At 43.4% G+C, this 63,469-nt stretch overlaps 1 protein-coding gene and 1 long non-coding RNA gene across 12 annotated transcripts; one reads left to right on the forward strand and one right to left on the reverse strand.

The window, feature by feature from the left end:
- Positions 1-239: 239 nt before the first annotated feature.
- TP53INP1 (tumor protein p53 inducible nuclear protein 1) lies at positions 240-60,250 on the reverse strand. 11 transcript variants are annotated; one of them, XM_042845100.2, is made up of 6 exons: positions 60,078-60,250; positions 52,795-52,954; positions 10,214-10,259; positions 9,973-10,086; positions 9,120-9,468; positions 240-3,936 (listed from the first exon to the last, which is right to left on the reverse strand). In XM_042845100.2, exons 4-6 carry the CDS (start codon positions 10,082-10,084, stop codon positions 3,687-3,689), a joined length of 711 nt encoding a protein of 236 aa, XP_042701034.1. In that variant the 5' UTR covers positions 10,085-10,086; positions 10,214-10,259; positions 52,795-52,954; positions 60,078-60,250; the 3' UTR covers positions 240-3,686. The 11 variants fall into 11 exon arrangements, with proteins under 11 accessions (XP_042701034.1, XP_005291663.1, XP_042701035.1 ...); XM_005291606.5 differs by having other exon boundaries at positions 9,973-10,259; XM_042845101.2 differs by lacking the exons at positions 52,795-52,954; positions 60,078-60,250 and adding an exon at positions 16,967-17,254 and having other exon boundaries at positions 9,120-9,273.
- LOC135981770 (uncharacterized) lies at positions 25,594-33,681 on the forward strand. The gene is made up of 2 exons (XR_010598931.1): positions 25,594-29,672; positions 31,300-33,681. It is a non-coding gene; the product is annotated as an uncharacterized LOC135981770 (long non-coding RNA).
- Positions 60,251-63,469: the final 3,219 nt, after the last annotated feature.

Genomic DNA, 63,469 nt, shown 5'->3' on the forward strand with positions numbered 1-63,469 from the left:
AGTTGGAACTTTGTTTACCCTTTGCCATTCCCACTTATGGGCCCCAAGAACACAATTTGTTTCACAGCTGACTGGAAGAGCAATGTAGACCATTACTATTATACCCCCAGAACAGAGAGAATTTTGAACTACAAAAGGTCATGTTGTAGTGATAATTGTATTTATAGACAGTGTCCAAAATTAGTGCTCAAACATTTGGAATTTAACTATAGTATGGAAAAAAGACTCAGACAAGCCACTTTAATAGGCCAATTTTTATTGATAGTTAAGATCATATGTTTCTTCATAAAGTGCAAGATGCACCATGAAATCAAAATAGAAGGAAGGTGTGTTATTAAATACACATTGTTTAAGCAATGCTACTTTTTGGCAAAGTGCTGTATTTTGTTGTTGTTCAGCTTGTATCAAACTGCCTATTCAAACTAAGAGCCAGACAACCTTTGATATCAAAAGAACCGCTACAAGTAGAGAAAGTGGCTCCAGAAAGAAGCTGCCATATATGCATAGACTGATGTACAGTATTTATCTTAACTGAAATGTCCCTTTTGAATTTTCAAGTTTGCTGTGTACAAGTTAAACCTAGAAGGCACAGGTTTGTTTACAACACATCTGTCTATTGACCGATACATACGGAAACACAGTTTCAACAAAATTAATGAATCAGCATCTGAGGCAGTGCAAGGCCTCCACTTTTACAAGAAACAATATGTTTTACTACTGTTCAAAAACCATATAAAAAGCCACACAACTCACACACTACTAGAGAACAACAACAAAAAAACTGCCCAAGAACTCCAGGCACAAAATAGAACTAGTAACATAAATATGCAAGACAAAACTAACAAAAAAAAGTTACTGATAAAGTATTGATAGATAGAGATATCTATCTCTCATACAATATAGCATGGTTTCCAATATTAAGAATTGAGAGGCACAGCTTTTGTGCAACAAAAAAGTTTATATCCTGAAAGATATAGGATTTCATCACTAGAAAGTTATCCAGTAATATAGTATAAAAAAAGATTAGTATCTCCCAGTTTTTAGGAGCAGTCTGACATTGCGTTTACTTGCCAATTGAAAAAAGGCGGCTCCACTTATAATGCTTGGGAGCCATGCACTTCCCCACCCCACCCCCACTAAAAAGTTAAAGAATTACAAAACCCTTTTAATTCAAAGGAGGTGGAGATGCCATCTTCCTTCATTTAAACTTTAGGAAAATTAAAGCTGAAGGAAATTAGTTATTTAGGAAGAGAAAAATTAAAGCAAGGAGTCTCCTGAGCTGGAAAGTAAGTGGGGGTGGGGGAGGGGGGGGGAAAGAGATGAAAGAAGGACAGAGGAAAAGTTGAAATGAAAAGGAATGATACCAGAAGCAACATTAAGATCTCAGTGAGCAAATGAGAGAGATACACTAGGAATTGAGATTGGTGAAGCTACAAAATTATTCTTGGATAAATAACTGAGAGTTTCTAGCCCAGAGGAAAATATCATTGTATATATATATATGGATATGCATCACTAAAAAAAAGAAGAGGTAAGATCATAAATCATCTACATTCTGAATTGGCATTAAGCACTTAGACTCACACAATCACTCAAAGAAAAACCTATGTTCCATATCACTGGAAATTTTAAAGAACAGGTTAGACTGAACACCTTTCAGCGGTGATACAGGCTAAGTGCAAGGGGCAAGACTAGATGACTTCCCGGCATTTCTAGGAATATACCCCAGTAAGATGACAGGAGTACAAACAAAAGCAAGGTAGATAGTGCTACATTTATAGATACACATGGCAGTTAAACTGTTAACTAAAACCAGGAAAAAATGGAGTATTTGAAGGGAATTGGGGACCAGAAGGCTATTTGCTACAGGATTAGGAAGATTACTCTCCACAAGAGTTCAGGCTGCATCTATTATATGCAGTGCTACTCATACTGCAAGATTACTACAAGGCATTAGGTTTTTGTATCAGCAAAATTGAAACATTTGGCCATATTTCAAAGAACATTTCATAGGTTTGAAATAATTCTTAAGCATTATCGGTTTCATCTAATCACAAAAATTAAAGCCAACCATATACATGTTTTATAGTGTTGAGGCTTTTCCACATGATTTCAGCTGGAAGACACTGTTGAATGTGACTAACATTGATATGCCTTAGCAGCAAATGCAGGAAAAGCAGTGATCACAGATGAAGTACTGGAAACAAAAGAGGAAGAGTAAAGCTTCACTGTTCTCCCCTGTTCCTTGATTTACTCCAATTATCTATCATGGTTGATTTTGTAGTGTGGCTGTCTGGAAGTATCTGCACTGTCAAATTTGGTACCTTTGCCTTTCAAGGCATGCTTTCTTCCAGAAGATCATGCAAGATTTTAATAACTTTAAGAGAATGTTTAATGTTCTGTACTTTCCCCTCTCCCCCACTAGTCTAGAAAATTAACATCAAGTTAGATATTTTTCTGCTTTTATGCCACATGAGCAATGAAATATCCACTGTTAATATAGCTCCTACATCTCCACTTTTATATACCCTCCTAGCACTGCTTAATTCCGGAAGACCAGTAGTGTTAGAATGTTTTTATAATGTTATGCCTTTCATCACTTCCAGGCATGGCCACCTCAACTTTATTCTCTCATTGGGAAAGAATTGGGAAGGGTGCAAGACCTCATCTGGAAACAGGTTTTCCATCCAGTAGTTTGTGAGCCATTCCTAATCTATCACTTGAAATGAATTGATTTATTCGAGGCAGTAATCAGCAGCTCAGAAACCCATCCGTACTTGCCATCCACCAGAATAGGTTCTGTAGAAGGTGTTTCAGCTATGGATGGACCTATTACAGAAGACAGTCAGTCTAGCCCTTTCTCCTTGGATCAGACTACAGATAAACTAAACCAAGTTTTGGGAGGTATGTAATGGATGCATCCTCTCCCAAAGAAAAGTGGAGACAGGAAAAAAGAAAAAAGGAAAAAAAAGAGCATGATCTAAAATACTGGTGGAATCTTTGGGTTAAGTGTCTATATTTAATAACCCATAGGTCTACTTTTCATTTCACTCCATATAAAGGCACAAAGTTTGTCCCTCTCCAATACCTGTGACATTTGTGCCACCTCTTATTCCAGTATTATCAGGTGGACATTTTACTCTCTTCTGCTGCTTATATGAAGTAACTGTTTAATGAAAGTAGATAATATCTAGTTTAGATTAAATCTAGAGTTATCCTTCTTTCAATAAGAGTTTAGAGACATCTACTTCAAATCCATTGGCAACTATAGCCTTTTAATGCTTATGTTAGAGTATAACTGTGTACACAGTATATACAGACATACAAAGCTGTCAAAAGCACTGGTTATTAAAGTGTATGGTTGACCCCAATAATTTTGTAACTTCATACGACTGAAGAATGCATGTTCCATCTTTGTTAGAATTTTCTTTAAAAACCCATCCAAACGTCGTAGTAAAGTTAAAAACCACACTCACACACATTTCCAAAACACTGAAATATTTAAGATAACCATTTAGGACCTATAGCAAGGCATTTTGTGATACACTATATGTAAATGTGGTTTCAAACTAATTAACACTAGTCACGATTGTATTCAAATGATTGATCACACCTTCATGATCTATACATTAAAACAAGAGCAAGCTAAGAACAATTAACCGATAGGATTAAAACCTCAAAAGCCTTCAGTAATTGTACTGACGCTGGCAAGGCTGGTGAACAAACAATCCATTGTGCTTGATTTGCCGAGAGTGGCAATCCCTGGTAAGATTTTGGCGACGGAGACTGTTCCTATTGAGATGGTGTCTTTCGTTATGTTCTTTTACCCACTGGGTCGGACGAAAACTCTTGGTTTGTTCCAGAAAACTTGAGTGAGCAGCAAGAGTGGCAACGTAGCAATGAATATGCTGCCCCATTTCATTTCGTGCTTCCATTCTAAAATTTAACATACAAATGTTAGTTACAGTTCAGCTAGCACTCCGAGATCTAGGTAAGTTTATTAAGGGAATGTATTTTCTTCTAGCTGAATGAATATAGATAGGCTTGGAAGGATTAGTTTTGTATCAGTAAATGTCACTAAACATCAATTTCACCACACACACATACACACACAAATATTTCTATCAATAGAAATGTACAAATAGGTAAAGTAAGAAAAATGCTGCTTCGAGAACTTAAGAGCTTGATTTCAGGATATTTACTGGGTATACTTTGAAATGTAATGTTGACAGTTTGTATTTTAATGGTTAGAATGCGTTGACTTTTTGGATCTCAATGTGTAATGCCATTAAATTATTGTCTGACATCCCCACTGCCTGGCCCTTCCACCCCTAATAATCTCCTGCAACTGGGAGAATTTAAATAGATAAAGATAAAAAAGTGCTTAAAACACAGATCTAATCCATCAAAGTTATTTAAAAATAATCATATTCTGCCAAGCCTAAATATAGATGTTTACACAAATCACTTCCAGTAGTTGACCCTATCCTATCACACTAGGCATGAAGTTTTCTGATGTAGTTCTTTAGCATGTTTTAGGGAGTGAGTTGATAATAGGTCTGTTTCCTCTACCCTCATCCCTCTGTAAAGGACTGTGCTATATTTAATCTTTTGGGTATAATGCACTTTCCAGCTTGCTATTATACATGAACTAATGGTATAATGCCCAAAAGATTGTATAATGTATTAAATACAGAAGGCAGCATGTATTTCACTATCCTCAGACGAATTAGTAAATATTTACTAGATGTTATGGTTAAAGGTCATCTTGCACAGGATAGTTTAGGCTGTGTGAAAATAAAGGGCACTAAATAAAAGATTGTTTGGATTTTCTTGCATGGCTGGCAACCAAAACATGATGTTCATGCATAAGACCTGGAAAGTTAGACCACTTAAGCCACTGAAGTCAGACCAGCTGTGTGAAATGCCATGAGTAACTAAAGATCTTTCTTCAGCCTGTCCTTTTGATTCCCTCAATGCCTCTCAAAGTCAGACTGCTGTAGAGACATCCCATCGCACAGTATGGGGTATCACCAACCTATGCAAGGGTGGGAGAATACATCAGTAAAATGTCTCTTGCCTCCCACCCCCACAGCCTGACATACGGTGTTTAAGGGTTGGTGTTGTTAAGTTTTGTAACATAAGAGCTTTCCAGAGCCCATGCAAATTTTTAAAAACAACTTCCATGAACCTCTTCATCAAGGTGGCATGATAGTGGTGACATTACCTGTATAGCAGACGCTTTTATGGGACACGACGTGGTAGTATGCAACTTTACCACCACCCTTTTTGGATGACTCAAAGTTTAGGAGCCCATGCCTTCCCTGTGCTCAGGGGACAGAGGATGGGGCCCTCAGGGAGTCAGCTATAACAAATTCAGCCCTAGCAAGTCTGTTTCCACTAGTGGAAGAACCTTACACTCGTGGAAAATCTGTATAGTAGAACATACTGCTATGCCCCCAGCAAAGAGTTGAAGCCAAAACACTTTCACTTTGTGCCAGCAGAGCAGCACAAAATGAATGGATTGAAGGATATGGGCCCCAAGATGAATTATGCATTGAATGCCTATCCCAGAGTTACCTCCCTTTACAGATTATTAAAACTGACAGACAAGAGCCAATCAGTATAAATGTCCAAGTTGACATTCTGCCCTTCACTCACCCTAGTCATTTCACACTGGAATTGCTCTTATTCTTTCCTTTTATGCTGATCAACTGAACTTGCATGTAGGCGCCTGTAATTATGGTACTACCACTGGCTACACGTGATGCATTAACATGTTTTTAGAAGCAACATGTCAGAGCTGAAACTCTGAATGAAGACAGTAATAAGGGAAGTTCTGGAACAAGCACAGTTATGGTAGCACAAATACAAGCATTACAACTATAAAACCATAATAGATCAGGCATTAGTAGACTAATTGTGTCATCAGCCACAGAAGTGCATCAATAGTTCACTAATACATACATGGATTTCATATTGTCCAGAACAATAAGCCACAGTGTATGTATTAGTGAGCTAGTGATGCACTTTGAGACCCACCCACCTACCCACCCCCCTCACCTGGGCTTCTGATGGAAGGGGAATGTAAACATAGTGGGAGATGGAGTCAGGCGATCTGGGCTCTGACACTCAAGTGGGTGTTTTTCTCCACTGGAGATGTACCCCCAGTGACTTCACTGTTTGCACATAAAAGCTAGCAAGATTGGAACCCTAAAGATTCTTAAACTGATCATCAACATTTTTAAAAGCCACTATTATAATAATATAAAATATAATAATATTGAGATATACCTATCTCATAGAACTGGAAGGGATCCTGAGAGGTTATTGAGTCCAGTCCCCTGCCTTCACTAGCAGGACCAAGTACTGATTTTGCCCCAGATCCCTAGGTGGGCCCCTCAAGGATTGAACTCACTACCCTGGGTTTAGCAGGCCAATACTCAAACCACTGAGCTATCCCTCCCCCCTACTTAGCAGTATATTTTGCTTGTTATAGCAGAATTAGAATTGACCAAATAACTTAAGTTGACACAGAGGTTAGTCTTAAAACTGGTACAGTTTTGATAGACAAGTCTATTTACAAAGCAGACCAATCAAACAAAAAGTACTGTCCCAAAGCAGTAGTACTTACTGTGCCAGTGTGCCTTAAGCAGCTTTTCCTGGCCCTACAATGTTAAATGGCCAACCATTAAACAACTAGAGACTTCAAGACAACATTTTATTGTATTGTCAGCTTAGTTGAACAGTTATTACATCTTCTCTCAGTTATGGTATTTCATCTCAACTTTAACGTTTTAGAGTGAAACAGTTACAATTTTGTTCTCCAAAATAATTACCTTGTACAGGAAATTATGGACAAAATATTTAGCCAAGATCGTCAAAAAGGCATTTAGGCATCTAATTCCCATTAATTTAACTGAGTCTTAGTATTTAATAGCGTTACTTGGGCCACATCCTCAGTTGAATGCACAGCTCCATTGAATTCAGAGGAATGATGCTGATTTACACCAAGTGAGTATCTGGCCTTTTAATTTAATTTTATATTTAAGTAGTGCTGCATTATAAAGAGATGCAAGATATAGTTCTGGAATGGCTTATACCAGCATCCCTAAGTTATACAAAGCCATCACAATAATTCAATATCTGAATTTGAGGAAAGGGGAAGGCGACAGATCCATCTACTCTTGAATGACACAATTCTAACTCAAATTTCACCATCTCCATTTTGCAACCATTTCTGTTACATTGCTGCTACTGACTGTAGGTTCTTACAAACTAGTCTATTCTGTTTTCATTGTATTATGTCCATCCCCATGGTATTAGGGTACTCTACAGTTGACAGATTTCTTCAGAGCCCAATTTTCAGAGGTGCTGGGTACCCACCGCTCCCACTGACTTCAGCCAGAGCTATGGTGCTCAGGATCTCCCAAAGAAACAGGCCCCTGATACCAAAAACACAGAGTTTCAGTGTCAGCCCCATGCTTGTTAGACACGGGCTTAGGTCGCTTTACCAAAAATCACCCATTTTCTTTAAAGTGTTGCAAACCAACCAACTACAGGTATGGGAACTAGGCTGCCATTGAAGTCAGTGATAATTACTTGCACGTTGCTACACACAGAACCAAACTCACCATAAGATGATCCTTGTTCATTCTTATTAAAGAGGATGAACACTAGAAGCAGGCCAAATTTGTCCAGCCCTTCTGAACAAGGGCCCCAGAAGTTACGTTCATATTTCTCAGAATTTGACCATATGGGAAAAACGTGTGGGGTCATAAAGGAAACATGTTTGCTATCTCAACAATAGCTTTTGCTACCAGGCAAATATTGCATGATAGGTTGGAGTCTGTGGCCATTCTGCATGGTTACCTCCTTAGAATTCAGATCCTAGTGGAAGAATAAATTTCTGACTTTAACAAGAGAAAATAAATTGTTTATTGGTGGCCTTCCCAATTCGCAGGGTCCCAGAGCTTGGGCTGAGCCCAAAAGTCTACACAGCAGTTGAATAGCTCCTTAGCCTGAGCCCCATGAGCCTGATTCTACTGGCACAGGCCAGCCGCGGGTTTTTAACTGCGATGTAGGCATATCCCCAGACTTCATGTGACCTGACCTTGGATAAATCACACGTGTTTCCCCCCTCGGGTTCCTAGTCTCTGCAATTGAGATAGTACTTCTCCCACCTCAAAGGGTGGTTGTGAGGACATCATCTATGTTTGTGAGGCACTTTAGATACTACAGGGGTGGGCACAAATACCTTTTATCATTTTTATTGCTCTCTTCTGGTTTAGAAATCCTGCTCTATGAGGAAAAGTTAAAAAACTAGGCATGGTTAGTCTTGAGAAAAGATGACTGAGGGGAGACCTGATAACAGTCTTCAAATATCTTAAGCACTGTTATAAAGAGGAGAGGAAAGTGATAAAGAGGAGGTAAGGAGGGTGAGGACACGTTGTTCTCCATGTCCGCTGAAGGTAGGACAAGTAGTACTGGGCTTAATCTGCAGCAAGGAAAATTTAGGAAAAATTTCTAATATTTAACCTAACTATAAGGATAGTTAAGCACTGGACTAGGTTTCCAAGAGAGATGTGAAATCCCCATCATTGGAGATTTTTAAGAAGATGTTAGACAAACTCCTTTCAGGGATGTTCAAGGTATTCTTGGTCCTGCTTCAGCTCAGGGAGCTAGACTGGATGACTTCTGGAGGTCCCTTGCACTCCTACATTTATAGGAAGCACCTAGATAGACTATCCTATCGTATCAGTTGTGCAAGTAACTTCATCTGACTTCAACAGGAATGGAGTGTACAACTAATGGGATAATTAGGCCCCAGAAGTATTAATTACAATGCCAAAACCGGACAGCTGATTATTCACTCCCAGCTCAGCCACCATGTATACGAGTTTTAAAATCAGGCATAAAGCTATGATCAGCTTATCTTAAAATGTTGGGAGAATTTGTGCTTGGTTCATTCACTTAAAACTGAAGCTTCTAATGACTTCTTCAGGCATTTGGGCTAAGCAAGTTGTAACCAGGTATTTTACTGTACTCCTTTGCACTCAGCAGTAATTCATGGCCTATATATTTACATCATATTGCCAATAGAAAAATAAAAAACTTACCTTGGACTACTCGGATTATGAAATGCCTCATCTCCACAGCTAGTCTCATTTAGACTGTGACAGGTATTATGGACAGCATATACAGACATGCTGGGATGTTCAATTAGAAGGTTCTCCATAGGACTGGTTTCCACCTTGATAGTGGTTAATCCACCTGCAGTAAAACATGGGGGAGGGGTAATAAACCAGCTCTCCTCCATGGGACACGAGTCAAACTGGATGAAGCAAGACTCGCTGGCATCAGCCAAACACTCTAAGGAAGTCGGTAAACAAGAAAAGACTGGGGAGTGGTCAGCAGCTGATGTTTCATTGATGTCTGCTTCTTCTGTTGAAAAGTTAGTGCAAGTGTCTAGTGGAGGTTGTCCATTGTTCCAGTTGCCACAGTTGAGATTAAGTCATCACAGATAGATGAATGCAGGAGATGGAGATCAGCAAGTTCATGTGGAGCAAGTAGGGGATAAAACAAACAAAAAGGTCTATCATCAGCATGTACACAAGCATTTTACACACAAACAAATAAAAGGGAGGTGATCAGGAAACTCTTTCCCACGTCAGATAAAAAAAAAAAAAATCAGGAGTATTGCCAGAAAAGTGATACAATTGTGTAATAGAGATTGCTCAGTGTCAAATAAATATTATCTGTACAAGTTCAGACCGTAAGTCTTATGAAACTGACATCAGTTTCCCTAGTCAGCTTACACAAGATGTTTTGTGGTTCATTGTTTTACACAAATCCATGTTATTTACGCTTAGGCTAAAAATTCCTTTGGAGCTACTGGCTTCCTTATACAGAAGTGTGATAATATAACTGCCTGCTTCCTGCTGTAGAGGTTATATTTAACAGACATCTTACCTATAAAGTCAACCAGAATCCATTCATCATCTTCTTTTTCACTGAACTCTGGCTCTTGGCTGGACAAGTTATTGATCTCTCCCACAAACATATTATTCAGCCTCTGGAACATTACTAAGGCAAGAATGAGACTTTGGCTAGTAAGTCTTTGTATCCAAAAATTCAAGACACGGGCTCACACTTATACTAGCAAACTGGCAGAGATAGGAGAATAAAGTGCATAGATGCTTTATCAGCTTACGTATGGAACATGGAGAGTCATGGTTTGTAAACAGTTTATACAAAACCTGCAAAGAAGAAAAGAGTGGTCTTAATGCTAAAGCAATTAATCTATTTGTAAATAACAAATAAGAACTCAGATAGGGCCAATTCTTGACTGCAGGTTTTGGGCAATGACCTACATGAGTGGTTTTCACCTTTTTCCTGGAGACCCAGTTGAAGAAAATTGTTGATGCCCGTGACCCAACAGAGCTGGAGATGGGGGTTTTGGGATGTGGGAGGGGCTCAGGGCTGGGGCAGAGGGTTTGGGTGTGAGGGTGAGGGCTGCAGGGGGAGGGGCTGGGAATGAGGGGTTCAGGGTGTGAGAGGGGGCTCTGGGCTAGGGTGCAAGGGGGGTCAGAACTCTGAGCTGGGGGTGCAGGCTCCGGGGTGGGGATGAGGGGTTTGGGGTACAGGAGGTGGCTCTGGGTTTGGGGGGGGCTCAGGGCTGGGGCAGGGGATTGGGGCACAGGCTTACCTCAGGCAGCTCCCAGTCAGCGGTACAGCCGGGGTGCAGAGGGAGGCTTCCCACCTGTCCTGACACCGCAGACCACGCTGCGCCATGGAAGCGGCCAGCACCAGGTCCGGCTCCTAGGCGGAGGCACGCAAGCAGCTCCATGTGGCTCTTGCCCACAAGTACCACCCCTCCCAGCTCCCATTGGCTGGGAACCGGCCAACGGGAGTGCGGAGCTGGTGCTCGGGGTGGGGGCACCACATGTAACCATTTGGCCCCCCTGCCTAGAGGCCGGACCTGCAGCGCGGTGTCGGAACAGGTAGGCACTAGCCTGTCTTAGCTGGGCAGCACCACCGACGGGACTTCTGGTGCTGACCAGAGCTGCTAGGGTCCCTGGGTGCTGAGCAAGGTGACCCAGTGCCTAACATGCCGCGACCCAGTACTGGGTCGCGACCTGAACTTTGAAAAACACTGGACTACATGACTCAAAGTATGTGCCATGAGGTGATATTACACTTTCATTGGCCCATAGCATCCCCTGCCAACAAGCTGAACCACAGGAAGAAGCCTGATGGAGGAAAGGCCCAGCAAGGCTCGCATCACAGGGTGCCTAAAGCCCTCCATCTGAATTCTGCCCCACATGCAAAGGTCTGCATAGCTCCTGGCCCCATCCCCACAGATCTGCAGGAATGGGAGAGAGGCAAGGGCCATCTATGCAGAGACCCTGTGCTCTAGAACCCCTGGGATCTTCCGGCCAAAGTGGCAACATTACTTATGACCTCCCCTGGGAACCTTTCCTCCTTCTAAGTAAGTGGGGGGGGGGGGAGGGACTCTACAGAAGAAGTGATACAGTCTGAAGCTGTATTACATAAGTAGTCCATGTTGTGGGGGTGGAGGGAGGATTGTAAACCTATGCACATGCCCCAGTCCTGCAGAGAGCCCTCTGCAGGGTCCCATTGATGTAGAATGTAGGTAGCTGACCCTCTCTGTATTGAGCAGAGAAGGCATACACAGAAAGTACCACCATCCTTGTGCAGTTCAGGGGCTCTGCTTGAACATTAAACACATTACAGAAGAAAACATAATCAGGTTCACAGGCGCACTAGCATGGTTATTAAGTGGGATCCTTTTCACAGTGATTAGTTAAATACTACTGTGTTCTGTGAGGTTCTACTTAATTAATGCAAATGCTGGCTGCACCACCACAATTTGAGAATAAAGTTGCTTCCTTACATTTCATGATAAGCAACATTAATTTCCCAACAGAAGACACTTCCCTAAATGTATATTTAAGAGACTATCAGTTTCAGCCTGGACTCATATTTATTTATTTATTTTGTGGTTGAAGCTGAAAAAACATTAGCCATTTAACAATAATTAAAAAAAAAAAAAAGTCCAAGTTCCTGGGATCACCACAACTGCACATGAGATCACCTGTTGTAGTCACTATATTTGAACCATTAACAGAGTTCAAATGATGGTGTCAAAATGCTATACTTTAACAGAAATATTCAGGTATTTAAACTACAGTCATTTATTTTAAGCACCTCTAGCTATATTTCCACCTATTAAGTTAATTATTAGAATGTGTGTGTAAACACAATGTATCACTTATACATCTCTCCTCTCTTCCTGGAACTAGCCTATGTTTATGACAGACAAGGTAAATTAGAGACATTTACATAAAAAGGTATGAATTTCTATATTCAGATAGTTTTATCTTGCACTCTCACAAGCTATACTAGAGAAGACATTCAAAATAACTGTTCAAAGCACAGCAAAACAAAGTACATAAATTTAATTTAAGGGAGATTATGTTTACAGAACATGAACTCCAAATTTCTGTCTTGAACCAAAGATGCCTTTGCATTGGATACCAGAAAGAGAGACTTTTGCTGGTTACTTCTGTTTATCATTGGAGTGTCTCTCCTGTTTGTTAAGCCACCTAGGAACTGGTTTACATTCTGACATTGGGATCCAATACTATTGGTGCTTCTCAATTTGTTGTACTTCTGCAGCACATGGGATGTCAGACAGAGGCTGAAAAATAAGAGTATTAATCAAGAACCATTGTAACCCTAGATAATTAAAGTGTCAATGGTTCCTATAAATATAGCTGGGGGCAGCATAAACTGGGGTTGGTGCTATTTGGTTTGCTATGCAGCTCTAAGTGTGTTTACTGGGTAGGCTAAGCAGTATAATAGTGTATTATAGTTGACTGAGAGTTGTGTGTGTGAAAGGACAGCAAAATAAGGTCTAGCCAATTCTTGTATGCAAGAACTTGGTTCCTAAACTTTTATCCCCATGCTAAAACCACTAACAGTGTCTTGCTCAGCGGTCTCTTGGCAACCACCACGAGGCTCCAAAAAAGCAAGTTTTAATCAAAACTGAAAGAGGTACAGGTAACATTAGCTGTTACTGCTCAAGAAAGATCTTGGAATCATAGTGGCTAGTTCTCTGGAAACATCTACTTCATGTGCAGTAGCAGTCAAAAAAAACCTAACAGAATGTTAGGAACCATTAGGAAAGGGATAGATATATATACACACCATACCACTAAATAAATGGTACTCCCACACCTTGAATTCTGGTCACCCCATCTCAAAAAAGACATATTAGAATTGAAAAAGGTACAGAGAAGAGCAACAAAAATGACTAGGGTATAGAACAGTTTCCATACAAGGAGGGATTAAAGACTGGGACTGTTCATCTTGGAAAAAGAGAGGACTAAGGGGGGGATATGACAGAGGTCTACAAAATCATGAACGGCGTGAAGAAAGTAAGTATTTATCTTGTCACATAACATAAGAACCAGAGGTCACCCAAGGAAATTAATAGGCAGCAGATTTAAAAACCAAACAAAAGGAAGGACTTCTTCACACAACGCACAGTCAAGCTGTAGAACCTGTTGCCAGAGGATGTTGTGAAGGCCAAAAGTATAACTGGGTTCAAAAAAGAATTAGGTAAGTTCACAGAGGATAGGTTCATCAATGGGCCAGGATGGCCAGGGATGCAACCCTATGCTCTGTCCCTAAGACTCTAATTTCCAGAAGCAAGGACTGGATGACAAGGGATGGATCTCTTGATAATTGCCCTGTTCTGTTCATTCCTTCTGAAGCATCTGGCACTGGCCACTGTCAGAAGAGAGGCAACTGGGCTAGATGAACCATACTAGGTCAGACCTTTCTTATGTTCTTACTATGACAAAGTGTTTCTCCATCCACCATAACAGCTTTCAGTGCATTGACTTGAACAAAGTGGCCACCATTTTGTAAACTTAATTTTCTACCATACAGTATAGTTACTGCTTAGGTATTTTATCTGCAGTCAGGTTCACTGTATTGTGCTTCTTACAAGTAGAGATATCTACACAGAAGAATGTCTACAAGGTAAGGTTGTCAGCCCAAATATTTACTGACCACAACACTGGTCCCACTGTAAAATTCCTATCAAATCCATTATAGTTCTAGAGAATGCAATAGCTTAACATGTATTGGGCTGAAAATATTACAAATGAAAAAACTGAAACTTCACCAGGAGTCAGTAAAAGTGATGCATGTTTTCTAGCTCCACCTTAATTTATGTACTGTTTTCAGTTTGTTGGGTCAAATTTTACTTTTTAAACTTTCAGCCAAGGAAATACTAGGTGTGGGGAAGTTTATAAAAATTATTGTTGTTATTTTGAGAGGGGAAGAACAGGAGAGAAATAAAATGGATTCTTAAAGGAAAGCTTAAAATAAGACACCATTTTCATGGCAGGTCAACAATTAGGCCTAGCAGACTTTATAGTGTTCTTTGATGCATAAGGCAACAAGTGTGATTCTGAATAACTCAAACTTACTGTAGGTGGCATAATAGCCTCTCTGAAACAGTTATCCAGTTTCCAAGATGTGTTTGGCATTCTGAATATTGGTGGAATATGAAAAAGGAAGTTCCGCTGAACTGCTTTCAGAGGTAGATGATACAAAGGTATATATGTAAAATGATCAACTGATCACTCTACTTCAAAATATTTGCAGTTTATAAGACACCTAGCTTTTTGAGAAGCTATTGCAAGTGTGGTTTCTGGAAGTCTCCAGGTTCTCTCAAAGAAATCATGAGAACTTATCCATTCAGTGCCAATACTGTTATTAGAAAGGTCCAGTTGGAGTCATTGCTGTTCCTTACAAGATCAATGACAGTGAATAGACTTACAGGAAGTGTCTAAGAAACCACAGAACTGCTTTTTGCTGAAAATATGTAGGTTCTCAAATAAGACACCTCATCCCTCACACAAGGATTTAATAAAAATGAGAGGAGGTAGACAAAATATCAAGTACTGGATTGTAGCTCTGACTATGTGGCCACAGAGGAGTAAGGCCTACTACCCCTTACTCACTTGCATGGCTGTGTTAGCCATGCCCAGATCAGATCTTCAAACGTAGCTGTGTGGGGAGCAGGCACTGCACACCTGACACTTACATGCATACGTCACCTGTGAACAACTGGGTAGTAAAGGGGGAGATAAAGCAATGGTTCTGCCCAATATGCACTGGCCAGCAGAGCTGACAGGCTGCAGTCTGTACCACAAAAAGGGAAGAAACTTACTACACTTCACCTTCCAAGCAAGAGGGGAGCCCAGAGAAGAGTGCCGCCTTAGAGGGGGAAGCTCACACGAAGCCTGTTCCTCTAGGCTGAGGCTAACAGTCCACCCCTAAGTGAGACGAACGTTTCCAGGTACATTTGCACAAGTAAGCATTATGCTTTAATGGTTAATTGGCTTCCACAACCTCTACCTCACTCAAACATCATAATGGAGGGGTGCCAGCTGTTATGCCTGACAGAGGATTGTGATTTCAGGTGGAAAGTCCCCAGCAGGTGCAGATTAATTCTCCAGACAAAGAGCTTGCTTTGGGGCAAACAACAACAAAGAGGAAGGTGGGACCGGGCTGCTTCTGAGGGGCGTTTTTGTCCAGGTCTCTGGCCACCGGGGTCAGGCACTTTCCCTAAGGACTCAGCCCTGGGTTTAGATGACCTGACCTTGCAATCCGTTGCCCTCTCGCCTGTGGCTGAGTCACATCCTCTGGTTTGTTTTGATCGCTCGGAGCCCCCCTCTTCTAGGGCGGTGCCTGCAGGATGGCTGGGTTTGTCACACCTGACTAGCGCGCAAGCAAACACTGCCTTGAAAGCAGGGGCGGGGGGGAAGGTCCCTCCGCAACCAAGCAAATAGGCTCCGCACTGGCAGGAGGCGGCAACCCGACACCCCTCCAGCCCCTGGGCGGACCGGCCGCCCCGAACTCCTCCTCCCGGGGGAGGGGGGGGGGGAAAGAGAGAAAAGAGACAAAAGGGTCAAACTAGCAACGCAGCTACTTCGGCGTCTGCGAAGAGGAAGTTCAGGGAACAAACAAACAAGCGGATCGGTGCCTGCCCCCAGCAAGTCTGGGCCTCCCACCTCCTCCCATCTCTTCGGGGCAGAACTCACCCCCGCTGCGCGGTCCCACCTGAGCCCCAACTCCACCGTACGCGGAATCTCCCCGCGAGGGAGCGGAGGCGCGCGGGCAATCCGCGCAGAGAGCGGGGCAGCGCGTACCAGGAGCTGGGCGGAGGTGGGCGCTCCCCCGCACTCGGGCTGGGGAGTCCACAACGCAGCTCGCTGTCCGAGACATTTAGGGACACCCACTGCTCCCGACGACGAGTGGCAAAGTACAGGGGCAGTGCGCATCCCCCCACCCCCCAGAGGCAAAAGGACCCCCACTGTTACGCTGCTTGGGGGCAGCGTGTGCTCACAGTCACTCCATAGGGAAAGACCCTCCCATAAAAACGACATAAGCCTCTATTTTCAAAGGTGCCGAGCACCTGCGAGTTCCCCTAGGCTTCAAGGGAGTTTGCGGGTGCTCAGCGCCTTGAGCAGTCAGGCCACTGTCCCGATCGCCTGTAACCACGGAGAAAGAGATCTCTTCTGTTTCATAAAGTTTCTATCGAGCTAGTCTCCTGTCCAGGACCTAGGACTACTTTAGGAGTATAGTGGGGGGAGGGGGAGAAATACAGATCAGCCCCACACATAACGGCGACACAGACCGCTCTGCTCCCTCCCGGACATAGGCAGAGCCAGGGGTACGCTACTGGGCGTGGGGAAGACGCTCCAGTCCCGAAACCGTAACACCCCCGCCGCCAGCCTACCCTGTAGAGGACGCAGTCTGGGCATAGGGAACCTGAGGTGGCTGCTGTGTCCGGGGGGGTCCGACTCGCACTATCAAGCTGCCAGGGCCACTTCCAGACTGGATACAAATCTCCACTACTCACCTTCCAGAGACAGGAGGAGGCGGACGGCAGCAATGACTAGTGAGGTAGATGAGGGGAGGCAGCGATTGGCCCCGGGCTCTGCAGAACCGTTCCTGGGGTCCCGGGTCTTGTTTCCACAGCCACCTCCGTCCGACTCGGTTCCCTGCGAACCTTTTGTTGTTATAGAATCCAGCGAACAGCTGATCGGCCCCGGCCGCCCCAGGCCCCGCCCCGGCTCCCCGGGGCCGGGCTAGGGTTCAGACCCCACCAATGTGAGCAGAGCGGGGCTCGGGGCCGCGCCGGGACAGGCTGTCACTAACGCACGTGATCCGGCCCAGAGCCACAGAGAAAGTCTGCAGCTAGGAACAAGCCCAGGCAACAAAAGGAGAGGGAGAGAAAGAGAGAAGGGGGGAGCGGAAGGGAGGGAGAGAGAAACTGCAAAAAGAAGAGATAAGGGAAGAAGAGGGGACGAGAGAGAGAGAGATTGAGCGAACAGATGCAGGGATAAGAAGAGGGGGAAAAGGGGAGAGAAAAGATTTGAAAGAAGTGAGGAAGCACTCAGATTCCATGGTGATGGACCCGGAGTAAGAGCCTAAAAAGAGAGCGAGCAAAGGGGAATAAAATGGAGCTAATAAAGAGTCAGACAGATAAGGGGACACAGCATCAATTTGCAAGTTGGTATATATGTACAGACACTACTGTATGCATAGATACATTATTTAGGCTGAACCTAACTCCCTAGAGTTTGCTTCATGCATAGACACATCAACTCTAACTTCACCACAATCAAACTGATCTGCCTGAACTTTCATTTGCAAGCTCTTTGCTTAGAATGGAGCATTTCTAGAATTTGGGACAAATTGGACAAGGCATATGGGAGATATAATTGGACAGGAGTTTATGTGCATTTCAGTTGTGAGATAGTTTCCTGAGTTGTGGGTTCTGATTTTTTATTTGTTGGGGTTTTTTTAAAAAAATTTTTTGGCTTGTCCTATTTCCAAAATGACTTGGCCTAGAAAGTGCTACATTGTTTTGGCGAGAGATGTGACACTTTTGACAAGTTTTGGGAGTGGTGGAATTGCTTACTTATTAACAATGGTTTCCATATACTTTAAAAAGTCTGCTTGGACCACTGCAGAATTAAGCATCAGCGGGGTAGCCGTGTTAGTCTGTATCCACAAAAACAATGAGGAATCTGGTGGCATTTTAAGACTAACAGATTTATTTGGGCATATCTTTCTTGGGTAAAAAACCCACTTCTTCACATGCATGGAGTGAAAATTACAGGTGCAGGCATAAATATACTCACATATGAAGAGAAGGGAGTTACCTTACAAGTGGAGAACCAGTGTTAACAAGGCCAATTCAGTCAGGGTGGATGTGGTCCACTCCCAATAACTAATGAGGAGGGAATACCGACAGAGGAAAAATTGCTTTTGTAGTGAGCCAGCCATTTCCAGTCCCTATTCAAGCCCAAACTAATGGTGTTAACTTTGCAAATGAATTGTAGCTCAGCAGTTTCTCTTTGAAGTCATTTTTTGAAGTTTTTTTGCTGAGGAATGGCTACTTTTAAATCTGTTATTGATTGTCCAGGAAGATTGAATTGTTCTCCTACCGGCTTTTGTATGTTACCATTCCAGATGTCTGATTTGTGTACATGTATCCTTTTACGTAGAGACTATCCGGTTTGGCCAATGTACATAGCAGAGGGGCATTGCTGGCACATGATGGCATATATCACATTAGTAGATGTGCAGGTGAATGAGTCTTTGATGGTGTGGCTGGTGTGGTTGGGTCCTATGATGGTGTTGCTAGAGTAGATATGGGGACAGAGAAGGCAACAGGGTTTGTTATAGGGATTGATTCCTGAGTTAGTGTTTCTGTGGTGTGGTGGGTAGTTCCTGGTGAGTATTTGCTTCAGGGTGGTGGAGCCATCTGTAAGCGATGGCCCCACCAAGGCTTGTGAGAGTGGGGGATCATTCTCCAGGATAGGTTGTAGATCGTTGATGATGCGCTGGGGGCTGTACGTGATGGCCAGTGGAGTTCTGTTATTTTCCTGGTTGGGCTTGTCCTGTAGTAGGTGACTTCTGGGTACCTGTCACTGCATATTTGTAGCTATACAATCATAACTGATTGTTGTAAGAAACAACAGTGGGGAAGAGAGGAATAGATGGGCCCAGTCTGAAAGGAATATGAGAGGAAGCCACATAAGAACAGGGGAATCCAGAGTCTGGTTATAGGTAGCTCAGATGCAGATGACACAAAGACTGGGGGATTGGAAAATAATGAAGAGGAGAGAGAGGTACAGAAAAATCTAGATTGCTTGCACCCAGCTTACCAAACAATGTGTATTTTAATATATCCAAATGTAAAGTCATACATCTAGGAACAAAGAACACGGGCTTTACTTACAGGATGGGGGAGACTTTATTCTGGAAGAAATGAATCAAAGAGACTTGGGGACCATAGGGGATATTCAGCTGAACATGAGCTCCTTGTGAAACATTGTGGCCAAAAAGGGCTAATGTGATCTCTGGATGTATAAATGGGAATACTAAGTAGGAGTAGTAAAATTATATTACCACTGTATTTGACAGAGATGTGAATGCTACTGGAATACTGTGTCCAGTTCTGGTGTTCACAATTCAACAAGGATGTTGAAAAATTGGAGAAGGTTCAGAGAAGAGCCACAAGAATGAAGAGACTGAAAAAACACATGCCTGATAATCTTGGACTGAATTCCTTCAATCCTTGTCTAAGGGGTGACTTGATCACAGGCTACAAAGATCTACATATGGAACAGGGGTGGGTTGGCTGGCTGGCCCAAGACACCACTACTAGTGGTGGATCAGGAGTTAGTGGGGCCCTGTGCGCAGCTTCATTTTTTGCCCTCCCCCCAGGGCCCAGCCAAGAAAAAGAACATTCTCTTATCTTGCCCCCCACCCCGTTATTCATTCTTTTTTCTTCATCCCCCTCCTATATTATAAGTAATGGGAAGTAAATGAAAATAAAGTGAGGTACGTTGATTGGGGCAGGGGGCTGAAGTGCAGGAGGGGGTGCGGAAAGTGAGCTCTGGGAGGAATTTTGGGTGCTGGGTGCAGGCTCTGGGCTGGGGCAGGGGTATGGGAGGAGGGGTGAGGGCTCTGGGAGGAAGTTTGGGTGTGGGGTGCAGGCTCTGGGCTGGGGGTTGGGGTGTGGGAGGGAGGCAGGGGGGCAGCGCTTACCTCGGGCGGCATGACTCCCAAAGCGACCAGCACACACACCCCTCCAGCAGCGGCTCCTAGGTGGGGGGGCCAATAAGGGCTGCAGAGTTGGGGCGGGGGCAATGTGTGAAGACACCTCCCCCCCCCCCAAGGGGCTGCAGGGACATGCCGTCCGCTTCCGAGAGCAAAGCGATGCATAGGGACGGGGGCAGGGAGCCGCCTTAGCCATGCTGCTGGCACATCTCTGTGCACACCTTGGGGGGAGGGGGGTAGTGGGTCTCTGTGTGTTGCCCAGGGAGTGGGCAGCGCGTGGAGCCGCCTCCCCCCCCCCCACCGGGGCATGCACAGACGTGCCAGCAGCTGGCCGCTTCCAGGAGTGGCGTGGGGTCTCCAGCCATGGCAGGCAGGCAGCCTGCCTGCCTGAACCCTGCTGCACCGCCAGCCAGGACTGAGGGGCAGGTTATTAGATATTTGTCCTGCATTTTGGGGGGCCCCCTGTTGGGGGGCCCATGCCACCGCATGGTTTGTTTCATGGTAAATCCGCTCCTGACCACTACCCTTTAAAGCAGACAGACCACTGTTACAAAGCACCACTTCCACCAAGCAGCTCACATACCATAGTTTGAGAGCCCCTGGACTAGATAATCACAATAGTCCCTTCTGGTTTACAATATGTGAATCTATGCAATCAAGTCACCTGAGCTATATGGGTGTAAATGATAGGAGAATCAGGCCTTTATTCTGAGGAGCAGGAGAGAGGAAGCCACATGTGTAGGTGGAAATTTTCTAGAAAGAAGCAGAGTCCATCTGTGGCAGCTTGCAGGGACTCCTCATTAACCAATTTTAAGACGTTCTATAAAACCTAAGGAAATTCTCAGGAAAAAAAAAACAATAAGGGTAGTTAAAATTGAGCAGAGGAACAGACTATTTTTTGAAAAAAGTAACAGAGGGTCCTGTGGCAGGACCTTGTAGGTGTTGGTCTCTGTCTGAGGGGTTGGAGCAGATGCGATTGTACCTCAGTGCTTGGCTGTAGACGATAGATCGTGTGGTGTGACCGGGTGGAAGCTGGAGGCATGAAGGTAGGCGTAGCGGTCGGTAGGTTTTCGGTATAGGGTGGTGTTAATGTGGCCATCTGAAGAAGTGAGGTTCTTACCCACGAAAGCTTATGCTCCCAATACTTCTGTTAGTCTTAAAGGGGCCACAGGACCCTCTGTTACTTTTTACAGATTCAGACTAACACGGCTACCCCTCTGATACTTGACACTATTTTTTGAAAATACCCTAAAGTAATGTTACTGTAAAAAATACAAACCTACACTGTGGAAAACCTGGTCACTCAAAATTAAGGTTCAGCTAAAAAACCCCAAACACCTACACATTATAAAGTATGGAAATACACAGTTAAGATTATGCATATAATCTTAACTCTACCCCACACCAATGCCTCACTCTCATATTCCATCCTTCCTTCCTAAGTCATCCTTCTCTTCTTATCTATTTTGTAAGTCATGGTGTATATTTAGCAAAGACTTTTCATGAAGCTTTTTGTCTTCATTTTCATAAGGGCTTTAAGAAGTCTACAACCTTCAGCTACAGACATCTCATGCTTGGAAAAAGCCATTATACTTATACAGTTTGTGCATGGACTATAGTAAATGTGTACATTGTGTATTACCAATACTCAGTATAATTCTTTGTCAGTTGACTAATCTGCTCTTTCCATGTAGATCCTACAATATAAGGATCTGGGTCAAAGATATTTGTCACTGTAGTTACTAACTCTGAACCTGATTTTCCTCTCATTTACACTAGTGTAAACTGAAAGTAATTCCATAGATGTTAATGGAGTTACAACTCCCAGTTTAAATTAAAGGGGAATCAGAACCTCTGTTTCTGTTGTCATTTTTACAATTGGTGACAAGAAGTTTGAGAAAAGTGGGAAATGCTGTCCCTTGGTGTATTGCTTTTGAGTCAGGAAGTGGTAAAGTGTTCTTTCTGTGGACTGTGCAGTGCTTTGAAGAATGCAGGCATACTGGCAGTTAGTGATGTAAATAAAAAGGTGCAGTTTGGTTTAAGTTACACGGTAGTGTGTAACCACAATGGCCTCACTTCTGCCGAGAGCTCATTGTAGAATCAGGGCCTAAAAGCATTTCAACAATAAGGAATTCAACTAAGAGATGTTCTTAATTTGGGGGGCAGGGGCTAACTGGAAGGAGGCAATGGTGAACAATCCAGGCCATCTTTGTCAACTTTTGAAAAAGCAGAACTGAGCACACCCGGACAGAGACATTCCTGTCACAGCACCATCTACCTTAGTCTGGCTTCTGTCTAGCTGCTACCTCAGTTTCCTCTCACTCACGCTGAATCTCCTCATCTTCCCAGGAAGGACTCACTGGCTCTCCGAAGTCTCTCTCTGGCCAGTTTTATTCCTCCAAACATAAAATTTAGGCAAAATATCCCAAACCAAACAAAAGTTCCTCTACTCATTCTGTCTTTTCCCCACCCCTTGCCTCTCTCAGTTCTGAAAGGAGAATGCACTATTCCTTTCAGGGCCTGCTGCAGAAGCCATGTTCTTCCTGCAGCTCCTCTCAACCCTTTACAGGCTCTGACCCCTTCTTAGGTGGGTCTGATAACCAAACAGGGCTGGCTGGCTGGCCCCAGACCCCTTGTTACAGTTCCATTCAGGTTCTCAACCAGGGGTATGTATACCCATGGGGTTATGCAAAGGTCTTCCAGAAAGTACATCAACTCATCTAGATATTTGCCTAGTCTTACAACAGGTTACATAAAAAGCACTAGCAAAGTCAGTAGAAACTAACATTTCATACAAACAATGAATTTATACTGTTCTATATACTATATCAGCAGTTCTCAAACTGTGGGCAAGTTCATTTTAATAGGGTTGCCAGGGCCAGTGTTAGACTTGCTGGGGCCCAGAGCAGAAAGCTGAAGCCTGAGCCTGACTTTTTAAGAGAGGTGAAACTTGGGGTAGGCAAGACAAATCAGACTCCTGAAAAGGGTACAGTAGTCTGGAAAGGTTGAGAACCACTGCATTAAGGTGTTAGCTACTCACGTAATAATGGTGGCATTTTCAAGGCACGCACAAATAATTGAGTGTAGTTAATTAAATATGCACTTGTTACTTCAAAGAACCTCCAAGGTCAGCTGACTTGTAAGATGCACAAGCCAAGAACAGTTGAGGACCAAAGAACTTCAAGCCCTGGAATCCCAGAAGATCTGTAAACTGGGCAAGTCAACAACCCCCAGACTTTTTTCTTATTTTTTACTTTAAAAACAAATAAATTAAAAGCAAAAAACTCCAAAGAACCAAAACGCATTTATGCAATGTTGCATTGTGAGATAAATAATTAAACAGAAAGGAAAATCTAAAAGTTAAACTTATGCTACAAGGGTTACAGTGGCACAGTCGCAGCTACACCACTGTAGCAGACACCTACTACAGTGACAGAAGTGGTTTTTCCATCGCTGTAGTAAATCCACCTGCTCAAGAGGTGGTAGCTAGGTCAACAGAAGAATTCTCCATCAACCTAGCTACTATGTCCATGGGGACAAAGGGGCCGAAGTCACCCTAACTATAACGCACAGGGCATGAAAGTTTTCACAGCCGTGAGCAACGTCTCTAGGTTGACCTAAGTTTTAGGTGTGGACCAGGCCTAAGTTCCAGGAAAGTTGGCACAGCCACATTGCACATATGGTTTATATTTAATAAACACTAATTAACATATTACAACATTAATAGTCTGTGTTAGGCTCCAATCCTGCAATGAGTTCTGCGTAGGCAGACTTCTGCATGCATGCAAAGACTCATTGAAGTTAATGGGAAGGTGCCATGTGGGCCTGGGACATTCCCACATATAGCACGTTGCAAGATCAAGGCCTTAGCTTGTAAATTCATTGAGACAAGGGCTGTTTTTGTTTGTATCTTGTATTGTGCTGAGTTTTATTAAAATTGGTTTTTAATAAAAACACTAATAATAAAGAAAGAGATACAAGATTTGCAACATAAATGAATTACTGTTGCTTAAGGCCAGGGTAACTTTTGATATTTCTTGATTCTGCGTGCTTGTTCCTATAACCTTAATATTGCATCAACACTTTTTGTATGCATTTTTCCCCCTTTATGGGTGCACACAAAACTTACATGTAAAAGAAAAGCTTAGAGAAACTATCACATAATAATGGCTGAAAAATGTGTTCTTGCAGCTGGGAATGGGCTTGAAGGAGTCTGTCCAATATGTGTAACTTGATTGACAGAATTTGCATAGCATTTATGGTTTGCAATGTGCCTGTGTAAACTTTGACTGTCTGGGTATTTTAGGACACACATTTCTCTAGGCTGCACTATCCCTTCCAGAATTATGAGATCAATTTTAAAAAAAATGGCCATATGAAGGTGTGAGTGGGTGGTCCACTCACCGCTCAGTGGTGCCTCCCATATCTCATCTGGGGAATTAGCTCTGCCACCTGGTCTGATGCCCCTTCCTGCAGTTACTCAGTCCATCATTCCCTTCAGTTACTCCATGGCCTCTCCTGCACCAGGAGTGGTAGCAGTGTCCTCTTCATAGCTCAGTCCTCCAGCTAAGTCACATTAAAGTTCTCCCCCCTTCCAGGGTATCACAAGGCCTTTGAGGCAAACTGTCCCAAGCATTCCACTCCCCACTCCCTGGTCTCTGCTACTTCTCTGGCGGCTGATGGGGGAACCCAGGCTTGCCCTCTACACCCATTTCCAGTCCAGGGACCCTCAACCCAGCAGCTCTGGACTTTTACTCCCCCAACCCTTATTGAGCCCTACTCTCTCCTTGCAGCTTCCTCCTCTTTCCCCTTGTATCAGGCAGTGCAACTGCAAGTTTCCTTTTCAACTTACTCTTTATAGAGTCTGTCCAGCTCCTCCCCCCAGCTGAACTTCATCTGCAGTTAGACTCTAGCACACCATAGGTTTTTTCCAGGTGAAGCCTAAGGGTAATTGGCCTAACTTACCCCATCAGGCCTTGTGTGTGGTGGACACCCCATCACAAAAGGGTAATTTGACAAGGTGGAAAATAACCTAAGAGCTATAAACTCAGTTATTTTAATATATTACATTAACTTTCAGCTCACTACCAGAAGTTTTTAAAGAAACTTAAAAAACAAGACTCAGCTCTGCATATAGGAAAAACAAATTAAAATACCTTTGCACTTCCAAAACACTGGTTGTGAGATGGGTAAGGGAAGGAAAGTGGTTGGTAAACAGCACATGTATTTAGATCACCACTATTAAAGAGAGGTGAGACACAAATTAAACACAAAGAGTAAGTCCCCCTAAGGGCTTGTCTGTAGAGGAAAATTACAGTCTGCTAGAACATGTGTTAATTAAGACAATGTTAACCACTCAGTATAGTGAAATATTGTCATGTTTAGTATTGTATGCTGGATCACATAGGGTTAGCTATGACCAGCCAACTCATTGTTAAACATGATAGTTCTTGTCTGCATTGAGTGCCATATTATGTTAAGTCATGTAACATAATTAACTAAGATGCATTTTAACATGATGAAATTTTCAAGTGTAGACAAGCCCTAAGAAGGTTTATATTGTTGTGTTTGAAAGCTGGCTCCAGGAAGAATTAAGGAGGGCAAGTAATATATTGGCGGTCCCCAGCAAGATACTTCTTGGGGTAGAGATCTCCCATTTCCTGAGCTGCTCCCCTTAGTTTCTCTTTCTACTCCTCTCATCTCCCTAATCTTGCCTTTTACTTCCTGTTTCCATCATCAGGAAAGGATGAAGACAGTGGATTTTCCTCACTCCTTTCCCCAAACCACACAATCCTTGGCAGGAAGGAGACAGGCCTGAGAGCGAGGTCTTGTCCCAAAATGGGCCAGCTGACCACAAGTTGCTCTCGCCAATCAATGCTCTATTGACCCAAGTCAGCAAGGTCCTTAAGCATGTGCAGAGTCCCATTGAAGTAAATGGGACTATTAATAAGTTTAAGGTAAGGCATGTGCTTAGATATCTTGCTGACTTGAAGTCTATGGGCTTGAATCTGCACTCATTGAAGTCAATAGCAAAATTCCCATTGACTTCAGTGGTGCAGGATTAGGCCTTAAATCCCTGACCCAAAGCTCATTGAAGTCAGTGGGACTTTTTCCATTGACTTTAGTAGGCATTAGCAGTTGTCCATTGGCCTGGAGGTGGGCAAGAGGAGTCCCACATGAATAGAGATTACAGGCTGCCCTATCAAAGTTAGCATCTGATCTGGACATTTGAACCAGAGAATAATGAGGGGTAAGTGTATGTATTGAGCTCCATGTTGCTGCTCTACATCTCTCTGATATGAGGATGCTACCCAAACAGGCTGCAGAGACCTCTTGAGCCCCACTGAGATGAGCCTTAATATGTCCATGGAGATGTTTCTTGGACAAAATTAGCAAGTCTTAATGCAGTTGAGAGCCACTTGGACAGGCTCTTAAAGGACATGGGTTGCCCCTTAATCCTTTCCGCAAATGTCTGTGGAAGGAAAAGAAACTTCAATCCCATGTTCGTTGTGGTTGTCCTGCAAATTGAGGTCCCTTATAAGTTGAAGAGATTCCTTTAGTCTTGGGTTTCATGGGCCACAAAAGCTGGCCCTGGATCTGACTCCCCCTTATAAAGATTTAAATTTGTGACCTGTGTTGGAGAATTTCTTCTCATGTTATTAAGGAGGAAAAAAGACACAGAAGAAATCACTGAAGCTAAAAACCAGGCGTATCTCCCCAAATTGTGTATAGTTGTGTGATTATGAATTAGGGTTAGTGGTGGAAATAAGCAGACCATCCACTAGAACTTCCTGTGTACCCAGAGACAGATTAATGGTATGGCCATGGCTATAAAACACGATGTGCACATCTAGGGTGCTATATAGATGTAATAAAAATAATAATAGTCTGGGGCTCTGACATCCCATATTTTCAAAACTTTATATTTATTGATTTTCAAGATCTGAAACATTAATGCCAGGCATGACATACTGTACATGTAACACTAGCACTTACTATGAAGAATATATGACTAGCCATGGTGCACAGAAACAGTGACCTTTCTACAACCAGATCTGCAAATTACTATGAATGCATTGAGTTTCTAATAAAGAGCTCCCATATGTAGTGTCTTTTGGAGAGGCCCCACTACTCAGACATTCTTCTTAAATGGTAGGTGAGAACACAGATAGATCTACATATTAGAAATACCGAGTAATAGTGGAAAGAATAGTTCTAAATAGAATGTATGCAGATACAAAATGTGAAGCAGTTCCACCTAACTTTTGGAAAATAGAATGTTCCTCCATACAAAAAACCAAATCAAAACAAAATCAAATGTTATGGACAAATATGTATAAGATTACTTTAAGTAGTTAGCCAACCAAGTTTATAAAACAAAACAATGATTCATCAGCAGAGAGAAACTGGCATAGCTACATGGTAATGTCCTGGGAAGTACTCCTAGGTCCTCCATTCAATGCATCTTCTCCCATGGGTCAGCCAGTGGTTTAAGCTCAGTGGAATACAGCTGCCAAAGCCAGTAAATGGTTCAATAAAATATTCCATTAAAGACTAGTGTCCTGAACCTACAAATCCTTAATATCCAGTGCTTCACTAAGTACCAGGATTATTTATGGTAGGAAGTACTTTGCTGGATAGTATGTGTTTGCAGGATCAGGCCTTAATGTTGTAAGTCCTGATTCAAAGCCCACAGAAATAAATTGAAAGACTCCCATTGATTTCAATGGGACTTGGATAAGTCCCAAAGTACACATATAGGTGGAGGTTTAAGTTCATAATCCTGTTGCACTTAAATATTTTTTAAAAATAAAAAAGTAACAGCTATTCAAATGATTTCAAATCTCTATTACTATTTAGAAAAAAACCTCTGTATATTCAGAATACTAAGAGCCTGCAAAGTGCAAAGCCTAAGAAATGACTATAGTTGCATAGTTCAGGTACTTCTTTTGCAAATGGAATATTGTTCATCTTAGATTCAAGCATCAAACTCAACAAATATTGTCCATTCCATTTCTGCTCACCGTTTTTGGACTTCGGCAAGAGCAAAAGTCTCCGCAACTTTGATTTCAAAAATCTAAAACTGGCCACCCCTTTCCTAGGTATAAGGCAATAGCTTATGTCCAAGTTTTTCAAATAAGTTTTTGGGCTGAGGCAATGCCTTTCCATCTTTTTAGTAAAACAGATGTTAAAGTCAGGAGATATATTTTAGAGTTCTGGAACATTAATTCACCAGATATTCTGGCAGTTTCTGGAACCAAATTATGAAATGACAGTGAACCACATATAATCAAAACAGTACATACCACAGAAAAGAGCTGAGTCTTGCAATTCTACTAGCAGAAATCATTGGATTAGAGTTCTCCAAACCAGTCAGCTGTTACAATTCACTCAACCATTTAAACAAAACAAAAAACAAACAAAATAGAGGATTCAGTTGCCTCTGGAACACCTGCACTGTTAAAGTGTCTGAACCAAGATGTATTTTCGGTTTCATCCATTTCAGAAATCAGTCTTTTGTTCTCCCTCACTGCACAGAAATGTATTTCAAAACTAAAAAAAACCCACAAAACTTTCAAGCCTTCTTTACACATCATAAGGGAGCAAAAATGGGCACAATATTTTTAACTTTTGTAGGAAACTTTTATTATCATCCATGGTCAGACTTGGAAAAAATAAGTAGTAGTATTCATCCATGCTTCACGCACAACCAAAATTCTGTCCCCTTTTCTATGATGTCAGAAAAAGAAGTCCTTCACTGCAGATTGTTCACATTATAAAAATATGCACAACTCTCATTTTTCTTGAGTGCTTTGATTGATGACATTTTAATTGTCATACTAAGTCTGATAGATAGTACTGTCTAGGTTTTAAAATGTAATTTCAGGCAGGAGGGTTAGGCAGAGGTGCAGGGGCCTGATTGTGTGTCAACATGGCAGTAATTCCCCCCCACCCCCAGGTATTCATTAAAACATTCTCCATCGAAATTGTTTGTCTTCCTTTCACATTTGTTTCTTATGCTGGATTTTTTCCAGTACAATTTCCCTGTCCTCCTGCCTCAACCTGTCTTATGTCTCAGCATTCCATCTTCTCTCCATGTGGCCAGCGTTCATATTCATAACTCCATGTATGACCAGGAAATAGCTCTTTCTTGCTAATCTTCTTTCTGAAGCTGAAGTTTGAGAGCCTTTCTATTATTGTGACTCTAGTCTGCCTAATTCTAGTAACATGTCCTTATCATCCAAGGTGGAAAGAGGCCTGAAAGCATTGGAATTTGAAACTGAACAAGTGTTACTTTTATTATGTTCCTAAGTATTTCAAGGGATGGATGCGTTAATAACTATAGCATTTCTTGTTTCTAATTTCAGTGTCTATTCTAGGACTGTGGGCATCCCAGAGTAGGTGTGAGCGCAGATGTACTAGATACACAATGGTGGAAAGGCACTCCAGGCTCAGCCCCAGTAAAAGGACCTCTTTTCCTCCCTTTGCAGGTAACCTTTAAGGATGCAACCTCCTGATTCCATCCTTTGTTTTCATGTAATTAATGTTTTAATCATTGTCTATTTGTTTACACTTCTTTGAGAGGATGAGGAGGGTCCCTATGCCTGAGAGAGCAAGCATAGTTAACTGTGTTTTTAATAATCTGTAACTGAGAGATGCTGATGAGGCAGTGATGAGTTGCAGCAAAGCCTCTTTTTAAAATGTCAAATTGAAACAAACCTTTGCAGTGTGGTTAGCCATGGTTATATATATATATATATATTTTAAAAAGCCCTTTTGCAATGGTATTGTGATAAACATCAGTCTAAGTAAGACCAAAGCCAGTAGCACTCTTCATTGCACAGCTGCTGATTCTACAAACACACAAAACTACATCTTTGTGGCATTTTAAATCTTACCTGTTCACCAGTTGTTTCCTGTTAGCTCACCCTGAGTGACATTCTTCCTAAAATACTAATAATTAACAAGCTCTAATTTGTCTCATTAATAGAATATTGAACTTTAAGAAAGTAGCATAACTGGCTCCAAACCAAGCTAAAGGGCATTAGATTTTTTTTTAATGTGCTTGGATTTCAAATGTAGGACTCTATCCAGTATCAAGTCACCTCAATCTTTCCAAGGTTTCAAGTTTCCTGGGTTGCAAAGTCATGTGCCCCAATTCTGAGCTGCACCCCTTTAAGCTATTTATGTCTCTCATGAATTCTGTACCAAGGTTTTAGTGAAAGTTAGAACAGCCCCCGTATATGAAGAGTGCCAAACATTGCTGGGAGAGGATCAAGTCACTTAGTCTGCTACAGTAGAGCTTGGGAATAATTATCATGGTGGGGCAGAAGAGACCTGTCCTTTCGATGATTAATTGCACTTTGTTCTGGGAGAGAAAACACTAACCCCAGCCCTTTTGCATACTCGGAGCATATATTTCTTTGCCTTCTTCAAGAGCAAGACCATCTGTGAGGAACGAGATAGAATCCTCTTGACTCTGATGAAAGGGAAACAAAGTCTTCTGTGACTCAATGATCAGAGGTAGAAGATGATAAAGATGACTAGTTAGCAGTTGAGATGAGGAGTGCTTATTCCTAGAAAAATATATATTGTAGTTTTCCGGAGCCTTAACAAAACAAAGTACAAAACTTAAGGCCTGGTCCAAAGCCATTGAACTCAGTGGAAAGAATTCCAATGACTTCAACGGGCTTTGGATCAGAACTTAAATTGGAACCTGTGCACCATTATTGTTAGTGTTGGACTGGCCATTAACACAGTGACACATTAACGTGACTCCCAGCCAGGAATAGCTGGTTCTGTAATCAAATTCTCCCTTCTGCAGTGAACTGAAAGATATGTGCTGCCATTACTGTTGCTGTAAGAGTTTGAACTGATAGCCAATGAGGGTAGAAGTGCTTTGATTCCAGGAAGTTAATATTGGAAAGCTAATCAATAAGGCAAGCAATTTATTCTGGTAAATTTTCATGCAGCCTCAGATACCATAATACTAACAAAGCCAATCAATGTGTTATGGTGTCCCTGGCTGGTATGTTCAGAACTGATTTTTTTTAAACCACATGTAAAAGTTTATCTTGGATTTCAAGTATTTATTGACAAATTTCCTCTTCTGCTCAGGTCATGCTCATCAGATGCCAGCACTTTGTGCCAACTGGGCCTCTGCTGAGAGAATAAATGCTGTGGGAGGTCTTGAAATGCTTTGTGCAACAGATATGGACAAAAGCCAATGAGTCACCAATACCTATGGAAACACTGCAACTGAAGACACAGTTTTGCATTAATCTTAAAATAGTTCCTTTTCAGCTACTGTGCCCCTTTGAAAATTGATTATGCACACATTACAAAATGAGCAAGGTCTCAGAATGCAGTGTCTGGAAGATGACAGTTGATTAATCCTTTAAACAAATGAGTTGGATCATGTGGCGGATACATGGCATTCAAATCCAGTATATGAGAGTTTTTAGAACAATAATGTACTGTGAATACCAAATGAGTGGCCTATTTCTTATTAAACTTATCAACAAGGGAGTGTTATCACTTATTAGGGCCAGATATTGGAAGTTAAGACTTCTTGGTTTTGTTCTGGGCTCAGCTGCTGACTTTGTGTGTTACTTTGCACAGATTACCTAACTCTCTGCCTCAGTTACCTCATTTGTAAATTGGAAGTGATACTACTACTTCACAGGGATATCGTGAGACTTAATAGTTTGCACTTAGCATGTTTCATCTGAGACTGGCAAGGAACATTTTCAAAGAATAATAAAAAAAATCCATAATTATTGGAAAAGCTCTTTGATCATAGTTGAAATAGCAATTATTATTAGCAAAAAGAACGAGGAGTACTTGTGGCACCTTAGAGACTAACAAATTTATTTGAGCATAAGCTTTCGTGGGCTAAAACCCACTTCATCGGATGCATGCAGTGGAAAATACAGTAGGAAGAGAGATATATACACACAGAGAACATGAAAAAATGGGTGTTGCCATACCCACTGTAATGAGAGTGATCAGTTAAGGTGAGCTATTATCAGCAGGAGAAAAAACCCTTTTGTAGTGATAATCAGGATGGCCCATTTCCAACAGTTGACAAGAAGGTGTGAGTAACAGTAGGGGGAAAGTAAGTATGGGGGAAAAGTTATATATATATATATCTTCCTACTGTATTTTCCACGGCATGCATCCGATGAAGTGGGTTTTAGCCCACGAAAGCTTATGCTCAAATAAATTTGTTAGTCTCTAAGGTGCCACAAGTACTCCTCATTCTTTTTGCTGATACAGACTAACACAGCTACCACTCTAAAACCTGTCAATTATTATTAGAACATTCCCACTGCTATTGGTTCATCTTTGTAAGCATCAGGCTGGAAGAGAGAGGGTATTTGAAGGATGTTGTGACTATTAATCTCTGGGTCAAAGTGGTAGTGCTGGTGCTGTGAGTGACAATACAGATAACGGATTTATGTTTTCACCGTTCATATTACATATAATTAAATGTTTCACGTACAGCTAAGGTTACATAGCAAATGGTTAACAGATTTTGAGAAGTTTATGTATAGGTTATGTTTGGGGCTTTTTATTATATATACACATTTAAAAAGGGGGAGGGGTTATTTTCTCTCACAGAGGGCCTGTCTGTGGGATGGCTACTAAGGGAAAAATCTCAAGGGTTCACCCAAACAGCTAGCACATGTTAAGAAGAGACACCTTTCCCTGTCTATGCTAGGGTTCTAGAATATGTTGCTAACACATTTTGAAAGTACACATTTTATCCTAGTGTAATGCAGCTGCAGCAGTGTGACACAGCACCCCATATTTGTCATAATAATATTATGATGATATGATTATGACATAATTATGATGCATTTTGTACAAGATAAGTAATGTGAGGTGTCATTGGAAAAAAGTTATGATTTTCTGAATATGATTATCTTATTTGTATGCATGTATCATTTTTGTATCTGAAGTTATGAATATTGACTAGGGATCTGTATTTCAAATGGGCTTACTCTGGAAAACAGCCAGCTTTTCAGGTACAACAATGAAGAAGCCAGAAGGGGCTAATGGCCCATCAGCAAAGACAACGGACTGTGGAATAGTTTAACCTTCCTATGGGCATTTTGGCCACCCTGTAAGCAATGGCCGCTCTAACTCTGCAAGGACCAGATCACGTCTCTGGACTCCATCTTGGGACATCAGTATTTTTCCACAAAGTGGTCTGGGAATCAAGTTTTGAAACAAAGGGTTCCTACCCTAGGCTAACGCTATATAAGGCAGGGAGTGACGTCATCTAGTTTTCTTCACTCCCCACACAAGAAGATACCTGGAAACACCTGAGAAACAAAGACTGAATTGGGGGAAGTGCTGGATCCAGGCTAAAGGGATTCCTAGCCTACGTAGGAAACACCTGGGAATTCCAAGCTCCAAAGCAAGTGTAACTTGTGCCTTAAGAATCTACAAGTCTGCCTGTACCATCAGTTAGATTGGATATGAATAGCAGATTCTCACCCTATCTAGTATATTAAGCTCAGGTTGCATTTTTGTTTATTTGCTAGGTAATCTGCTTTGATCTGCTTGCTATCACTTAAAATGTATCTTTTGTAGTAAATAAACTTATTTTATATTTTAATCCAATGCAATGAGCTTTGACTGGAGCGCTTGGGGAAAATCTCTGCTTGGTTACCACAAGTTTGCAATGTTCTCTTCACATTGAGGGAGAGGCAGACTGGGTATTACATTCATATACTGGTCAGATTTGACCAGAGCAGAACAGTACTGCTCTTGGGTTCTAGGCTAGGAAGCTGGTGGTTAGAGAGCCTGCATGTAACTGCAATTGGGTATGTCCCTACCTGTGTGAATGCTGGTGAAAGTGCAGGCTGGAGGACTTTGCAGCTTGTCACAGCAGCACAGTGCGAGAGGGAGCCCTGGTTGGTGGGTCAGAGGGCTCAATGGTACCCCAGTTCCAGGTGGCACCCGGGGAGAACCTGTCACAAGCAGCATTAACAATACTGAGTATTTTTTTTCCAAAAAATCCCTACTGTAGATAAGGCTTTTAAGTGCCTCCTAGGGTTTTTAGGAAACATCATGACTGTGGCTGAGACAGAGTCAAGAATTTATTGTCAGAAAACTGACAGCTCAAGAAAGGAGCTATATAAAATGTACTTAAAGTGAAAGGGCTTCTTTCTCTGTGCCTGAATTTAAAGTATCATCAATCAAATGTCAGAGTGCTTGAATAATTAAAGCGGTGTAAAGAGATGTAATTGTGAGACTTGCAAAGACAGCACACAAAGCTGTCTCATTATGAGGACAAGCTGAACTCTTAGTGGCATTACAAGTCAAAGAGTTAAAAATGCACCAGAGTATTTGAAATGGAATAAGTGAATGGTGTATGTGTAGACTGAACACAAACATACTGAGCTGCAGAACTCTTACTAGAGGAAAGCTGCATGTTACAGGTCTTGGACTACAAAACAGGATGATAAACTACAAGGATGTTGGAAATAACCTGGAAGAAATATAGCTTGAACATTCAAAGGGGCAGCAGCAGGTTATAAGTAATATTTAAAAACAAACCAAGTGTCCTTAGCTGTGTAACTAAACAACACCTGCAATTATTAAGACTGTGTTTGTTTGTATTTGTTTTGGGTTTTTTTTTAAGTTTACTTCCCCAGGCATGTGTACTGTTTATTCACTTTTTCCACTTCATCTTGTGGACAGAAATTAAAGTCTGATCAGTTTCAATTTCAGGGTCTCACTCTATGGTAGATCAATGCTACAATGTTTGAGTTGCAAACACTGCATGGAAATGCCTAAAATTATTTTAATTAAAATAAAAATATGTTCATATGTCTAATATTGGGTTTGAAACAATCAGAGCTGTCCCTCTCCCATTAACCCAGAAGCTAAATATTTGGTAAACTACCTGCCATTGTCCTTTAACACTTTAGAGACACTGCACTGTTTGGCTGCAGGGCTCCATTTTGATGGGGAAATGGAAATGAAGACTGCAATAGAAATGTCTGGCACAGTTTTCCAAGGCACTTGGTTCTGCCCTGTTCTGCTGCAGGAAGCAGCTGCAGATCTGTTACCATCTTACCACGCTGATGGTGCCTTTGGCACTAGATCCTGCAACTGGATCCCTGGGCAGCCACTTATAGCCACATGAAGTCCAGCTAAAGTAAATGGAGCTCCAAATGGGTTCAAAGTTGGCTTGCACTGATCTGATTGGAGGACTGGGACCTTTGATAGAGTCCATGTTGGAGTAAGGTCTCATCCTGCTTCCACTGATCCTGATGGGGACTTCTGCCACTGACTTCCATGGGAGGAAGTCAAAGCCTTGAAATGCAGTGAACAGGAGAAGTGAACATTACTGCATATACTGACATAACCTGGGAGATTTTGACAAAAATATTTAATATACTTCCATGTCCACATCATTTTGGAAATTACTACAAAGGAATTGTAGCTTGTCTGAAAATTATTTGAACACCATTAGAGCCATCCTTGTTATAACATGCTGAAGTACTTGACTCCTGAGTAAGAGTCTTTTTTTATAAGATTAAGTGCCTTTAATTTATATTATTTTGCTAAATGTGATTGGGCACTCTGACTTTTTTCCCGTTGCTATAGTTCCATCACATCTGTTAGGAGTAGCTCTTTTAATTGCATCAGTTAGGATTACATAAAAGAGTATTTTAATGATACAAAGACTTGTATAAAGCACAGTCTGAAGTCTGGCTGAAGAAGAACCTCACACACAAACTTTGACTGGAGCAGTTTGAAAGCTGCAGGCATACACACAAACTTTCCAGACAGAGATGCTTTCTTGTGTAAGAAAAGTAATTTTCTTTCCACATAGTAAAATGAAGTGAAGTTTGTGCTAGTCAGGCATTTCTTTGTTGTATAACCTCTATCCTCACAATTTTTTTAATACAACCCAAACTGTGTGACTAACAAGACAGTTTTGTTAACATTCAATCTACAACAGAGTTGTCATTAAAACAAATTAGAACATGATATTGAGTTGCTATTTCATGACATTGCATCACAACATCATGATGTTGCATTGCCTTGTCACTGTGATGTGAGCTATCTTAGGAGTTAGCTAGATATTGGCTGGGGTCTTGCTATTGTAAAACTGGACTGAGCGGATTACCATATTTGTTGTTGAAACTTCCTGAAATAGAGCAACTGGTGTCTGTCCAGTGGTAGTGCTGTTTTGTAATTACAGCATATAAATCATATACAGCACCATTCATCCCAAAGAAGTCAAAGTGCTTTATAAACTAATACATTAACTCCACAGTGCTCTTTATCCTCCGTTGTAATGCAGCCACATCTAGAGTGAAATATAGGTTACAGTTTAAGATATGGTGGGGGTGGGGATGGGGAGGATTCAGTGGGAGAAGTGGTTGGCCATTGTGTAGGGAGAGAAACAAGTTCTCTGGAGTTGCCAGTCTAAAAGAGACTCTAGTTCACAGGGATTACAGTACTCTCTTTTCAAAATGTTTGTAATTCTTATTCCTAAACAAAATATCCTCAGGGTCTTTGAAGACCTTAGTCCTCACTGATGATGGAACCCATATTTAATATGAAATTTTAAGCACTGGCTTGAGTCAGTATGCAAAACTAGCACTTGAAAAAGTTCCCCGATGAAAACATCAGATTTTCATGCTCAGATATTTCAAAACAACCAAAGTTTTATCTAAACTTTATGCACACATATAAAATCTCCAATTTTGCCTCCTCAATTTTATCTAATACAGCTACCATGCTGCTACCACACAATAATAGTCTCCCAATTAAAACAGAGCTCTAAAATTAGGTTAGCCTTAACATTTCTGGTGTTCCAGGAGATATTACCTCTTTTAGATAGGAGATGGGAAAGTTTGCCCCTACAGCCACATGTTCAAAGTCCTATGGATATGCATACTAAATAACTTTTCATAGGATAAATAATTATGATCCACCTTACACTGGGCATCTTGTTTTATCTTTCCATAGGACCGCTAAATGGCGAGTTCTTTGGTCAGGAACTATACTGTACCGAGCTAAACATTTGGCAAACTGAATCAATGTTTGGATATTAAAACATGGAAATAAGTTAGCTCCCTTTGTTCAAAAGGGAGTGGGAAACAGCCAATATGAAGGGGTGGGGGAGGGAAAAAGGCAACAAGAGGAGTTTCCTGGCTTAATGTTTTTCGTTCAAGCATTGTCTTACATTGACCTGCCTCACAGAACTGAAGCTTTGCCACACTGATGCAGAAAGGATTACTTCCCCATGGTTTTTAGTTGTCAATCTTCCACAATAAAGCTCTTTTCTCCTTTAAGGCTCTCAATAATTCTTTTGTTTCAGCATCAGAACGGCCATACTGGGTCAGACCAAAGGCCCATGTAGCTCAGTATCCGGTCTTCTGACAGTAGCCAGTGTCAGATGCTTCAGAGGGAATGAGCAGAACAAGGCAATTTATCCAGTGATTTATCTGATCAAGTCCCAGCTTCTGGCAGACAGAGGTTTAGGGACACCCATAGGATGGGGTTGCCTCCCTGACCATCTTGGCAAATAGCCATTCATGGACCTATCCTCCATGAATTTACCTAATTTTTATTTGAACCCAATTATACTTTTGGCTTTCACAACATTCCCTGGCAACAAGTTCCACAGCTTGACTATGTGTTGTGTGAAGAAGTAATTCTTATGTTTGTTTTAAGCCGTCTGCCTAAGAATTCTAATAGATTGGCAAGGCATGATTTCCCTTTACAAAACCCATGTTGACTTTTCCCCAACATATTGTGTTCATCTATGTGTCTGGTAATTTTGTTCCTTACTACAGTTTCAACCAATTTGCCTGGTTAGGCTTACTGGCCTGTAATTACCAGGATTGCTTCTGGAGCCTTTTAAAATAAAGTCTTTTAAAATCCATCAGCATTACACTAACTATCTGCCAGTCATGTGGTACAGTGGCCAACTTAAACTATTTACATACCACAGTTAGCAGTTCTGCAATTTCATATTTGAGTTCCTTTAGAACTCTTGGGTGAAGACCAACTCATCTTAGTGACATATTTAATTTATCAATTTGTTTCAAAACGTCCTCTACTGACACTTCAATTTGTCACCTAAAAGAATGGCTCAGGTGTGGGAATCTCCCTCACATCCTCTGCAGTGAAGACTGATGCAAATAATTAATTTAGTTCTCTGCAAGAGCCTTGTCTCCCTTGAGTGCGCCTTCAGCATCTCGATTGTCCAGTAGCCCCCATTGATTGTCTGCCAGGTTTCCTGATTCTGATGTACTTACAAAAAACCTAAACTGCAACTTTCCCCCACCCTTTCTTTCGCTGGTTGCTGTTCAAGTTCTTTTTTGGCCTGCCTAAGCACATGTTTATACTTGACTTGGCAGAGTTTATGTTCCTTTCTATTTTCCTCAGTAGGATTTGACTTCCAATTTTTAAAAGATGTCTTTTTGTGTCTGTCTCTTTTACTGTTTAGCCAGGGTGGCATTTTTTGGTCCTCTTACTGTATTTTTTTATTTTATTTGGGATATACATTTAGTTTGAGCCTCTGTTATGGTGTCCACAGAATCACCACAAGTCCCTGTTCAATTCAGCATTTCCTCCTCACTGCCCGCCAGCCTTCTTAGAGTGTTTGGTCATCTATTTGGTTATCTGGTTTTCCCTGTAACTCTTTTCACTGTTTAGCTACATTTAATTAGGAAGATTATTTATAATGCTCAATGAACTAAGGATTGGGATCTTAATATGTCTTTCAAGAGGATGTTTTAAAAATGCATTAGGCTCTGTATCAACAAAAAACTGGGGTGTGTGGAATGGTGAGGTGACTGGGGATCTTGTGTTCACAGCTGAAGATGCACTTAACTAATTAGTTTGAATAGCAGTTACAGGGGCACATTTGAGGGAAATGTATCTATGTACCACTTAGTATACTTAATATTAAAACCTCAACCATGTTTATTCCCAGAGTTCCTCTGCAGCGGATCTCCCCATATTTCATACCCGTTTAATCCCTAACCCAGACCCCATAATTTGGTAACCTTAATTCAGTCAAGGAAAGTTGTCAAGAGGTCCCTTCAAAGATCAAGGTTGCCTGTAAATCATTGCTGAATGACATGACCTTCCCTCCCCCCGACGCCTAAGCAGACTGTCTCTGCAGTGCTCCCAAGATCTGATGGCCTGGAAAGAAACACAAAACACCCCACCCACGAATAAATTCTTCATCTTTTTCACAGCTGTGTAGAGTGCTTACCATTTGGCCAGCTCTCCAGATATACTGGAATGTTTTCTTCAGTTATCTACACACTCCCAAACTTCTACCTCCTTGTTTCCTCTGCAACATTATATAATACTTCATATTTCTACACTACATTCAAAGGATTTAAAGTAGTTTACATCAAGCCTCACAATTTCCTGTGAGCGATGTATTCATATTTACACTTTAAAACAAACAAATAAATAAATAAATGGGGAAAACAGGTTCAAGGAGGTTACGTGACTTGCCCAAGGTCACACAGTGAGTCAATGAGAAAACTGGGAACAGAATCCTCTCCCCACTCCTCACCCCACTGCCCAAAATGCCAATTCCCCATCCTGTGCTTTAATCACTAGCTAGTGCTTCCTCTTACTAGTTTAAAACAATATGCACTGGAAAATGTAGAAATCCCACAATAAGACAAGTTTCTAGGCCCACTTATTCTCCATTGCTCTTTGCTGCTAACCTCCCCACCCAGATTCCTCAAAACAAGTCTCTGTAGCCTGATTCCACACACGTTTGCCCCAACAGGTGTTTCACTCTGGTCCACTCCCAGTTCTTGAAGGCAAATCCTTATGGGACACTCTCTCCCACTATTCCCCATCCCCAACTGGAGCTAGGTCTGGCCTGCAAAGTTCAGAGCTGAATATGAAATTCCTTAAAGCTTTTGAGGGGATTCACAGACATGGTTTTGGTTTAGGTCCCACTCTACTCTTCACCTTACTGCCAAAGATAAGCTTGCACACAGCCAGTTTTGTCTCATTTCTCTCCCTACAACTCCTTCACAAAAGTTTCTACAGCCTAACTGAACAAATAAGAAAGGTTGGCAACATTTTGAAACATGAAAACCCTGACCTTGCTGGCCAGGGGAAAAAGAAAGAGGTAACTTATCTGTGCAGTAACTAATGTTCTTGAAAAGGGGTAGTTTGTATACATATTCCACAGCGGGTAAGCACACATCCAGCATGCAGATGTCAGACAGTTTGCTAGTCAGCAGTATCCAATGGGAGGGCGCATACACCCTTCCTGTCCTTGTGAGCTTCACGAGGGTATAAAATCCAGAGCCCCCTCCACCCAGTTTCTTCAGCACCACATGAGCCTGCGACATTAGAACTCTAAAGTAGGGGGATGGTGGGTAGGCATGGAATATGTATATGGACTACATATTTGACTCAAATAACATTAGCTCCTATACCGGTAAATAACCTTTTCTCTTCCCCCTTTGTTGAGCGCTAGTCCGTATACATATGCCACAGCTAGTGACTCCCAAGCAGTCGTTCTCACTGGGGACAGGTACAAGAAGTCTCCGTAAATATGGACTATAACAGGGATCTTCCAAATCTTGCATCATCCCTGTCTGCTTCCACCAGCACGTAGTGCTTCATGAACATGTCTACAGATGACAAGGTTGCTGGTCTGCAAATATCCTGGATTGGCAGGTTTGCTAGACATGCCACGGAGGTGGACTGCACCCTGGTGGGTCTAGTCATTCACTGATGGGCAGCTATTTGCCTGCTAGTTGGTAACGTGACCAGATGTACTAGGCAATCCAGCTAGATATTCTTTGCATACACACAGCTTGTCCTTTGACTCTCTCAGTGTCAGCCAGAAAAAGCCTGGGAGATTTCCAGAAGGGTCTTGTCCTGTCTAGATAGAACAATATGGCTCTACACACATCTAGCATGTGTAGCCTTTGCTTGGATCTCTAGGGTGACACTTGGGAGTAACACAGGCACATGGATGACCTTGTTGATGTGAAATTTTGACACCACCTGGAGAAGCAATCTGGCCTCCTGGATATATTGTCTCTATGAATGACTATATAAGGTGGCTCCCCCATCAGAGCCTGCAGCTCCCCGACTCGCCTGCCAGACATGATTGCCAGGAAGAAGCCATTTTCATGGAGAGATAGGGCAGTGAGCATTTAGTCATAGGTTCAAAAGGTGCAGCCATCAGTTTTGAGAGGGCCAGGTTAAGATCCCATGCTGGGGTTGGGGTTGGGGTTGGGGTTGGGACTGGGGCCCTGACTCTCAGGTATAAGCTTTCAGGAACCTCTTTACCATGCGGTGGGAGAAGACTGAGGATTTGTCAGTCAATGAGTGGATTGTGGAAAATGGTGGCCAGGTGAACCCAGAGAGAGCTCAGTGAGATGTCAGAGCGTTTCAGCTACAACAGATAATCCAGGACCTCCTGTATTCCAGAATGTATGGGGGATTATCAAGTGCTACTGCACACAGCTTGCCAACTTTGTCTAGAAGTAGGTGGACCTAGTAGCATTTTCCTGCCACTAACAAGGATGCACTGAACGTCTCATGCACAGATCAACTCTGCTGGTGTCAACCAGTGAGCATGCACACCACAAGTGGAGGGAGCTCAGGCGCAAGCCCAAGCCCCTACTCTGGACTAGAAGGTTGAAGATCAAAGGTAGAGAGATTGGTGGTACTAGAGAAAGACTGTAGAGACCCTCAACCACGTTTGCTTTGGTCATGCAAGGGCTTTGGGGATAATTCTGGCTTGGTCGCTCCTGATCTTTTTCAGCACTGTGGGCAGAAGAGTAATGCATATAGTCTGTCTGTCCATCTGTGGGAGGAAAAAGCCATCAGAGAGCCAGGATTGTGCCCCTTTGCCCCCTCAAAAAAGAAGTGGCAGCACTTGTTTTCCGGCTGTCAGAGAAAGGTCCATGTGATGAAAGCGTCCTCCCTCCAAATCACTGGAAAGATGTCCCGCAGGACTCTCACATGCATCACCCACTTGTAATTGTCTCAGAAGTGCCTGCTCGGGTCATCTGCCTTCACACTGCCACTCCACCCCCCCACCCCCCCCAGGAGATTACCTAGTCAGCAGTCCATATTGTTCCCTATGGCAAAGTCCCAAAGCTGGATGGCCTCCTAGCCCCAGGGACAAGGCCAGCAAATGGCCCCTCCGTGCCTGTTTAGGTAGAAGACTGCTGCCATATTGACTACTACCAGGTCTATCTGGCTGCAAATGCCCAGATGCCCTCTATATGGCCCTAAGTTCTAGAACATTGATGTGTAAGGCCCTCTGTGACAGACCACGGGACCCAAGCCATGAGGTCACCCATATAAGTCCCTCCACCTGAATATGGATGCATTATTGATCATGAACAAATTGGACACTACAGTTCCTGGGACAGGAGAGGAGCTGGTATTACAGAAGTGGGTGGGTGAGGTTCTGTGGCCTGCAACATGCAGGAGGTCAGACTAGATCAGGGGTCGGCAACCTACAGCACGCATGCCAAACACGGCACGCGAGCTGATTCTGAGTGGCACGCTGCCTGCCCGGTGAGAGGAGGAGGAGGAGGAGGAGGGGCCGGAAAGCACCACGCTGGGGGAAGAAGAGGGAGGAGGGAAGCTTGGCTGCCGCAGGACCAAACTTCTGCCTCCTGCCCCTGCAGGAGAGAGTGCTGGGGGGGGGGGGGGGGGTCCCGGCCCCCCACCCCACTCAGCCCCCCCCGCCCACCACTCTCCCCTGCGGGGGCAGGAGGCAGAAGCTTGGTCCTGCAGCAGCCAAGCTTCCCCCATCCTCCCTCTTCTTCCCCCAGCGTGGTGCTTTCTAGCCCCTCCTCCTCCTCTCACTGGGCAGCTCAGCCCGCTGCAGGCCTAGGTGAACAGAACCCCAGGCTGGAAGTGGGCTGAGCAGGCTGGCGGTGTAAGATCAGCATTTTAATTTAATTTTAAAGGAAGCTTCTTAAACATTTTGAAAACCTTGTTTACTTTACATACAACAATAGTTTAGTTATATAATATAGACTTATAGAGAGAGACCTTCTAAAAAATGTTAACATGTATTACCGGCACACGAAACCTTAAATTAAAGTGAATAAATGAAGACTCGGCACACCACTTCTGAAAGGTTGCCTACCCCTGGACTAGATGATCAAGATGGTCCCTTCTGACCTTAAAGTCTGATTCTTAAGGGTGAACTAGAGCTGTATAGGACCACCTTCCATATACTGCCCATGTCCCTCCACCAGTCTAGCAAATGGAGGACCGCTGGGGGAAGAGAAAAAACCCGGTCTAATTAGTGTCTTTTTGTGTGGTGGACTGCAGATAGCTGTGCCTGAAGTTGCCAGAAGTAGATCCTTGCATACAGAGTAAGACCCAGCAGCCTGAAGCAGGACCCCACTCATATGGTGGGGCAGGGGGCTGCAGATGGGAGCAGAGACTCAGGGCCGGATTTCCAATTGGACACAGTAGGCATGTGCCTAGGGATGCCTATGAAAGTTAAAAGTTTCATTTTTTACAGAAAACACAAAGGTCAGCTGTAGGCACGGGGGGGAGGGGGAAGGGGGGTGTTGAAGATGCTGTGCCTAGGGGCGTGTAAGGTATAAATCAGGCCCTGCAGAGACTATGTAAAATCTGTCAAGTGAGAGGTAGAGAGACCAGGGGGGTGAAGTAATATCTTTTATTAGACCAACTTCTGTTGGTGAGAGAGACAAGCTTTCAAGCCCCACAGAGATCGTTGGTAGTAGGTAATCAATTGCTGTCTCTGCATTGAGTACAGCAGCCAATTAACCCCTGCATGGCTGATGGTAAATGAAAAGAAATCCACATGAATTCATTAACTCAACACACCAACAGTTTAAGAATGGACAGTATTAACCCAGGCTTGAGATTCTGAGTAACCCCTGGCTTAAGTTCCCTCTAAGCTACGCAGCCACATGGCTGCACAGCAGCCTATTAAGCACCGAGCAGGTGCTCAGGCTGCAGTGGGGAGAGGTGCCCCTCCCCCAGCCCCAGCCCCGCCCTGGAGCTGCTGCGGCCAGGGGAGAGGCACCTACCCTGTGGCCCCAGCTCTGGAGCTGCTGCGGTGGGGAGGGACACCTCTCCCCTCTAGCCCAGGTGCTGGAGCTGCTGCAAGGAGATGGAGCTGCAAGGAGTCCTCTCTCCCAAAATCTCCCAAAATGCCTGCACCCCCAAATCCCTCATCCCCAGCCCCACTTCACAGGCCATACCCCCAGCTGGAGCCCTTCCCCCCCACACACCCCAACCCTCTGCCCCAGCCCTGATACAGTCCCAGCCTCAGCCATTACCTGCTTCTGCCCACACACCAGACTCCTCACTCTGACTCTCAGATACACTCCAGTTAACCCTTTGGTTTAGGCTTAGGCTTTTGCCTCCCAGCTCTGACCCTTGTCAGATGGGGCTGGTTCTGAAGCAGAGGCTTTGGCTCTAACTGGTAAGCCAGACTCTTGCTCTAGCCCCTAGGCCAGACTGCCCACAACTTGTTTGTTGACAGGATCACAGAATAAAAAGGGATGGTGTCTTTGGGCACCAAGTCAAGTCTGCTACCTGGTAAATGCACTTGAGGGGTAGACCTCCCCACACTGGACTTTCTTCAAGGGGCCTTTGCCTGTGGGGCTCAGGCAGCCTATACTGGAAGAACAGCTATTGCTGACAGGGCTCTCTACAAGGCAGCACTTTAGACCTCAACCCTTGGGATCAGAAGGATCTCATTGCCTCAATCTTCTCATAGAAAATCAAGCAACACTCAAACAGCATGTCCTGAGTAGTTGTTTGTAACTTCAATGCCAGGTCAAGAGGTGCGGCACATTGTGACCACTGTAGCTATCACCACGGAGGCAGTGTTTGCCAGGTCCAAGGCTGCCTGCTTTGCAATTTTGGTCACCACATGATCTTCCACCAAGGTAGTCTGAAAATTATCCCTGTAATCTGGTGACAGTTTGTCAATAAATGGTTGTAAAGCACTCCAGTCAACATGGTTGCATTTTGCCAAGAGTGCTTGGTAGTCTGAGATCTCATCTGGAGACTCAAAATGAAGTAAGATTTTGGCCCAGCAGGTAGACGCGCTTTGTCTCCTTGTCTTTGGGATCACTTTCTGCCATCAGCACTAGAGATCCCAGTACCAGATGCAACTAGAACTGTCCATGCCCCATAGCTGAGATTTGGTACAGTCTCTCTGCTCATTTGGACACTGGTGCCAGTGTCTGCCATTGGCACCCATTAAAGCCCAATAACTCCTTGTTGATCGTGATTGCTATGCATCCTAGTACTGATGAGCATAGGATATCAAGGCATTTATGTGGTATATCCTGCACCTCCTCAGTAGGTATCTCATGAGCTCTTGGAACATATTGTAGTTCTCAGAAGAGGTAGCAGACTGATCTGGAGCAAAGGAACAACGTTTTCACATTGCAAGGCACCCCGAAGGTGTGGTTAGTAGGGAATCATCTGGACAGGAGGTTGTAGCTGGTATCATCTGTCCCTCACTCTAGATCTGTTGCACTGGAGCAGCCTACTCCTGGCTCTGGTCTGAGGGATGCAGTGGGGACAGGTCCAGTAGCTGGAGTGGGGACGATAGTCTATGCCAAAAGTACAGTATAGTAGCTAGTTGTGGGTAGTACTGAGATGTTATGGAGGCCTAAATGCTCCACATGCCATGATCATATGACATCGGACCCCCATGATGTTTGGTCCCAGTGGTCCCAGGACCAGGCTGGGTCAATACCCCACTTTGCCATCAGCCGCTAGCCAGTGGTCTCGCCGACTACCCAGCTATCAAGGTGGCTAAAATGGCCACAGCAGCAACAGACGGGGGTGGCCAGGGCCACTCAGCTGCATGGGCTCCAATGCTCAGGGAACTTCTCTTAAGTTTTAAGGCACCTTTAATGTCTGACAGCCTGGTGGCCTTATGCAGCCCCAAAGTCGGATCCAGAGAGGAGGATCTTCAGATCTTCTCCTTTGAGGATTTATACTTTAAGTCCAATTTGTCTCGGCTTCCCAGATGAGGAAGCTGCAGGCCTGAGTGACTCTTCAGTAGTTTGACATTGAAGCTGGGGCAGACTGACAGCCTATGGGCTCCTGAGGATCCAGGTGCCCAGAGACCATGATCAAAGACCAACCTCACTGCCTGTTCCATGAAAAAAAGCTCTTGCGTGCCTCTACTTTGAGCGCTCGGTCCATTTTGAGAAACATCTGCAGATTTCACAACTTTCCAGGATATGCCCCTCACTGAGGGAGAACAGATCTCTTGTCTGTGGTTCAGAGGCATGACTGCCTCGCAGGACAAGCAGTTCTTAAAGCCCAGGGACTTGCCATGGTCAACCATAGAGGCTGGTACTGCCAGCAACTGCAGGGAAGGATGATTTCTCTCCCCCTGACCCTCCCACCCCCTCAGCATCCTGTAGGCCTAAGTAAGAAACACTAAAGTAGAGGTAAATCCTGAAGGGAGTTGCTCCAATATATACCACAGGCAGTGAGAAGGAATGGGTGTGGTGGGGCAGCTCAGCCCTTTATACCCTCACAAAGCACGGAAAGAAAGGAAGGGTACATGTGCCACCCCATTAGATACTGCTGACTAGAAAATTCTCCAATGCATGTGCACTAGACTTGCATCCACCTGTACTTTTTAGTGTACATATTTCTTGCTAGGAAGTGCTAACACTTTTTATCTGGCCAGAGCATGTCATTTGGCAAGATCACCTCAGAGGCTTTTTTATGTAACGAATAACAGGTGCAAGATAACAGATGCATACAATAGAGTTAATAAGTAATATATTTGCATACAACACAGAGGCAGAAATATTTTGATTATCTAAAGAAGCATATAAGTTGTGAATTCCATTCAAATACTCCTCATTTACATCTGCCCTTTGCAGCGTGTCACCGGAGGCAACAAAATGGAACAAAAAACAGTGCTTGCTTCATCTGCACTTTCATGCAGGGGCAGCCAAACTAGTGATATCCTATCAATCAAGGCTCCACTGAGTTCTGAGGAGGACTCTCTAGAGAGGTCAAATTTTTAAAGAACACAGCACCCATGTTGAGAGCAAATGTTTAAGTGAGCTCAGCTCCCATTTAGACATCAAAATTAGTGGTCACATTTTCAAGAGAACTCAGTACATGGGGTGCTGCATGCTTCTGAAAGCCTGGCCCTTATTTAGGTGACTAAGTGGGAGATGGGCTGTTTTGAAAACCTGATCCCAATTGTGATTGCTGAGTACTTTTTAAAATTTTGCCCTAACTGCTTCACTATGGGTGGTCAGATTTTGTACTAGAGATGACAGCAACTCATTTTCTACATCATCTTGTTGTACAAATATCCTTTTTGCACAACCGTCTAGCCATCCACCATCTGAACCTACGAAGACTGAAGAGCCATCTGTATAGTAAATTTACTTCATGCTGCAACATTCTATGCTTCACTGAAATTCCTCAAAAAAGGCAGAATGTTGAGCCTTTCCAGAAAGGAAACTACACCTTCTTAGTTCCCAAGCTGCCTTTGTTAAAGTTCCCATTACAGAGTAACTTTCAATTTACACCTGCTGGGGAATAAGGGCCTGATCAAAAGCCCATTGTAGTCAATGGGAGTGTTTCCATGACTTCAATGGGCTTTGAATCGGGCCCTAAATTCAATTAGGGTGAAAGTGAATTGTACTAAAAGGGTTACATTTGCTGGGGAGTAAATAGGAGACGAGAGGTTATGCATGAGCTGAAGGACAATAACATCAAGGAAGGTTTATGGTGACATGCTTGTCACTTAAGTGGTACTTTTCATCACACATTCATGGATAACTAAATTTGGCATTGGAGCTGCTGGCAATTAACAACTTGGTTGGAAAATCCTTAACAATGTTTTAAATTTCAGATCAAGTTTATTTTAAAGTAGCATATCCATTAGGGTTGCCAAATTTCTAATCCCTGAAAACCGAGCACTCCTGCCCCACTCCTTCCCCCAAGGCCCCACCCTGTCCTGCCTCTTCCTCTGAGCCCCGCCCCAGCCCCACCTGTTTCTGCCCCTCCCATCACTCACTCTTCACCCTTGTCCTCGTTGCTTACTCCCCCATGCCCCGGGACTCACCTGCTGCCTGCAGAGCTGGGCTGGAAGGAGCTGACGCAGAGCCTGCCCGATCGGGGCATGACAGGTGTCAGCCCCAGATGGGGTGGGGAAATCAGGGCACAGCCAGGTGCAGACATGTTACACACACACACCCCGCCAGTACCTACCTTGGAGCCCGGTCAGGGAGCCAGACAGTTCTTTTTGTCAGGCTGGGGGGTAGGAAGAGCAACAGCTGCTAAGCAGAGCCACTCTTCTAGGCTCCAGCAGCAGCCAGCGACCTCCAGGGGAGTCCAGTCACTGCAGGTAACTGGACTTTTAGCATCCGGTCAGCTGTGCTGACCTGACGCTGCCAGTTTCCCCTTTCGACTGGATATTCTGGTAAAAAAAAACAGACACCTGGCAACCTTAACATCCCCTAATTTTTAAGAGAAAGGACACAAAAGTTTCAAATCCTAAATCCAAACTGCTTTTGAGTGTTAGGTCCTCCACCAAGAAAGGAGCTTTTTTGGAAGTCACACATATTAAATTGACTATAACTCACACGTAGCTTCGTCAGGATCATTCAAAATTTAAGAAGATTTTTTTTCCATGCTGAGTTTCAGGGAAAAAAAAAAAAAAACAGGTCTAAAGGACGTTTTTGTGTGGCCCCAGCTGGTGAAGCCAGTAACCCAGGAATTCTTCTTGCATGGGGGGGGGAAATCCCTGAATGACAGAGTCAATGTAAGGCTCTGTGCCACTACTACAGTACTTGCTGCCCTGTATAGGGAACACAGAAGGCCTGGCCAGAGTGACACTGCTTTCCAGCTCTTACTGGCTGACCAAAAGTCTCCTTGGGGTCATGGTCACCAGGCACAAGTTATGACAGCCCTTGGCACAGTCTAAGTGGAACTAGGACACAGCCAAAATTGACTTGTTTATGGCTAGGTCTAATTGAATAATGTAAACGATATTTGCCAAAGCATATAATCTTAGTACAAGACAGATTAAGACAGGGGTTCTCAAACTGGGGGTCGGGACTCCTCAGGGGGTCACAAAGTTATTATATGGGTGTCGTAAGCGGTCAGCTTCCACCCCAAGCCCCGCTTTGCATCCAGCATTATTAATGGTATTACATATATTTTAAAAAGTGTTTTTAATTTATAAAGGGGGGGGGGTCACAATCAGAGGCTTACTATGTGAAAGGGGTCACCAGTACAAAAATTTGAGAACCACTGGATTAAGAGGATCTTTAAAACTCAGTAGCCAAATGTACAAAAGAAGGGTACAGACAAGTAGTGGGGATGTCAGCAAGTGACTCAGGAGTTTGGTAATGGGATGCAGCATCCTTCACCACAAAAATTGTCATAAGGGCTGATTCTGAGTGCATCTGAGCACTGGTAACTCTTATTGCTAACTATGGGCCTAATCCATTATAGTCGGTCTCAAAGACTTCAGTGGATATGGAGAATGGAGCTATTTTCTCATTTCTTTAGGTCAGTGTTGAGATACATTGGCAGGGAAGTAGGTAGTGCTACACTCCTGGTCTGTGACTAAACTGCAAACTTCGTTTTCCAGCATCTTTTGCAAATATTACATATGCTTAAAGTTGTGACATTAATGAATTTCTTCTTTTTTTTTTTTTTTGTTAAATGATTTGAGCAAATTGTGACCCAAGAATCTCTTAACCTGGCAAAGGGGTTACAAGAATATCCTGATTCTGGTTCACCATTTGAGGTCTCAAATGAAAGCTGGGGACACACGGTTCATAAATATCACTGTGAAATGTATGCATGTATTGCATACTGAAAATATATTCTTAGACTCTTGTATCAAGGTATTAATCACCAGCAAATGTGAAAAACAAGATTATTTCAGATAAACATTTCTTATCTCTGTCCTGATGTAAATTAAGCATTGTAAGCCAACACAATGGATACCTATTTGCATACGAAGTAAAATGTAAACAAGGATGTGAAATCAACAAAAAAGGAACACACAGGAAAAAACAGACATGTACAGAGGGATGTTATCCTGGCTATGGAGTAAAGGCAATGAATTTTGAGGGTATCTGTAAAACAGAAAGAAGACACCCGGGTATCCTTAGAAAGAAAGTAAATGGACAACATGTTTGTATTAATGAAAGCTGGGGCCATGGGCAGCTGGTGGACCCCTCCTTTGGGGACACTAGCTCCTGGCCCCACCCCTTCCACATGAGGCCCCACCCCCCTATGGCCAGAGCCGTCTCCTCCTCAACCCCCCCCCCCCCCCCCCACAACTGGAGAAGCCCCCATGGACTGGCTGGAACCGCAAGCCCCCTCCCCCAGCTGTGCCAGCAGGCTGACCTGAGCGGCCCCAGTAGTGCCAGTGGGCCGACGCGCAGGCTGGCCGACCCAAGCACACAGCCCCTGCCACCTGACCACCCCAGCTCCAGACCAGCCTGAGCAGCCCCGGCTGGAGAATGAGAAATGTGGCACACCTCCCGCTCCTGAAACCCCCAGATGCTCAGCGGAAGAATGCTGAGCTTTTTATATGTGCCAAGCAGGTTCCAGGGTGGCTGAGGAGGCAGTATCTGCTACTCAGCTTCCCGGGTTCATTAGTAATCTCTCTGGAGTCCAGGGAGATTATTAATGAACCCAGGAAGCTGAATAGCAGATACCGCCTCCTCAGATGCCCCGGAACCTGCATAATACTAAGTAAAAACACGCAACCCGGCATTCCGCAGTAGCAGCTGCGCTAGGGAAGGCTGAGCCTTCCCTGGCCTATTGTACCTGCTGCCTATGGCTGGGTCTCAGCCAGCCTTGGTTGAAAAAGTGTTAGAGAGAATTTTGGGTGAGAAACTTTTCTAGATAGGAAGTTAACCTGTTATTTAAGCTTAGTCTCTTGTTACGCTTGGTCTCATGTTATGGTTTTGTTTGATATATAATCATTTCCCCCCCCCCCCCCCCCCCCAATATCGGTGTACCCTATCACCTGAATCTCTAGTCTTTGATAGTAAACTTATTGTTTTCACTATAACAATATCTGAGTGCTATGGCGTTAAGCAAAGTACTGGTTCTGAGTTGAATATTAAAAGCTGGTGTCTAGTGTTCTTTTGAGTATAGCAGGCCTGGTAATACTATCAGTGTTCAGTGGATAAGAGGCTGGACACTGCAAGGAATGCTCAGGGGGGAGGAGGGTTGATGTGTGCCTGTTGCTACAGAGAGTGAGGTCTACAGATGCCTGGAAGGTAGTGGTTACGTTGCCAGAGACTGTTGGTTTCATGGAGCTAATCCACAGCAAGCAAAGACAAGATTCCTTGACGCTAAGGGCAGGGAGTGGTGAGGATCCTCACAACCCAGGCTGCCCTTGGAGAGCGTCACATATACTATGGCAAAACCATAAAACTAACCAGATAATGCAGGGACAACGCTGGTCACTTACTGCTCCAACCTTTGGATCTCTAGCAATAGATTTGAAAGTCTGAGGTTTCTACTTTGTAATTAAAGTCTTAGAGGTTACATTATATGAAAGACACACTGGGCTTAAAAAGGTCTTTGTTATTACATGTATTAGTTTATTACGGAGTTAAATAAGTGAAATTACTGCTGCTGGTCATGTTTTGTCAGGGCACTCCTGTAAGTTACGCGTCAATTAAGGCTTTGGTTGAATAGTTTTAGTGTTACCTATACAAGTATCAGGTCTGTGACAGCACATGGCTGCCCACTTTAGAACAGAGTTCTACTCCCAGATTTACCAGACATTCTTGTCACCAGCATTTTGGCCAAATGAATACAACAATGGATCTGAGGACATTAGAAGGTGCAGAGGTTTCATGAGACTTTTTTTTTTTGGTAAAAAGAATGCACCAGGTATAGCTATATTTTTGAGAGATATTGAAAACAGGGTGATGAAGCAAGATCATTGAGGAGTAAAGGATCTGCAGATTCTTCCATTATGAGATCACTGAAAACCATTATGTTTTTTGTAGAAGTCCCTCCTCACCTTATTACGCTTTTAATGTGTTTAAAGTAAATGCAACTCATTGAAAGATTAACTCAATTCACTCTATTTGACAATACAAAGGGCTAACTTGTTAGTATCAGTACAGTCTTGTAGTACCTTTTCCAATGCTGATACATGATATGTGATGTCTCTGTTTAAAGGAAACTACTGTACCTTTAATTAGGTCAATAAGCCACAAAATTCAATGCACTGAGAATAAGGGCAGCAACGCTATTTAATAAAACACTCAGTTTATTCTTTTCTTGTCAATATCAAAATGACAATAACCTAGTTAAAATTATTAGCAAAAGTCATTTAAATATCTTCTAAGATTTCATTGCTAATAATACTTTCAAGAAGATGAAAGTTCCCTTTGTAAAACAGTGTTTCTGCTGCTTAGCTCACTGAAATATAGATTTGTCTATTTATCTAACTCCTTTTCTATTGGAAAATAAAATCAAAGAAAATGTTTGTGGAAATTTTCAGGGAGTTAGCCAAGGAAGAAGTAACATTACACAGTGCATACATTTCATAATATTAGAACTAAAGGTGTGGTGGGTTGGACTTACCTCTTTGAGCACCCCCTAGGATCCAGACATAGTACTACCACTCTGCAGCTCCCAGGAGGCTGTCAGCCTACTTCTGCAGGTCTTCTTTGGCTCAGCCCACCGGCCGGATCACATAGTCCAAAACCTTTCCAGGGTACAGTCCCTTCCTGTTCTGGGCCAACTATAAACAAAACAGTTTCTTGAAATTTAGCTCCAAAGGGTCTCTCCTGAATTGGGTCAGCAGGATTCCCTCTGAATTCCTGCCACTGATTATAGCCTGGGACCGGACTGGGGCCCTTTAGTAATAGTTTAGGGAACATCCTTCCTCACTCCTCTGGCTCTGGCCACAGACTGACTTGCTGATAATAGGCAGCTTCTTTTATTTCAGTCTGGTTGGCCTTGATTGGGTGTTGCTGGCTCCCAGTCCTTCTAGCTGCTGGAGGACCAAATCTCACTGGCTTCCAAAATGGCTACTCTTCTAGGCAAGCTGGGAGGTCCAATATTTGCTGTTCTTTTCCTCTCAAGACTGTTTCCTAGGGCAGGATGCAACGGAACAGCCAGTCAGGGGCTTCCAACAGAGGGCTGTGAAGGCCTGGTACACCCTGTCACAAGAAGTTTTAAATCCAACAGGAATATCACTGTTACTTTATTTTGTGACCGAGTTGGGAATAGGAACATAAATATCACCATTATCTTATTTTGTGATTAATTTGGGAATAGGATCAGAAATGTTATTTTTAATTATACTGCATAGAAAATGTAAATAATGCTTTTCAAACCACAGAATAAGGGCTTGTCTTCACTGAAACTGTAACTCAAGTTAATATTGCCACTAACTTGAGTCCCATGCGCGCGCACACACACACACCCACACCTTAACTTTAGTGTGATGGTGCTTTTAAATCAAGTTGGCTGGCCCATCAGGGGGTAGAAGCTAAAGCTTGAGTGACCATAACTAAGGCTACGTTTTAGTCACGGGTATTTTCAGTAAAAGTCATGGACAGGTCACGGGCAGTAAACAAAAATTCACGGCCCGTGACCTGTCCATGACTTGTACCATATACCCCTGAATAAAAATCTTGGGGGAGGGCCGCAGTGGGGTGGCCCACAGGGGCACCGCGGGTGCTGGGGGCAGAGGGGTGGCGGTGCACAGCCTGTGACCCCCGCTGGCAGGGTGGATAAAAGTCAATAATTTAAATAAATAAATAAATGAATGAATGAAAAAAAATGGATTTTTTTTCTAAAAAGGTTTTTTCCCCCTCAAAAAAATCAATCTAAAGATAGTTTAATTAAGAAACATTATAGCTCAGAGATATCTCATCATGGAATAGGGATTATAAATTCTAATTCTATAGTATGAGACAATATATTCATGTAATTTTAAGGAAAGTTTTGTAAACGAGTTCCAATAGTTCATAGATTAGGGATCCAATCTTATGGGGTTCCAGGGGCTTCTGTATAGATTATTTGTGTTAATCTTTCTATCTACCCAATGGGACTCAGTGCTCAGTCTAGAAGATACCATCAGAGATGCTTAGTTTTGCAGTTCTCAAACTCTGAATGCGTGTCTCCAGAGATAACATGCTTGTTAACAGCAAAAATGTTTTTAAATAAAATAAATAAATACATAGGGGTGAGAAATAACAGACCTGAACCCTATTGTCCCTCTGCAAATTTGTGTACACAGAGTCAATCCCTTACCTCTCTGTGGTGCAAAGTGCAAAGTTTCAAAAAGTTCAATGAATAGAAGATTGTTGGGAGCGGAATAGATCTGGATAAGGAGAAGTCTAGAGATAAATGTGGGAAGGGAGGGACAGGCAGTAGAAACAAAAGTGAAACTGTTTGAGCAGCATATTCCAGAAGTCTTGAGGTCTTTCTGAGTGTAGCCTTCACTGATTTGAGATCTACCATACCATTCTTTCACTAGAAGGGAAAACCTATAATGGCAGCAGGCCATAAAAGAGACCCAGTTTGGGAATATTTTAATGAAGTTCTTCAACCTGTGGGTAAGACAGGCATGCGTGCAAAATGCAAACAGTGCAACAAAGAAATGCAAGGCCTGGTTGCCCGAATGAAACAACGTCATGAGAAGTGTTCCTTCTCAGGAGGAAGCTGCATTGAAGATGATGAAAGGAACATGTCTGAACATGCAGGATCTTCAGGTTGGTATACTTTATTTCATACTTCTTTCTTAAGGAATGCCTGTCTTCCTTCTGGACTATTCTTGAATTCTCATGTTTGAGCAAAAAATATAGTTGTTGCTCTATGGTACTATCATTTTAGATGCAATTGTGATAAAAAATAAATAGCTGAAATAGGCAGAACTTCCTTTTACAATTTCACTTTTAAAAGTAGTACTGTATGTCAGTGAATGCAATGAGTAATACTAAATGAGCAGTTTTGTAATAATAATTAAATAACTGCATTGACTTATTTGTTTAGGAGAAGCCATCCTCAACATACAGGATTCTGAAGACTATCCACCTTCAAGATCACCATCATTTTCTTTAGTTTCAGAGTTATCTGCCAATGATAGTGTTTCAGTCACATCATGTATGTCACATAGCCACAGTGTTAAATCTGTTAGTCTTTAAGGTGCCACCAGACTCCTTGTTGTTTTTGTAGATACAGACTAACACGGCTACCCCCTGATAATAGCCATAGCATATCACCTGTAGCAAAAACAAAAAGAAATCTCCATCATCCAGAAACAACCATAGATAAGTTGTGATAAGAACCAGTAGATTACAAAAAGAGGTAATTGATGAAAAAACGGTTTATTGTGCAACAAACTCTCCTTTCCATATGATTGAGAACCCATACTTCATTAACATGGTTCAGTCATTAAGACCAGGATACTGTCCACCCAACAGAGCAGATGTCGCAGGCAAATTGCTGGATAAAGTATATGAAAGAGAAATTGAGCAGTGTGCAAAATGTCTAGAGGGTAAAATTGTTAACTTGAGTCTTGATGGGTGGAGCAATGTCCACAATGATCCTGTTGTATGTGCTTGTGTGACAACAGAAGAAGGGAATGTCTTCCTTACAGAAACAATTGATACATCAGGAAATGCACACACCGCAGAATACTTACAAGAAGTAACAGTAAAAGCTATAACAAACTGTGAAAAAAAAAATTCAAATGTCTAGTACGCAGCTTGGTCACAGACAATGCTTCAAATGTATCCAAGATGAGAAGAAACTATTTAGAAGAGTCCCAAGCTAACAACATACAGTTGCAGTGCTCATTTGATGCACATCCTAGCCAAAGACTTCAGTGTTCCAGAAATAAAGGCTAATGTTGAAATTGCAAAATACTTCCATAACAACCACTCTGCAGCAGCTGCTCTGAAAAAAGTGAGAGGAATCAAGCTAACTCTCCCACAAGTTGTGCGACGGAACTCAGTAGTGGACTGTTTTGAGCACTAGATCAAGAACTGGTCTAATCTGATGACAGTTTGTGAACAAAATCGTGAAAAAATAGATGGCACTATCACAGCCAAAGTTCTCAATATTGGGGTTAAGAGAAATGTTGAACACATGCTGAGTACCCTGAAGCCTATTTCTGTAACCTTGAACAAAATGCAGGAAAATAGCTGTTTTATTGCTGACACTGTTGAAATTTGGAAGGAACTGAGTGAGATCTTAAAAAGAGAAATATGCAATGACAGAGTTAAATTACAAGCATAAAAAAAAATGAATGGGGCAAGCACTCTCTCATTTTCCAGCTCATTTTCATGCAAATATTCTCAATACTTGGTACCCGGGTCAAACCTTAACCGCGGAAGAAGAGGAGTTGGCTATGACATGGACATCCAGCAATCATCCCTTCATAATGCCAACTATAATAAACTTCAGAGCTAAGGGTGAACCATTCAAGAAATATATGTTTGCTGATGATGTTTTAAAGAAAGTCACACCAGTGAACTGGTGGAAGTCACTTAAGCACTTGGATTCAGAGACTGTTGAAGTGATATTCTCACTTTTAACAGCTTCTTCTGCCGGTGTAGAAAGAATATTTTCTTCCTTTGGACTAATTCATTCCAAATTGAGAAATTGTTTGGGACCTGAAAAAGCAGGAAAGCTTGTTTTTCTTTTCCAGATTATGAACAAACAGGAAAATGAAGGTGAAGACAACTGAGTTAGCTGCAGAACCCAATATTTTAAGTTTCTCATGTTGACCTGGCTGATATAAGTCTATTTATTTCTTTATTTTAAAATTCATTTAACTATTTGAGTTAAACAAACAAAAACAAACCTGATTTAAAAAAAACTTGAATGTTTAACTAAATTCAGAAATTCATATGCTTGTTTTGTTAAAATATTATGTTTGCAGTTGAAGAAAAAAATCCAGAATACATAACGTTGATTTAGTTAAATAAAACAATTTAAATGTGTGTCTAGTGATGTTCTCCTCCTAATACAGCATGGCAAGAAAATCCTCTAAATATTAATGGATTAACCTGTTGAACTGGAGATATTTTTAAAATCATTTGCAGGTAAACTATCTGCTTCAATTACCTTTGGTAAATGAAATAACCAAACAATCATTCATTTTCTGATATAGTTGTAAAACTAATCTGAAAAGTTTTCAAAATAAATCACTGTTTAAAAACGTATAGGGTGTACCTTCTAAAAATGAAACCTACATCTATCTCTGAGTTGTGAAGAACAGGCATTAAAGTTATAACAACCAACAAGAATGCACTTCTATGTAGAAATCCATGATTAAATTGAGTCTTCCTGACTAGTGATTTCAATCAATTTGATTTAAATCAAATACATCCTGCCCACTGGTGCCAGGGGGCGGGGGCGGAAGGGTTGGTGGGGCTGGCAGGCTCCCTACCCAGCTCCGTGGCTCCCTGGAAGTGGCGACATCCCTCAGCTCCTAGGCTGAGGCGTGGCCAGGCAGCTCTGTGTGCTGCCTCCGCCCCGAGCACTGGCTCCGCAGGTCCCATTGTCCGGGAACCGCGGCCAATGGGAGCTGAGAGGGTGGTTCCTGGAGGTGGAGGCAGCATGCAGACCCCTGCACCTCCATGTAGGAGCCAAGGGATGTCACTGCTTCCAGGGAGCTCCTCCCCCGAGGTAGAGCGCCGCCCAGAGCCCTTGCCCCCTCCCGGGCCCCAACCCCCAACTCTTAGGCCCCCCCAATCCCCACAAACTCCTGCTGCTGCTGGGGAAGGAGGGCGTGGTGGCCCAAGACTGCCCCAGCAGCAGCCAGTTTGGCTGGCCCAGGGGCTGCCTGAGCTACTTAGGCGGCCCCCAGGCCAGCCACACCGGCCACTGCAGGAGTCACAGAGGTCCCAGAAAGTCACGGAATCTGTGACTTCCTTGACAAACTCGCAGCCTTAACCATATCTCCTCAGGAGCTAATATGACACTCTGCAACATGAATTAAGGCTAGCTCCACTTGAATGCTGGTAGTCCTCTAATGCCTTCCCCCAGTGTCCTCTGTGTACCCAGAAAGGGCAGACAAGTTTTCCCACAATTCACTGGGAAAGTATAGAATGCCTCATCTTACTGTAGTGCAAGGAACTGTAGGACATGCTCCCATAAGTCTTAGTGCCACACACTAGTGAGTGCAGCACTAATGTAGATACAGTGGTTCAAGTGTTATTTTACAATGTGGCTGATCGAACTTATGCTAGGCTAATTTGAGAGGAGTAACTCCAGTGTAGATCACACAAATTAACTCTGTAGTGAAGACATACCCTATAACAGTGATACTCAGACTGAGGCTCCAAGCTGCAAGTGGCTCTTTAATATGTCTCCTGCAGCTCTTTGCAACACATAATATTAAAACACTGTGTGATTTAGTTATTAATGAATCTAAGTTATTACCGAATCAGGATGCTTTTACTATGTTATTAACCAATTGTAATTGATAAAATAATACTTGGTCAGTCATTTTGCTGAGAGAATAATTTATTTTTTATATAGTTTCCCTGTCATACTGTTTAAATATTAATATACAGTGCTATCGTAAATAAAACTATGAGTTCACACTACTGTGGCTCTTTTGGGTAATGTTGATCGCTAATTTGGCTCCTGAACCAGTGAGGTCTGAGTATCACTGGCCTACAACAACTGTTCCTGCCCCCAAGAGTTCATAATCCAAGGCCCCAATCCTGTAATATGACACAAGGAATACCACTGAAGGTATTGGTGGGTCATCCCAGGTGAGGTACGATGGATTATCAATTACAAAAACTAAAAAGAGAAGATTTGATCAGGAGTAGAGAGATGAATTTTGGATTCATAGGCATAATTGCTGTGTCATATAGTGGACTGATCACAGGAGTGGTTGCTGCAAACTTCTGAATTCTAATCCCAGCTCTTCCACTGGCTTCTTGTATAGACTTGAACAAATCACACACCGAAAAATTTTCAAAAGTGGCTAAAAATGTTGTCTCTGTTTTTGTGTGCCCAATCTCAAACACAAAGGGACCAAATTTTAGACTTGCTGAGGACCCCAGCTCCCATTGACTTCAAATAGAACTCAATATTGCTAACTGCAAGAGATAAAAATTAATGAGTCAGACCTCCCACCCCCCCTCATCATTTTTTTTTTTAAATAAAATCAGGTTTTTAGTCTGTCTTTAGACTTTTTAACTCCCCTCTATTCTTCTGCCAATGCATGTTTGATAATTTCAGGTTGAAAAGTCAACCTTTAATGCATACAGAAATGCACACCACTTCTTGACAGCCCAGATGGAGACTTCACTTACCTCTCCCCACCCCTGAGGTAAGGGAGGCCATGCATTTCCTAGTACTGTCTTCCTGACCTTCTCAGCAACATTTCTTTGCCTCCTGCTGCCCTGGCACTTATTTATCTGGGACCCAATGGCACCACTTTTTTGACTCCTCACTCCCTTGGGTCTTCTCTGCCTGGCGCCCAGCAACAGCTTCCCGCCCCCCCAACTCCTTCCTCCGCTGCCCCAGGAGCTCCTTTGTGCTCTAGGGCCATACCTGAAGGTAGGGCCTAGTGGCAAAGTTGCTGTCATGTCCTTAGCCCAGAGGCTCTTGCAGAGAGCTCTGTCTTCGTTCCCAGCCCTGCAAATGGTGGGACCAGAGTTGCTTTTTGTGTCGTTGTAACAGCTCCTCCTGCAGGCGGCAAAATCCGTGATGCACGCTCACTTCGTGAGAGCTGGCAACACTGCGGCGGCTGCTTGGAGGGCATTTTTCTCACCCACCAGTACCCCCAGCTGGGGAAGCAGCCATTCTACCCTCTCCATCTCCTACCCCGTCACTATCCTTTGCAGCCCCCCACACCTACCTCCACAACCCTCCTGCTCCCCACTCACCTTTCACAGTGTCGCTGTTGCTCCTCACAGTTCCTGGCATGTCCCGTCTAGCCCCCTGGACCATGGTGTGGCACAGCTATGGTGCCTGAGGGCAGGCTTCAACCTCACTGAAAACAGCGGCAGGTGGCAGCCAGCTTTATTACGGGCAGCCTCACTCCCGATGTAGATAGACTGTAGGGAAATGGCAGCCATCTTACGTGCTTCAGCCCCATTAGCAGTAATAGGAGATGGCGGCCATTTTTAATAAGGGAAAATTCGAGCGTTGGCAGCCCTTCACTATATTTTCATGGGACAGGTAAAAAAAACCAAACCACCATCGCCACCAAAATTGCTAGATTAACAATCAAATTGTGAGAGTTGTGAGCACTGAGAACTGTGAGTACCCACTTTTGGGAGCTGACAAAGAGCTGCACAAAGGAAACCATTTACAGTGCACACATTTGATGATTTTTACAAGATCTGTGCTACATATTCTTGAGTGCCATCTACTGGCACCTTATCTATTCTCTATTTACACACTGATAGAGCTCGCTGGTAACACTCTACACTTGTGAACAGCAGGCCCAATGTGCCTCAAACTGAGCAACTGAAAACTCTTCTATTCTACATAGGTTTTAATACCATGCTCATCCCTGTAGCATCTGAGCACCTTCCAGTAGTGCATTAAGCCGCCTGAATACACATCTATCACACATTGTTTAGTCTCTCATCCTTTCCCCAGAGGGCGAGGAATCTGTAGAGAAGCTTCTTGTAGGAGTGTGTTGTCTTCTTTTTAGATATGTAGATATAGATATATACACACACATCTGTTGCTATGTGTTTATATGAGAGAAGGCAAGATCAAAGAAAAGAACTTGCACTTGGAGTGAAAGGTGGTGAGGTTTGTGATGGTCCTTAGCTCCTGGGGAGTTCATGCCACAGTTCTGGACTGCCCCTGGAGAGAATTCTGTCTCCTACACAGATGAGCTTTACTCTTATTGTAGAGAGGTCCACTGTGCCAGACAAGTATATCAACTACAGTCTTCAGCCCAGAATTTTAGATGATCTTTTAGATGTTGTGGACACAGGTCATGGAGTGCTTTGAAAATAAAGACTAAGACCTAGAACTTGATTCAAGGTACATGAGGTTAGTGAATACTCCCCCACCTCCCAATTCTCTTAAGTTCTCTGTCTCAGCTTCCCCTTCTGTACAATGGGGGTAATGATTCCCTTACCCTCATGGGGGATTAGAGACAAAGAGGGTGAGATGATATTATTTAGTGTAGCAGTTCTCAACTGGGGGTCTGTGGAACCCCGAGCCCTTTCAGCAGGGCCACGGGGCCCTGCAGTTGAAACCAGGTGCCCCAAGCCCTGGCACACACACACACACCCGTGGGGCTGAAGCTGGGAGCGGCGCAGTGCTGAAGCCTGCTCTTCCCCCCAAAGCCAGGAATGGTGTTGGCCCCCCAAACTGCAGTCCCTTACCCAGAGTGGGGCAATCCGGGGGCAGCTCCACCCCCCCACACCTCCACGTCTCCCCCAGCCCTCCTCAGGCCCAGTTCTCTGGCCAGGTTGTAGGTGGGAAGCCAGAGCCAGGCAGTGCGGGGCAGCTGCTCCTCTGGCTGATGGTGTCATGGAGTGGACAGCTGTGGCATTCCCCCATCTGCTGCTGGTGCCCAGGGTTGCAGCTGCTCCTCAGCTCCCAGCACTTTAACTGCTCACACAGCCGGTAAGAGCTTCCCGGACAGGGAAACCCGGCTTGGGCCAGCAGAGCCCTCGGGGAGCAGCCACCACAGGGGGAGCCCTCCTGCACACAGCCCCTAGCTACTCCCTCCCTGCACTCTGAGCTACCTCCCTGCCTGCACATAGCCCCTAGTTACCTCCTGCCTGTACCCTGAGCTACTCCCCTGCCTGCACACAGCCCCTAGCTTCCCCCTCCCTGCATCCTGAGCTACCCCCCTGCCATCACACCCCCCCTAGCTATTTCCTGCCTGCACCCTGAGCGGTTTTCAAACTTTTTGAGCTGAGTCCCATCTTTGAGTTATATTTTTTGGTTACGGCCCCGCACAACGCAGACCAGCTGGGTGACCTGCTGAGGTGAGTCGGGATGGAGGTAGCACTCACTCCCTGGAGCCCGTTGTACGGAGCTGGCCCAAGCCCCATCAGCCTTTGTGCCCCCCCCCCAATAGAAGTCAAACTGTACCTATGCCCCAGGGTCCCCTCCCGGCCCAGAGCCCCCACCCCCGCTGGGTCCTGGAGTTTTTATAACATGTTAGGGGGAGATCTCAGCAAGAAAAAGGTTGAGAACCCCTGGTTTAGTGGACCAACTTCTGTTGGTGAGAGAGAGACAAGCTTCCAAGTCACACAGAGCTCATGGAGGATGTAAGAATTAGCTTATTTAGCACTCGGAAGATGTTAGAAGCAGTAGGTAAGGGCTGAGCATCTGGATACAGGTGCGGAGAACTTCCATTGAACTAAATGCCTAGGTAGCATGTATATTCCTCTTGGCAGTGGGGCAGGGGAGGTGGGTGATGTGTAAGTGACAGGTCAGGGAGCAGGCTTGCCCTGTGCTCTCAGCAGCCCTACAATTGGTATCCAGCCTGTGAGCTCCCGGGGCGGGAGCTAGGGGCAAGTGGAGAAGAGAGACACAGATGCCCAATGCCCTGGCAACCTGACAGGTGTAGTGTGAAAAACTGCTGTCTGACTCGCTATTTAGGGTGAACTGAGCACGCTCAGTAATATCCGCTGAAGCAACTGCCCTTCACCCTGCCCCTACTTGGCATCAGATTCTGCGGACAGCTTTTTGGCTTAAAAAGGGGCAAAGGGGACACATTGGAGGGGGGTGGCGGCCAGGGTCTGAGCAGGAGATGGAAATGGACTGGCTGGGGGAGTTCAAGCAGCTGCAGGCAGGGTTAGGATAGGGGCTGAGGAGAGGCAAAATCAGGGAGCTGGAGTTAAGCTCAGGGGTCAGAGGCTGCCAGAGGGCAAAACACTGCACAGGGTAACAGCTATACCCCTGTGGACTGAGACACCAGTGTTTGCAAAAATAGGGTGGGGGAAAGTGGGGGCAGATTTTTTTTTATTTGGTCAGAGGGGCTCTTTTATTTCCCGTCCTACAGGACAGTCCATCTCAGCATGGGCTTCTCAGGGCTGGGCATCCCAATGCCTAGTCACCTCAGCTCCTTCCTATCTGATATAATCTACTGAGGCACTGCGGGAGACTTAATTCAGGGAAATATTTTACATATATCCTCTCAGAAACAAAGAATTGCTCATCAGTTTATATGACTGCATAAAGTCCCATAGTATCGGGGGTATAATGCCTGCATCTGTAACTTTCACTCTATGCATCCAAAGAAGTGAGGTTTTTACCCACGAAAGCTTATGCCCAAATAAATCTGTTAGTCTTTAAG

Source organism: Chrysemys picta, chromosome 2 (genome assembly GCF_011386835.1).
Source record: "Chrysemys picta bellii isolate R12L10 chromosome 2, ASM1138683v2, whole genome shotgun sequence".
NCBI lineage: Eukaryota > Metazoa > Chordata > Testudines > Emydidae > Chrysemys > Chrysemys picta.

What these genes read in the sequence shown, in the direction of transcription:
- TP53INP1 (XM_042845100.2), bottom strand. Translation starts at nt 10,084, where the DNA reads ATGTTCCAGAGGCTGAATAATATGTTTGTGGGAGAGATCAATAACTTG. An exon ending in GATTCTGGTTGACTTTATAG is followed by an intron (nt 9,469 to 9,972) that starts GTAAGATGTCTG and finishes AACCTCCACTAG; the next exon opens with ACACTTGCACTAACTTTTCA. An exon ending in CATAATCCGAGTAGTCCAAG is followed by an intron (nt 3,937 to 9,119) that starts GTAAGTTTTTTA and finishes GTTAAATTTTAG; the next exon opens with AATGGAAGCACGAAATGAAA.